Source organism: Crocodylus siamensis, chromosome 1 (genome assembly GCF_052110815.1).
Source record: "Crocodylus siamensis isolate JL-2025a chromosome 1, ASM5211081v1, whole genome shotgun sequence".
NCBI classification, from domain to species: Eukaryota; Metazoa; Chordata; order Crocodylia; family Crocodylidae; genus Crocodylus; species Crocodylus siamensis.
Window position 1 is genome coordinate 181301652 of NC_143395.1, and position 72089 is coordinate 181373740.

The 72089-nt window shown below is 44.0% G+C and overlaps 1 protein-coding gene across 1 annotated transcript; it reads left to right on the plus strand.

The window, feature by feature from the left end:
* The first annotated feature begins 14268 nt into the window (after window positions 1-14268).
* LOC149873729 (uncharacterized) lies at window positions 14269-39282 on the plus strand. Its single transcript, XM_090031532.1, has 10 exons — window positions 14269-14394; window positions 14674-14713; window positions 17486-20977; window positions 21914-23656; window positions 24656-24721; window positions 30475-30575; window positions 33944-34008; window positions 34601-34752; window positions 35150-35302; window positions 38166-39282. The coding sequence occupies exons 1-10, from the start codon at window positions 14269-14271 to the stop codon at window positions 38504-38506; spliced, it is 6279 nt and encodes a 2092-aa protein (XP_089887658.1). The 3' UTR covers window positions 38507-39282.
* Window positions 39283-72089: the final 32807 nt, after the last annotated feature.

Consider the following 72089-nt stretch of genomic DNA (forward strand, 5'->3'; position numbering starts at 1 on the left):
CTGGTCAGGTTTTGAATAATGTTACTTCCCACAGCTGGCTGTCCTCAATCACAGCTCATCTTCAAAGTGCTTTGCAGCTATTAGCTCATTCCTTACCTGTGGAGTGGGTGAAGAGAACTGAATTCTTTAGAGTTCAGGCTAGCAGCAATGCCTTTCCCCCAGGGCCTGTGACCTGGTCAGACAGGAAGAACTGTGAAACTTTGGTTTCACATCAACATAAACGCAAAGGTGAAAGGTAAGAATATGAGCCATATATACCACACTGTAGTAAAACTGCTATTTCCATGATGGGCCCTAATTTGTCACTCTGGTGGCAATGTCACACCAGCAGAAAACAAGTAACACAGAGACAGACTAGGCCAACAAGCTAAGATAGCCATTAAAACTAGGCAAATGGGCATTTGCATTTCTCTTAATAGAGTGAAAGTGAGTGCTATCTGCGTGAAGGCTTTTTTTCCTTTCTACTGTTCAGAACTGAGACAGGCAATGTGAATGTAAAAAAACGGCCACAACTGTGAAGAGTAAGGTACATTGCTGTACCTGTACATTGCTTTAAAGCAACTAATGTCCAACAGTGCCACCTTGTGCTACAACAGAGAGGTTACAAGCAGTTCTGGCTGAAGGCTGTGCTTTGGCTTCAAGGGCTTGTGTTTGGCAAGACAGCATGCTGCTGAAGGATCCATAAAAAATGGATATCATTTAAAGGGACATGAAAGAATTGCCTGCCTTATTCTGAGTTCAGGGTGCCATGTTTCCTCTCTAAAGATGCTTCCTAGATGCTTAAACCAATGTAGGGAGCAGCACTCCGTCTGCGTTACACTCTGCTTTAAGTGTTAGCACAGGCATCAAGGCAACATAATAAGACAGAAAAACTTAAAATGGAGAAATAAAGGCATGGACTGGAGTTTGGCTCCTATTCCAGACAGCACTAGCCAGCCAGAGATCCCCATGTGTTTAAAATGACCCATCTTCCTTCAGTAAAGATGACAAGTACCTAGTGCCTGAACAGTTCTTCAGTGGTGGGATTTTATGCTCTGAGGAGGGACAGGGCCTGAGCAAGCCTAGGAGGCTCTAGCATAGTGTTATGTTATATTGTGTGTAGGGGAGCTGTGCTGCGAGTTGCTGAGTAAAGAATGTATTTCACTTTCAGTGAGATAGGCCACTCTTTTGGTAACCCCCTTCTTTTTTCTTGCCTTTCAGTCCCCTCTTGGTGCTGTTGTTTCAGTTAGTTTAATCAACCACCGTAGTACAAGAGTTCATGGAGATATATATCTCCATAGCCATTTTTAAGTGAGAAAAAAGGGTGAGGGGGAGTGTATTTTGGAGGAAATGCCTGCTTCTGTGTGAAGGGCTTAGGGCTGTTGCTCAGTGTCTGTGTGATTACTGTGGGTTCATACTCTCTCTTTTGCACTGGTACTGAGCTTCTAAATAGAGTTAAAGTTTTCGGCTGGACTTTCAGTCCTATCAGACATATAAGTGCTCTCTGCACAGTTCTTTTTTTACACCCTTTCTCATATGTGAACTCCAGGCTGAGCATTTCACATCAGTTAATAGATTTCTCTTATGATACTAAATGGGTCTCAGGATTGTGGGTGATCAGCTAGACTGTTCTCAGTGGTGGCAGATGACAGAACAAGGAGCAATGGTCTCAGCTTGAAGCAAGGGAAGTTTAGGTAGGATGTTAGAAAGAAATCTCTCACCAGGAGGGTGGTGAAGCACTGGAACAAGTTACCCATAAAGGTGGTGGAGTCTCCATCCTTGGAGGTTTTTAAGGCCCCGCTCGACAAAGCCCTGGCTGGAATGATCTAGCCAGGGCTGGTCCTGCTTTGAGCAGGCAGTCATCACTAGGTGACCTCCTGAAGTCCTTTTCAACCCTCATTTTTTATGATTCTATGAATACAACAGCAAGATATGTGATTCAGTGGTTTCACAGGAGAGTGATATGATGAGAAAGAGATCTTTCCACCTCACTCTAGTCTCTTCATGCCATGTGAAATGGCCCTAAAGCATTGGGTCCAGCTGTGGGAGGATTCCCTGAGCAACCAATGCAGAAAACAGATGTCTGGCTTACTTCTGAGGATCTACTAGCCAGTCCTTATGCAAGAAGCATACTAGAGGCAGAGCGAGATGTCAGGCATGGCAATGCAATGTACAGTACTGCCATTTCGACTGTCTTAATTACATCATGTTCTTCTCTAGGCCATGGGCTGCATCTTGAACACAGGATTTTCTCTAGACTGTAATCCCATGTCACCAAACTTCCCTACCCCTAGGAGTATAACAGGAAAACTGCAGGAATGTTTTAAGAATTAGTTAAAAGTTAAAATTTTAAGTACTATTTCATGAGGAAAGGGCCTACAAACTGGGGAAGGCTCACCCACAAAGCTATTAAAAGCCCATTATTACGGTTGCAAAGTTAAGCCTTCAAAAGTAGAAAACTTCAGAATGGAGCATAACCTTAACTCGGCCCTTGTGTATACATTCATCAAGGTACTATCTTTAATTACACGACCACAGACTTTTGCACTAATGAATGCTTGGTGGTCTTTCTCCCACTGGCCTTTCCAAAAGTCTCTTTACTTAAGATTGTGTCTCCATATGGTGACAGCAACCCTTATGCCTGTGCTTAGCCCCATACTGGAATTGCTTCTCTCAGAGCTGCGTGCACAGACAGTTGGGCACCGCTGTGAGCTGCTATTCTTGCTTTCTTATGGAGGCCCTCATTAGCCAGTTGTTAATTAAATGGACTGTTCATAGGCGGGTACTCTTAGGGCCTGGGTCACATTGGGTTCCTATACCCATGTAGGGAGGCTGCTCTGACGTGCTGTAATTACAGCGTGTTGGAGCAGACTCAATTAATTAAGTCTGCTGGAGTGTAGTAATTATTGCACTCCAGCAGAGTCCAGTGCCATGTGTAGCATCATCCCTGAGCTGAAAAATGTCAGCAGGGCACTTCAAAACTTGTTCAATGAGATTTAGTCCAAAGTGCCATGCCACCATTTTCAGTGTGGGGATGCTGACATGTGTGATGCTTTGGGCACTTTAATTAGTGCAGCTCTTGGAGATGCGTTTATTAAAACGCCCACTCCCCGCCCCCACCTTGCCTCCCAGAGCATGTCCATGAATGCCCATTGAGTCAGTGAGTTTTGGGGCAGTTCCTGCAGATCAGTGAGGAGTCTGCTCTCACCCCCTGCATTGCAAGTTACTTCATGGTATAACTCAGCTGTCAGATGTTAATAGCTTCAGCCCACTTTGAACCACTGTGACTTGGATGCAAAAATACTAGATCTTATTTCAAATCCCATGTGCAATCTGGTCCTCTCCTGTTCCCCACATTGTCACGTCCGATCTGCCTTTTGATTAGTGCATTGCCATACTGGCACAAATTAAATTACATTTATGATCCGTAAGTATCATATTCTTGTAGCTACAATCTAATCTTAGTGCTGACATTTAGCCTGTCACAGTTGATAATATTATTACTAGCATTCAACTCCACTTCCATGGGTTTCTGAACAGAAGTTTTCCATATAATACTGGTCTCCACCAACAATCCAGTTCTGCTACTGTTTAGATTTTACAATCCCCCTGCCCTTCCTTTCTTGGCGCTCAAGAAAATGCCTACCCCTAACTCCGAGGGGCAGGAGGAAATTGTCTCTATAAAGAATTTCTTTCACCATTGATTGAGCATTTGAATCAGGTGGTAGTTATTCCAGGACCATGTTTATACACATGTGCAGCTCATCGACTTCACAGCTCCTGCCGGGAACGTCTCCACCTCAGGAACTGCTGCTGTAGGTGCTCTGTCAACAATTTCTTTGCTTGCATTCAATGATATTCATTTCAGGCTAACTTTACACATGGGCCAGAGCTGAAAAGAAATAGATATTCCTGCTAATATCGGCAGGAACACCGGCTTTAAATAACACACCACATACCAATTTCATGTCCAGGTTGCCCTTACAGAATGGCACTGTTTACTTACCAGGTTAGCTAACAGAGCTCCTGGATTACTTCCCTATATACAATTCATTTTCCTTCTCAAGAGCTTACATTCTCCCTTATATTTTTACAGAGGCAACAGCACCTCTTTTCTTCCATTACAGTCAATCTATCACATAGACATGATGTGTTTCAGGAGATTTAGCTGTAGAAATCTTTAAGCAAATGTCTATGCCCCACAGAATTTGTGACTTCCTCAATTTATTTTAAGCAATGATGGTCACAGTCTTCCAGTTCTGGGAAAATAAATGATGGAAGTCTTGTGCATGCTCATGTGAAGATGTTTGGAAGCCCAAAGAAAATGGCCTCATGGGAGATTTCTATTCCAAGGAACATTAGATTTATTTGGGTTTGGTTTGGCACTTGTATGGCATCACAAAGATGTTCAACAATAAAGTGAGTCAAACTTAAGTCAAGTGCATTAAACTGGAAACTCCTTCCCTACGTTCTTCAAAACTATTTTAGAAGTGTGAATAGAACATATTCTCTTAGGGGCAAATCCAGGAGAATAGAACATAATTTAGCTACCCAAGTCACATGTTAAACACTGGCTCTTGAGAAATCTTTCCTATTTATGGTAATTGCATCAAAGATCCTGGATCTTGGAAGCATAAAATCATTCCACCTAGCCAAAGAAACAAAGTTGAAGTTGATGTTTATCTCATGGTAGGTGAGGTGTGGAGGTATTGAAAAAGAATTGTACACACACACACACACACACACACAAACAAACAACACTACCTCCTGGAGGCACAATATCTTTAAGGAGAGAAGCAAATTATTTGTTGGTGCAAATGGTACAAGTTAGAGCTATGCCCATCTACAACAGAATAGATTTTGGTCCTGTGTGTTACTTGACATTCTCTGCAAGTGTAAACTGGACTCTTCTCAGAAGCAGTTTTATAACTGAAAAATGAAGTTTCATTTACTTTCATTTTTGTGTTAAAATTTCATTGTGATTGACTTTTCCCGTTTGATGATTATTTTTTATTATTACTATCTGAAATGGTGGGAGGAGGAAACCCCTTGGTTCAAGTATTTTGGATTCAGGTATTTTTGGAGAAAATAAATAATGAAAGCTTTCAGATCAAATGAAAGTTTTAATTTAAAATATTTTTTGCAAGAAAGGAAAATAAATATTAGCTGGTTTCCTTCTTTCAGTGTATTTGTTGCCTCAACTTAGACACTTCATGTGTCATGAACAAATCACTAGAGGGAGCTAGAAGGTAAACTTTATCCTAATCTTCCAACAAACTGAGGTAATATAATAAAATAAAGAATTATAATTGCATGAGTAAGTGCCATGAGAGAACCTGGTATATGTTATGGGAACTTTTTATTCAAAGGACAAAATTTGCACCTTACTGGAATCAAACTGATCTGAAGAAAACATTCATTGACTTCAGTAGAGGCAGGATTTCACTGTGGGCATATGCAAACAAACACATTACAGTGAGTTAAAAAGGGATGGGATTTACCAAGCATTAACTACTCCATGTTAAGTGTCCATGTGCCTGTATTTACTCTGTGGTAAGCGGAAGCTAAATTGCATGAACTTAGCTCTGTTTCATTGACAGCTGAACTACCAAAGTTTAACTTTCATTTACCACAGGGTAAATGCGGGCACAAAGATAGATATTATGGAACAGCTGATGCCTGTAAAGTCCCTATTCCATTTTAACATGCAGTAATTCGTCTATTTGACCACAACCTCTGTTTCTGTATGCAGGTTTTGGTATTAGAGTTTTTTTAGTTAACCTGTAACTCAAACTGTTCTTGTTTTGTCTTTTAAAGTTTTTTGCATGGGCTGTAGGCTAGATGCTGCCCACATTGGAATAAATTGGAATTTGTGAATTGACTATAAGATAAAAAAAGTTTGGTGAACATTATCATGGATACTTGAGTACTGCAGTGCATGTGCTGTGTTTTTTCAGTTTACACTTGGTATCATTATCTGGGGAGGAACATGCAGCTGCATCAAAGGGTTTTCTTTGCCCCATCCAAAGATAGTTTTTCTTTCCATTTCATTGCATTTATAATTCAGCACCCATGTAAAGGGTCACAGGTGTTTAAACAGCTAGATAAGACATTACTTTCAAAACATGCAAGGCTTTTATGGGGTGGCTATTCTGGGTATTTTTTCTTTTGCCTAAATCCATTCTTCAGACCAGGGCTGTTCAACTTCTAAGTAGGTAAGGCCAAACACCCTGGAGGCCATCTGTTTCCTGGGCTGCACAGAATTCTGTGGGCCCCTCTGACCTCTCCCACATGCCACACTGTGCAGCAGGTACCCCTCCTCCCTATAGCACTGCGTTGTGCCACATGGACCTGAGTCCACAGGTCCCATAGCACTGTGCTGAATTATCTGAGCCCCATGGGTCATACTATCAAGCTCCCATCCCCATCCATCAGGCAAGAAATGGAAGCTGGAGGAGGGCGAGGGAGCCCAGAGACCCTAGGAGCAACAGCATGAGAGTATTGAGAGGGGAGTGGCTCCCAGAGCAGGAACCCAGGGGTTGTACATTAACCCCTCATGGGCTGCATGAGGCCTGTGGGCTGCCAATTGGATAACTTTTTATCATAGGTTGACTTGGAAAATATGGGCCTTTGTACACACCACGATTTTTGCTCTTTTGTGTGCTGCAGTGGCATGACTTTTTGCACGAGTGGGTTTTGTAGACCCTTTAAAAGTCTTTCTGGCACATTAAAGTAAAACTCCTCAGATAGTTTGGCTCACTGCAAATTAGAGCATTGGGTCCATGGGTTCACTGTCTGTAAACACAAAGGCACTTAAAAATACGTAATGAGCCTCTTTGTCCACCAGATGGCACTGAGACTTTTTTGTAGTTCGCCCCTTTGCATTTCTTCCACTTTTTTTTTTCTTGTGCAGTTTTCCAGCTTCATGCTCCCACAGCTGCATGGGAGAACATAGGGTAGGGGGCCCCAGGTCAGGGTGGCGGAACAGTGCTGGACCATTCTGCTCTCCTGGAGCACCAGCTGTGGACCAGGCATAATTTATTTGAAAACCAAGTGCATGCAAACACTGATGCAATGCTCCAAAGCTTAATTTGTTTGAAAATCTAGTGCGTTAAAACACTGATGCGACACTCCAAAATAAACTAGTTTAAATTGTATAAACCTATTTAATTTAATGAGGATTAAAACCCATGGTGTGTACAGGTGCCCTATGGCTCTAAAATTTTCATCATCAGGTTCCCTATTCATTGCTTCATAGATTTCATAGACATTTAGGGCTAGAAGGGCCCTTGAAGATCATTAAGTCCAGCCCCCTACCCCAGGGGCAGGAAGTCAGCAAGGGTCAAAGGATCCCAGCAAGATAAGCATCCAAGCATTTCTTGAATGAGTCCTGAGTAGGTGCCTACACCACTTCTGGAGGAAGTCTATTCCAGGTCTTGGGGGTTTTGGACTGTAAAGACATTTTTTCTCATGTCCAGTCTAAAACAGTCTTGGAGGAGTTTATAACCATTTGTCCTTGTTTTTCCTTGGGACGCTCTGGTGAACAGACATTCTCCCAGGTCCTGATGCACACCCCTTATGTACTTATAAGCAGTCACCAGGTCCCCTCTGAGCCTGCGCTTTTCCAGGCTGAAGAGTCCCATGGCTCTCAGCCTCTCCTCATAAGGCCTATTCTCTTGCCCTCTGATCATGTATGTGGCTCTCCTCTGGACTCTCTCAAGCTTCTCCACATCCTTCTTGAATTGTGGAGCCCAGAATTGGATGCAGTACTCCAGCTGCATCCTCACCAATGCCGAGTACAGCGGGAGGATGACATCCTAGGATTTACTTGAGAAGCATATATGGATGCAAGCCAGGGTTTTGTTTGTTTCACCAGCTGTGACATTGCATTGGTGGCTCATGTTCATCTTGTGGTCAATCACAATCCCCCCAAGTCTCTTTCAGCAGTGACGCTAGCAAGCGTAGCACTGCCGAGCCTATAAGTATGCTGTGGGCTTTTTTTCCCGCTGAGGTGGAGTACCTTACATTTATCGGTATTGAATGCCATCAGGTTTGTGTCTGCCCACTTACTAAGTTTATCCAAGTCAGCCTGGATTACTAGCCTGTCCTCAGGCGTGGATGCAGTGCCCTAAAGTTTAGTATTGTCGGTGAACTTAGCCAGTGTGTTTTTGACACCAATGTCCACATAGTTGATAAAGATGTTAAAGAGAACCGGTCCAACGTCAGAGCCTTGGGGGAATGCCACTGGTCATGGAGGCCATAATGATTCGCTTCTCAATGATGCCTTCTCAAATTTGAAAAAAGTTGTTTTTTAAAAACAGCTGGCCAACCAGTTGCACAAACTCAACCTCAAAACAGAAATCAAAAAGCAATGATTCCTCAGGATAAATTATTTAAGACATTGTCTTCAAGGATATCCTTGCAAATGTGTGTCAAAGAAATTTGGCTGGCAGAAATGTGACAGAAGGCAGAAGTGTTTGACTAAGGAGCAGAGGGAGGATTTGTTTTGCAGAACCTTCATTATTGATGAGGATCCACAAGAAAGGAAAAAGATCAGCCTGAATTTCAGAACCCAGGTTGATTTCCAGGGCTGGAAGTCAGAGAGAATGGGGTTTTTACTGCATTTAAACATCATTGTGTGATGTCATTTACTGTCTCAGTGGCAACAAACATGGAAACCCCAATGCTATTTTAACAGTCACTATTCACAGGACAAATCTCGCTTTAAATATCTGGAACAATATCAGTCCCAGTGTAAACAAATACAGGGAACTACTGATCAAAGGTAGGAGCATCAGCTTTATCAATGTTATGGCATCCTCCCCAGAGATAGATGCTGGAATATCAGCCTCACCCTCCCCTTCCCTTATGATGCATGAAGTTCATTCATCATGCCTTGCAGTACTACTCCCCCACAACCAAGCCCCATGGGCAAATCAGATCTGAGCCCTATCTTAAAGGTCATGCAACTCAGTTCAAACAAGTTTGAATTGGAGCATCATTAATGAGCATTAATTTGGAAATGTCCTACTTACACCCTCAGTTTAAAAATAGCCAATTTTCTCTGAATCAGAGAGATTACTGGATTCTGTCTTTAGAAAGAAGAGACCACTCTTGAGGAAGTGTCTTGTCTAAGTCAAATGTCCTAAATAATGCACTGTCACCCTTCTATGGAACATGTAATAAAATCCCCTTTATAAAAATAACTAATGAGAAAACCCTTCCACGACCCAATCAGTCACTCCAATATTCATCCATCATCAAGCTAAAAATAAGCTCAAGCTTATGAAAAAATTTGTCATCTCCATTTTCTTATCTGCTAATCTGAAATCAGGAAATGTTCTTACTCTCCTTTCAAGCTAGGCTGCTTAAGTAGCCTTCCTGTTTTTTTTACCTGGAGTATGGGTCAGGCAGTTTAATCTTATGCAATCTAAAACTTTGACAGGTAAAGATTATTCCAAAGCTTATCAAGATGAAAGCCATTGAATATTTGAAATTTTGAAACTTGATGTAGGGTCTACATTGCTATACAACTATTCTCCTCACAACTGGCAGGTACTTCTTCATGGACTCTTGAATGATTATAAAGCTCCACCTACATCATTCAAAAGTTCAAGAGATGGCACAGTTAGTATTTTTCCCAAGCATAAAGATGACAAATGTATGATTATGGATGGAAAAATCTTTCTGGTGCTGAAAATTCCAGATTCTGACTAACCGTTTAACCTAAAGGACCAGAAATATTATGATGAGAGCAAAAAAGATGTACCAGGAAGTATATTTGTGCAGTATAAGAAGCCTCAGTTACTTCAGCTTCATCCCTTCTGGCCTTGGCAAATGTGTTCTTGCTTCCCTGAAATCCATTTCAAACCCTGCTGCACAGCTCATCTTCCTGGCTCTTCCTTCATTGCCACATGTCACAATACTTTTCCTTTCCTTTGGACTCTAACTGCACCTGTTTGCCATCTCTAATATACTGTTAAGCCATTGATTCCCACCTCTTCCCACCAATGATACCAGTCCAGTATTCCAGTATTAGTCCAGTATTCCCCCACAGAGGTATAACTACCCATTTTGGTTTCCTGGGAAGAGATTCTGTTGAGTTCCAGAGAGCTGGGACGGCAGGGGGTAGAGTACTGGAGAGCAGGAGAAGCTGGGGGGGAGGTGAAAAACTGCTGAGTGCTAGGGGGGTGGTCCTGAGAGCTGAACAGTGGGGTGTGGCATGCTGCAGGTGCCCCCTATAACTTGGTGCCCAGGTCTGGTAGCCTGCTTGCCCCCTAGTTATGCTACAGTTCCCACCACTGCTGTATATTTTCTGCCAAGTTGTGCAAGCAGACTTTGGGCAGTGTTATCCAGGGCTCCAGGAGTTGCTCTTATTAGTTGGGTTCACGGATGAGACCTCTTGTTCTTCTACCTAGTTAGAGAGAAATATTCTTAAATTAAAAACCTAGATGGCCATAATGCTTAGATTTAATCAATATGTGCAACAGTTTGGAAATAACTGTTACAGGCTGACCAACTGAGATCCATCTTATGAAGACTGTGACTGTGCAGTGAAATAATTTCTCTAAGTCCCTTTTCTGTGTATGGATCATCTGCAAGCCAACCTTGATTTCTTTACATGTATTTGTGTAGTCAGTAATGAACAGTTTATGGGACCATTTCTCGGCCTTTGGGCTCTTAGGGAGCTGTTCACTTGGCCTAAATATCCTGCTGTTCAGCATTTATGACTCTTTCTGGGGTGATTGATTGGCTGAGCCCTACACTTCCTAATCAGATGAGTAACCTTCTCTATGGAAGAGGAGAGCGAGTAACAAAAAGCTTCGTCTGCAGACAAAGCCCAACTCCTATAGTGCCTGATATCCTCACTCAGGCTTTCCCCAGTCATTACCTTCACTGATTTAGCCAAATCCTGAAGTCCTTTTTTTTTGTGCAAGCACTCTTTTGTTCTAGTTTTCATTTATAATTTTCCCCAGCCTCTGGTTTCAGGATTTGACAGCTGATTCAAAGCCCCCTGAGTCAGCAGGAATCATTCCATGGGTTGCATTGGGTCTGGGGTGAGGCTGCTGGCTCAGTTCAGTTCCATATGCCTATCCCATGTTGTGTTTCTGCACCCTTCTGCAGTTCAGTGTGTCATACTTGCTCACACATGCATAGTCCAGTCATCCCCTCGTGGCTGAGTGCTGATGTCTCCAGTGTCTGACTGATCTATTTACTCACCAGAGGCTGCAACTTACAGAGAATAGAAAGAAGCAGCTCTCATATTGTTATGAATGTGTTTCTTTCCCCCCCTAGAATGTGTATAGAGGTTCATGAGTCTAATACTGCTCTCAAGCTGATGGGCCTGACTGTTTGAAGTAGGTATTCAAGGCTTCTGTAGGTAGGCTCGTGGAGTTGCTTCCTGCAGATGACCTGACAAGGGACACCACCACATAAGCATATATGTTTGAGTTTCTTTTTATAAGTGTAATAACTATCATGAGTGCCTTTCATGTCAGAGGACCCAAATTGTCTGACATAAGCCGTGTGCAGGGATCACTTCCCCTCCCACTGACAGGAAATAGGTAAACAGCCCTCATTTGCAACAATCTCACTGCTCAAAAAAAGATATTTTAGTCAAAGCTTTGCAGCAGGAGCAATAACTAGGCCTACAAAGTCATGTAATGCCAGTTCTGACAGCTCCTAGTTTATATATGTACATGCAAGACAATGGGTTTTAATAAAAGAACAGGTCATGGTCCCTAAGAATTCACATTTTTACAGGCTTCCCTCACTTTACGCTGTACATGCGTTCCTGGAAAATGGCTCATAACTAGAATACACATAAAGGGAATCCACTTTACAATGTAACAAATAGGGATACATTCCAAAATCTCAACTGTACTGACTCCCAGACCCATTTCTACCACTTCTAAAGGACAATTTTGGTACTCACCAACAGCAGTACACGAGCACAGGCAGTGGTGAATGTTATAATAATGGGGATGGCAACAACAGAAACACATGTTGCAGACAACAAACAAGGAGCACAATCCACACAGAAGTGTGAGAGAGTGCTTATGCTAAGCAAGGCCTAGCATTAAAAAAAAATGCACTAAAACTCCCAGAATGCTTCAAGGAGGTTGAGGAGTCAGCGATTGACATTCTGGTAATCACTTTCTGACCCTTAGATGAAAATACTGAACTTCTGACCTTTAAACAATGATAAAAATAGCAGACATGGCGCTTACATTGTTAAGAATAGGAAACTGCATGGCTAAGCTGCAATGACGAAAAAACAACCACATATTATGTCAGTTTTGACATTTTAACCCTGCAAAAACCAGCAAAACATATAGATGAATAATGTATTTAGGTTATAGAAAATTAGCATAAGAAATATAAAGGTCATTAAGAATTAACATAAGAAGCGTAATGATTATAATACAAAGCGTATCACTTGATATTATAATATAGATAAGTTAACTAAATAACCAATAGAAGTAAGAATTAGAAATGCATATGTATAAGTGTTATCATATATAACTAATAGTAAAGTTATGTTAGATGCCTCACTTCCACCATGGGGACAGTTTTGTATCTTTTGCCTAAAAAAAAGATAAGGGACTCCTTTTAAATGAGCTGTTGACCAGTTCTGAGACTACTGAATCAGGCAGCCGCACCTAGCCTCCAGGTTAGAGAGCAAGGGCTTGATTTGGGAACCTCGTGAACCAACAGACCTCCTTTAGTTTATGACTTTGTGAAACAATAAAAGTTTTTAATTGAACAGGTCTGAGCCTGTGCTTAATTCAGTCCTATATAATTCGGCATCGAGCTCCCACAAGAAGACTATATTTCGGGGCGTGTCACTCCCACAAGGTACTGCACAACACAGCTGACTGCAGGCTTCTGCCACACTGATCATATAAGAGTAAATGTACCTTGCATATAACAAATTTTTGGTATAAAAAGGGTCATCGCATAAGAGTGAATTCACACATACAGAACCCCCATCAAGCAAGGGAAACCTGTACTAACTACATTTCTATATTTTGACACTCATGACAAACTTAGCCTTCCAGCCTACTACTCACCCTTTCTGTGCTAGAGTGCAGACAACATGTCCCCAGGCAGCTTCTTTCTCTTGTTCTGCCAGTGAGCCGTATCTTATTCCCTCCTAATCACTGGTAAAATTCCCACTGATTTCATTGAAGGCCTGTGATTTTTAGGTGGGAAACAGAGAGAGAACCACAACCTGAGTGGAGCTGTGTACAGTTGCAGAAATCAACCAATACAAGAGACTGGCTGATGAAGCAGGGCCATTGGCTTTTGCTTCTCGGGCTAGACAGCAAAGGCAGCTAAATAAAATGTTTGTTTCAGCACTGCCCTTGGTTTTTAGCTGTGAGCCATGTTAAGCAGACTTGAATATCTGCAGGTCCCTGGACATCTGCCAAGTTGTTGTGCCATGAAAGAGACTAAAAGGTTTTTTTAAAGGATGATTGAAATTGTAAGGCAACACAGGCAGGTTATAAATCATATATTAAAAAAAATACAACCCCATTATTTTATCTGCGTTCCTGCTAAATTTTAATTGCTGAAAGAATGTTTAACATCTAATTTACATGTCACTTTCAAGCTGGTTGCTTCTTGCTTTTCATTTAGTCTAAGCAACTAGCTTGAATGGTGACATTTGCTGGTGCTTCTAAGCTTTTTCACTTTCTCATTCACTAGCACTATACTGCTAGGCCTGGGCTGCAAAGTGAATTTTGATGTTCGCTAAAAACTGCTTTCAGTGCTGTGATGAGAGTCTTCCCTTTTACAGTAGGTTCTATCATACCTGCATTGATTTTTAAAAGCTAATTTGGTTTGTAATCCTACTCAGTGGTAGGCACACGAGCAGTTTTAGAACGTCAGTGGAAATATTCACGTGCATAGAGTTAAGCTTGTATCTGACTTTGCAGTGGGGTGTGTTTACTTGTTATAAGCTGCGTGATTGGGTCTTTTTAAATGTCTCGTTAAAACAGCAAAATCCTTCGGCATAGGGGACAACTTTAAAAAGGAGAGCCCTTCTCCTAATGCACTATAGCTGGCCTTCTGATCTAATTAGATAATAGATGACATCTGGGTAGAGGAGAAGTGTATAAGTTAGTCATCTCTATGTTCTCTGCAGTAAGATGAGTTGATTAAATTAGAGTATTCAGAGCAGTAAAGTTTGCTATGTTCATTATCTGGGGAGCCTGATGGCTTAGTCTTAGGGAGGGAATTTTTGCTTGCTGTTTTGTTTGTGTGGGTCCTCAGTAAAATTTTACCATGAGATTGTTGTTGTTGTCAGTACTTCCCCTTCTCCTGTTTGTGTATTCCCTACTGGGGCAGGTACCTGGTGGGCAGGTTCACAGGCTGCAATCTAGCCGCAATGTGGATAAAGTGCAGGAGCAGGTGAGTAGTAGACTGCAGACCTAAGTTTGTCCTGGGTGCCAAAATATGGAAATGCAGCACTGTGAGTTCTTGGGGACCCTCTTCTGTTCCTTGACATATCTGTTGTCTTGCATGTACATAGACAACCTAGTTGTCAGAGCTGACTTTACATGACCTTGCAGGCCTAGTTATTTCTCCTGGTGCAAAGCTTTGGCTAAAATATATCTTTGAGCAGTAAGGTGGTGGCAAGCAAAGTCTGTTTGCCTTTCCTATAACAACTCAATCCTGTTTTCTTTGCAGGCAAGTGCGTCCCTCCAAGAGTCCCAGCAGGCACAAGCAGGTAAGAACTAAGCTTTAGAGCTACTGATGTATGGCCCTGTAAGCAGGTAACTAGTCCAAAGCTCTCATGTTCCTCAGTCCTTGGAAATAAAATGAAGTCCAGTGGCTCTTCCTCTGTATGTGCAGACAGCAAAACTCTGGTGGGAAAACCAGCTCTCTAAAGCAGGAGCGATCTTGCTGTAAGAAATGACTATTAAACCACAGCTAAACCAAGTGACCAGAGCCAGACTCAGAAACAAAACCTGTATCTCGGGGTTAACTCTACCTTCAGACCTCTCTGGCTTTCTTGTTATAGCAAAATGGGTCTTGTTCAGAAATTCTGAGCCTATTCCTGCACAAGGGCTAGACTGTTTCATTTTGGTGAGGGCTAAATGGTGAGTGATAGATGCCAATACCTATTCTCTCACCAAAAATCTAACGGTTTTAATATGATGGTGATGATGGCTGTTTCTTGAAAAGAGGTGAAATGCTGTTGGTGCCTGAGCTGACTGCTTGAAAAAATAAATCCCCTTTTCAATTGAAGTATCATTTCAGTTTGCTTTGAAAAACTAACAGCCCTTTGTAGTGCCTGTGCTCTGATTCTCTGCTTAGGACTTATGATCTAAGTGAATTCTCTATGCGCCCTACAGTGGCAAACATCACCAGGGCGGTGCTTTTGCACATCATATTCTGAGCTTTTCTTCTTTGCATGTGAGCAAGGTTTGACTCTTGGAGGGATGTGCTATGACCTTGCTTTTGGGATGTTGCATAGAGGCAGCAGACCTTAAAGAGGAGGCAGTATAAGCAGCAGCAGGGTTCTGTCTTTTGTGGACTCTGTATTCAGTTCCAAAGGCAGCATTGTTCCCTGGGAGCCACACAGTTGTTTGAGGCAGAGATCCCTGAAACGTGGGATTGCTCTGTTAAGTGTTATTCCAGGACTAGTGTGTGTGTGTGTGTATGTATGTAAAGAACATGAGTTACACTTGGGATGCACCTACACTTGGGTCTGTACCCAGGTCTCTGGTTTGTCCTCCCCTGAGAAGCTGACCTGAAAGATCCTGGGTACCCCAAATGGTGGCAGATGATAGAACAGAAGTGTTTGGAAGAAGGAGCAATAATAGACTGCAAGGTGGTATTGTTGCCTAAAAGGCTGGTGAATCCAGCAATACTCAATGCTCCTATTGTAGAAGAAGAGATGGGAAAGACTTAATGGATCATCTAATGCTATTTTTTTGGAGAATGTGGCAGACTTACTAAGACTGGTCAAAAGCAGCGTTGCTGAACAGTGTTGTCTGAATGGCACTTGCCTCCAGGAGTACAGTTTCCCCCAGATGTGTTTGTGTAAGCATATGTGGACCTCTTTGCTGTTAGGAGTGTGAGCGTTGCAGTAGCTCTTAATTTAAATGGAATACCGCTATTTGTAACTTGCATGCTGCTGTCTATGCCAGGAGAGACAAGGGGTTGTGAAGTGCAATGCATTATGGATTTTCTTTTTGCTGTCCTTCATTCTCTGAAGCACCTGTTGCAGTTCAGGTAGTCCTCTGAAAGCCCAGTTGCCATCTGTGTCAAATGGCACTCTTTCCTTGCAGGTGCACTATATCTAAATGGATTCCAAAGCAGCCACTTGAGCAGTGGTATTGTGAGGGGAAAACAGCTAGAGGGGTAAACTTGGTTGTGCCCAAGATCAATGCCTTGCAATTGGCTGCCAGGGATGCCTTCTCCAGGCTGTGAGGGAGGAGAAAAATGTTTTAGCAGACTTAAGCTGCTCTTTACGGGGCTTTCCCACACAACTTCTGAATAACTTTATGCCCTAGAAACTTCTGTGCATGGTCAATTAGTGGTAAAATCATGGGGGTGTTTTCTCATCCCCATTTGCCTCTGTGTATTATTTGTGTCTGCTACAAGGGTTGCATTTGTGTTTCCAAAACAAGACCGCCTCTATGTGGCCCAAAGTAGCTTGAGAAACGCTGAATTGGGTGGAGCACCAATGGGTCATGAAATGCCTAATGCTGACAGAGGTACTGGACTAGTCTTCTGTGTGTTTTGACATCCTAAACAAATGCATAAAATCCTGGATAGCTAACTGACTGATCCTTATCCTGCCTCCTGTCCTCATAACTTCTTCCTGTATAACTTGTTTAGAACTAGTACCTCCTTCTCTGTAGGTTTAATCTATTAAAGGGGGTGGGGACTCTTAAGTTGGACTCATGGCCAAAACTTGGATCAGCAATGACCCTGCTTAACACAGGTGACATCTGAGCTGATTTGCCTCTGAAAAGTGTGTATGCAATGTGGTGGGTTTTTTTTTTTTTATTCTGCAATCCAAATGGGGTGATGTCAGAGAGTTGCATCCAAGCTAGCTGTACAGTAGTGGCATGGCTGTGGAAACACTGGCTGCCATGTTGGCTCCAAAACCTGTTCAGGATTCTTTGGGGCAAAAGGCAGCAGCTGGCTGTACTGGGCTTTGTTGCCATAGAAACAGTCCTCCGTATTTGTTAGTGTAGGTATGTTCATATAAGCTGCAGTAGCATTTTTAGATATTGGTGTGGGCATATGCTTAGCTTAGCCATCTCATCTGCCTTCCTGCTGCAAGCCACTGCAGCTGACTGACTGTAGGTTTGCTGGCATGGTCCTCTTGTAGTTGATTCTTACACCCTTGGCAGCTGGGGAAAGGGGCCAAGGAAAGATGGAGACTTCTCATGTGAAAAATAGGCTCTGGAGAGCCTCTGAGACTCACCTGAAGTGAAAGGAAGCTTTTTCGTCCAGATTCTGAAACTGTCTTCTTGTCTTTCAGTGCTGGGGTTTCCTTGGATGTTGGTGTATGTGCCTGTGAGAAGCTGCCATAGAGTTCTAAAGGACAAATTTGGGGCATTTTCTCCTCCAACATACCTTAACCATTATCAAGTAAATACCTGGTGCAACTGGACCATTTGGGCAGGCTCCAGAAAACACATAATCATTTATGTCAAAGAATTTATGACTACCGAGGATTGTGACACAAATGAGGATAAGATTGTGTTTGAAGGAGTCTCTTCATTGATTAAAAATTCTGTAGTGTATGCCTGTTGGAACAAGAAGATAAATGCTTTTGCCACCTATGCCCAAGCTGTCCATGTTGTCCTTCTGAGGAAGCATGCTCCACACCATAAAAACACACACTTTAAAGGCAAATATTATGTATTTGAACATCAGGAAGAAGATTCTATTCCCAAAGATGGTTTCATTTCTGGGACTCCTCTTCGAAAAGTTGTCAAGAAAGCCAATGACAGTGTTATTAGAGCTAACATATCGGTGATGAACGACAGAGAGGTTCTAGATGACAACATTGCTAGGACCGCCATTAAGGAAAACCCTTTTAAGGCAACTGCACTTAATGCAAATGCACAGCAGACGGTGCATACAGACCCAAGTGTTACAGTTCTGGAAAGGCCTGTTCAGCTTGCACCTTGGTATGATACATGGACTCCTAGTTTAAAAATAGAACGTCCTGCCATCTTGGAGTCTGAAAAGCTGTCTATAAAATTGGTGGTCAACAAAGAGATGCATTGCACTGGGGGATCTCTTGGAAGTCCAATACAAACTGCAGCATCTGCTAACTGGCAGCTATGTACTCCTGCCAAAGAAGAAACTGCAGTGGATTTCAGCGGTGTGTACAGACCAACAAGACTTCCAGGCTTACTTTCTGATGCCCCTGACTTAAGTGTGTTTCCCTTAGTAGAACCCTTGAAACTCCTGGAGGTGAAAGGACCAGGGCATAGGCCAGCCGTAAAACCAACACATCTGAATTACCCTATCCTGGCTACATACTCACAGATTCTACCTCATGACATCACCGAAACCATAGAAGGAAAAAATATTGATGCTTCACACTCCCAAAGTCTTGGCAGTGTTACACTGACAGAGGGGCTTCTGCAGTCTAAACTCTTGGCTTATGAAGCAGTGAGCGGTCCTGCTGATGACCTTGAGAAGGGTTTGTGGCCTACCCATGGCTTGACTAGTCAGCATGGCATGGTACTTGATCATTTACAATTTGTATTGGAGACTAAGGGAATGGATAGATTGGGAAGCTGTCACAGTCGAACTATGCCTGTGGCTGAATTTGGAAGCCATCACTCCCAGATTCTAGAACAGAAATATCCAGAGGTTGAGTATTTTGAAAATTTTAGGATAGCCACTGACCAAGAGAAAATCATGTTGGTCACTGCAGCACCACACGGCATGTTGGAAGGCGAGAATCACTTGAGGTTGCAAACCAGGCAATCGGTGCCTTCATCTGCTGTAGAGCAAGAAAACATCCTTGCAAGTACAACAGGTTGCATACCACATACAAAGGTATCTAAGCAACTAGCTGATCAAAAGGCTGATGCATCAGAAGTACCCTATTCAGCTGTAAAATATATCCAACCTGTGGACATAGCCACAGACCTGGTAACTGTCTTCTCATGTGCAGATGCCTCCTTTACACCACTTACCTGGGCATGGGAAGCGGGGCCCACAGAACTGGAATCTATCTCCTTCCCAAGTGCAGAAGCATTCCTGTCTCCAACAGTCTCAGAACTGGAGCCTGCCTTCCCCTTCCTAAGTGCAGGAGTGCCCCTCATTCCTAAGGCCTTGGAGCTGGAGCCTGCCTCCCTCTTCCCAAGGGGAGAATCCTTCTTTCCTCCTTCAGTCTTGGAACTGGAGCCCAGCCTCTTCCCAAATGCAGAAACCTCTTGGCCCCCAAGGTCCTTGGAATTGGAGCCTGCCCTTCCCTTCCCAGGGCCAGAAGCCTCCCTCACTCCCTCAGCCTCAGGAGAGCAGTCCAGTCTCTCCTTTCCATGTGAAGACCCATTTTTTACTCCAGTTGCCATGGATCTGGAATCTGTCTTGACACTGGAGCCCATCCTCTTCTTGCCAAGTGCAAAGGCCTCCCCTACTCCAAAGGTCTTGGAAACGGAGCTTGTCTTTCCCTTCCCAAACATGGACTCACCAACTCCGGTAGCCTCAGAATTGGAGCCCAGTCCTGAAGAACTAGAGCTTATCTGCTTTCTCCTGAGTGTAAAATCTTCCCTTATACCAGCTGCCATGGATCCAGAGCTGGCCTCTTCAATGCTGGAGCCTGTCCTCTTCCCGAGTGCTGAAGCTTCCTTTATGTCAGTGGCCTCAGATGTGGAACCCATCTACTTCCCAAGTACAAAAAACTCTCTACCTCCAGTGGCCTCTGAACTGGAGCCTGTCCCCACAGAACTGGACTCAAACTTTTTCTGGAGTGCAGCAGGCCCTCCCTTTCTACGGGCCCTAGAAGTAGGGCCTGTTCTCCCCTTCCCAGGCACAGAAGCTTCCATCGCCCCAGCAGGCCCAGAACTAGAATTCGTCTTCCAGAGCGCAGAAGCCTCCTTCAGTCCAGTGGCTTCAGAACTGGAGCCTGCCCTCCGCTTCCCTCATGCAGCGGCCCCCTTTCCTCCAGCTACTCAGGGTGTAAGTGCTTTAAAAGATCAGCTGTCCTTGAGGACAGAAAGCAGCCACTACATGGATGCCCTCAAAAAGGCAGAGCATGTCCTCACTAGTACAACAACAACCACGCCTCTTCTGACTGCTCGTGTGGATAACCTGTTAGAAGCCAAGTTGCACGCAAGCCTGCTGGCTGACAACTGTGGGGTTCCAGGTTCTACAGAACGGGAACAAGAACGAGTCTTCCCAAACCCAACTATTTCTCAGGAAAAGGGAACATATGCCCAACAGCTAGTAGTAAAGAGTGGGAGAGAAGATGAAGGCATCCATTGGGTAGAAACTGTGGAATCCAAAGCAGTTGATAGAAATCTCCTTTTCCCAAGTCTCTTCCCTGCAATTAAGCAGCAAGTCTTAACCCCAGAACCTGAGTTTGAGGACCATATAAGTCGCTATTCCTTGGTACCAAAGTCTTTCACTAACATGCCACCAATCTTAATGGGGATGGACCACAGAGGAGGGAAGCAAAATGAGTTTCTAACTTCTAGCACCAGTGTTACACTGCCTCTGGTACATGTAGACTCGTGCACTGAAGTCCAACCAACAGTGCCCATGAAGGAGATCACTCAAACATGGAAACAAGCACTCCCACCTTGTATGGAACATCCCAAAGTAAAAGATACTGTTGAGTGGAGAAGTGCCTCTCCATTTACTAGTACTGGCCACACTGCTCCAGTGCTTCAAACAGGAAAATCAGCATTAAGAGAGAAGATGGATTTGGCTCCTGTCCAGTCCACCTCTAATCTTGTATCTGAGAGAGCATGCATGACAGAAATGCAAGAACTCCCAAGTGATGTTGGTATGTTGATGCTGATTGACTTTATCTGGGTAACTTTGCCCTGTAGGGGTAGGGCTCGAGCATGGGGCAAGTGGGGAATTTTGCTATTCTAGCATAGCTTCTGACCAGCTCTAGTTATCTGATGGTATAACTTTAATCTCAAACTGGCTTGCTTGCTTTCCTGAAAAGTTTCTTTCAAAATCTCTGCAGCTGGGCAGACCGCTGTAGGGACTTAGAAGCCATGTTAGGCCCTCCAGGTGCTCTGCCATTTGAGCTAGGGTCTTGTGAAAGGCCCGCCTCTCAAGTGTTTGGCCCGCCTCTCGAGTCTCTGCAGTAGGGGAGCACTGAAAGTGCTGGCTGGAGAGTCTGTCAGAGCTTTCAGACGTGGTGGTGCAGGACTGGGACTCCTAGCCTCATGGGGTCACAGCCATGCGGACTGACCCAGAGGCAAGATGGTTTGGGAACCTTCACAGCTGTGTGGTTGGGACTGATGCTTCTGTCAGTCCTATTGGTGCTAAGCATCAGTCTAGCTGAGTAGCTTGGGGAGCTCACAGGAAATAGAGGGTCTTTAGTCTAATTAAAATGACTTGCCCAGCTATAGAGCTGGTGACCTAATAAAATTAACTTGGAGAAACAAATACAAGTTGTCACAGTGAATAATTTGACCAGCTCAATCACAAATCATGAGATTCTCCTCAAGGTTAGGAAGGAGAAACTGCAAAAAGAGTGCAGAGCTAGCAGAGACTTACAAATTGTAGAAGTATGTAGTAGCTGCAGTAATGGAAAAATTCAGGTAATGAAACTTTCTACAGCTGGAGAAATGACCTAGCATACACACAACGGGGATTTTCTGCAATGAAAGAAATTGGCTTGGTCGTCTAAACATGACTCTTAAAGCTTTCAGAATGACTGACTGATCTTGCCAACTTACTACTCTTTTTTTTTCCCCCCCCACAGGTCCCCCTGTTTCCTTGGAGTCAGGATCACCTTGGCTGCTGGCATATCTTCCTATAAAAAGCTGCCATGTAATCTTAAAAGATGATTTTGGGAAATTTTCTCCTCCACACAGTGGGATTCAAACCAATATCTGGTGCAACTGGACTATTTGGGCAGGCCCTAGAAAGCATATCTTGATTTACATCAAAGGATTTCAGGGAAATGGGGATTGTGATGAGAATTGGGATAAAATAATTTTTCAAGGGGTCATGTCAAACGTGGAAAGGAAGATGGCTTATGCCTGCAAGAACCAAGGTACTTTAATCTTTGCTGCTCGGGCCTTGGCAGTCCATATAGTATTTTTATCAGGGAGAAATTTCCTAAGCCAGGAATACAAATTTAAGGGAGAGTATTATACATTCAAAGACTATGAAACTGCAGACTCCATAGATGTTGCTTCTGAGCAGGGTCTTAAACTGCAGTCTAGGAAAACTAGTTCTAGTGGTATCCTACTTCACCCTAAATTGCCAAAAGTACACTCCCGACGCCTGGGCTTCCAAAAAACTACTACAGCTCCTAATGATCCAAATAAATTGCACAAGCTGCCCACAGACCAAGAAGCTGGAAAAGCTACAAACTTAGAAATTCTCAGAAACCAGATTCTTCATAATAACTTGCATGCCTATCTCTCTCAAGCCATGGACAGCACCACATCACCCACTCCCTTCCCAAAGGGGGAGAAGCCTATGAATTTGGGGGATAACAAAAACTATAGTAGGGAAGAGAAGCCTTCTGACTTTCTAAGGAAAACTCCAGGTCTAAATATCTCTGTGGTGAGTGCCACAAAAGATGAGAAAAGGCCGGTGCTTGTTTTTCGTAGACTTCCGTACAGGGTAACCATCCATTCAGACTGGCTGTTCAAACCTTTGGGTATGAAACAACCCAAAAAATCCACTGAAGTAGAAAGTGTAAGCACTTCCAGAAAACTGGGACCACAGCATGACTCGGCGGTTCACCGGAGACCAGCTGGCCCAGAAGATCTGCAGTCTGACGTGAGACCGTATGAAGCTGAAATTTCTACCTCTCGTCATGCCTATCAGTCTTTAGAGGGAATGAGGGAGAGAACTCAAACCGTTGCTCCTCAGACTTTCAGAGTTGACCTACCCAAGGACCAAAAGACGCTGCAGGCCAATGCTGTGGATTTGCAGGGAGTGATTCATGACCACATTCGTTCGCTGGAAGACTCTTGGTCTAACGCTGACCTGACCAAGGGGATTAAAGAAGCAACTGGTCAATTGCAACACATAACAGAGTTGGAGAGAAATGTTAAAAAGAGCAGTACTGATCAGGAAGCCTTTGGAGATGACAATGGCAAAGCTAATCTGTACTTTAAGTCAGCTGTTGCCTATACAGAAATGAAACTTGGTGTCCAGTCTCTTACCTCGGAAACATCAAAGCCTGATATCAAAACCGAGTCAGTTCTGAGTCCTGCAACTGTACAGAACACCCTGGATGTTTCTTCCCTGAAGGCATCTAGCAGTTACTGGGCAGATGCCACTGAATTTTGGGGTGTTGCGAGGAACGTCCAGAGTGACCTGTTGGTGGCTGAAGCAGCTACCTCTACCCTACATCTTGACAGTAGAATAACCAGAATGAAAGAGCATCTGCTACTCGCAAGCACAAAATCTTATCCTTTCTCCCCCTCCTTTGATGGGATAACAAAGCATATTGAATCTCCAGAAGAAGATGCACATGATTCCTCTGGTAAGTTTTGGGGTATGGGGTGAGGTATCTTTTTCCTCTTAGAATCCTGTTTTATTTTGTCAAATTGATCCAACTGATAGTTGTTCTGTGGATTTCTAGGAGAGTGCTCCATTGTAATTGTTAAATTGATGCGCACACTAGAAAGAGTTCCCATGTCTGTAGCCAAAAGTTTTGTCTTCAAGGAGACTCTCTTCTGATCAGGTTCAGGAATAGCTCTTCCCCTCCCCTGCCCTCTTTTAAAGACTGATTTAAGTGACTGGCTTACTGCATATGAACAACATGCTTTCTCCCCCCCAAACCTGCACCAATTACAAGTTTATTTTCTTTTTTGTGATAGCTTTGTAGGGAAGAAAACAGAAATGTCTAGGTTAGTGTTCTTCCTTAAGTTTTCATGGTCTCTTTTTACAGGACTAAATCCAGACTTTTAGACTTCCCTTTGGCCCATGTATGGTCTTGGAACCAATCTCTTTTTATAGGTGAGATTTAAGCATCTGCACTTCCAAGATGTAAGTTCAGAAATCTTGTCCAACACTCATGGTTTTTCTCTGGAGCTATGACAACTACAAATCTCATGTGTGCAGTGTTGCTTTTAGAGGAGTGAAAACCCCAAATTTTGAATGTAAACTGCTTCAATGTCCTTTGACACTCCTGCCCCTTCAAGGCTCCAAGACCAATTTCAGAGACTAAGTACTCAATACCAAAAGCTGATGAGCATAATTCTGTGGCTAATGATACAGTGGTGCAGATTCTGGGGCGTCTTCCAAAGAAAGCTGGAGAATCTTTTGTGACTCTCTAACTCTTACTGGAAGGTCTCCACAGTCTTCATTGCAGAACAACCCCCAAAACACTGGATCACTAGGCCTGTTCATGAGCTGCCCTTAGCACAAGGAGTAATATACTGAAGATGACATCAAACTGTTAAACTGCCTTTTCCTTCGCAGTCTATTGCTGTTGGATAAAGGCTGCTAAACTGATCTTTCTCTTCTCACTCTGATACAGATTTGGCTTCTCTCCTGGCATCTCTTGAAAATGATACCACTCTAGAATCCCAGCATAAGCCCGGTGGTAAGTGATTTGTGGGGAGCAGGTTCTCTCGGCACATGTTTAAGTCCTTGTACGCACAACTTGGCTCTTATCCAGTTTTTGGTCAAAAGATGGAAATCAACCAGTAGCATTCAGATAATCTACTCTGTGTCACTGAAGACTTGTTCAAGCTAACTAATCTTCCCCTATGGTTATTTAGTCTGGAGAAGAGAAGACTGAGGGGGATCAAATACCTGAAGGATGAGTATAGAGAGGATGGAGATGGGCTTTTTTTCTCTGTGGCTGTAGGGGACATAAATTCATAGATGCTAGGGTTGGAAGGGACCTCAATGCATCATTTGAGTCTGACCCTAGGCAGGAAAAAGTGCTGGAGTCATGTGACCCCAGCCAGGTGCTTGTCTCCTCTTGAAGATCCCCAGGGTAGGAGCCTGTTCCAGATTCTGGCAACCTTAACTGTGAAGAAGGTCTTCCTGATGTCCAACCGAAATCTACTCTCCATCAGCTTGTGGCCATTTGTTTCTGGTTATTCCAAGGGGTCCTGCTGCCTCCCTCCTCCCCCGGTTAATCTGTAAACTGCCACAGGACTCCTCCTCCCCACTTCCCCCCCGTGTCAGCCTTATCTTGCAGAGGCTGAAAAGGTCCAGGTCCCTCAGCCTTTCCTCATCAGGCCTTCCCTGCAGGCCTGTAACTATACGAGTGGCCTCCTCTGGCTCCTCTCAAGGTTGTCCACCTCCTTCTTGAATTGTGGTGTCCAGAATTGGATGCAGTACTCCTAGTTGCAGCCTGACCAGTGTTGCATAGAGGGGGAGCATCACCTCCCTGAACCTGTTCATGGTGCACCTACTAATGCATGACAAAGTGCAGTTGGCTCTGCTAATTATTTTGTCACATTGAAAACTCATATTCATCTTGGAGTCGACAATGACTCTGAGGTCTCTTTCCACCTCTCTGCTGAGAGAGTCATCCCCAGCCTAAAGGTGTGCTGGCGATTTTTTTTTTCTCTCTCTCCCTAGGTGCAGTACCTTGCACTAGTCCTTGTTGAACTGCATCCTGTTGTTCTATGCCCACTTCTCTAATCTGTCCAGGTCCACCTGGATTCAGTTTCTTCCCATCAGTGTGTTTACTTTGCCCCACAGTTTGGTATCATCTGCAAATTTAGACAGAGTGCTTTCCACACCCTCGTCCAGGCCACTGATGAAGATATTGAACAGCACTGGCCCAAGGACCCAGCCTTGGGGGTCCCCACTACCTACATCTTTCAAGGTTGATACTGACCTGTCCACCGCTACTCTGGGTACAACCCTTAAGCCAGTTTGCCATCTGCATGACTATAATCATCTACGGCAGAGCCATTAAATTTCTTTATAAGAATAGGATGAGATACCATGTTGAAGGCCTTCTTAAAGTCAGAGTAGATGACATCTACCTTAACTCCTACATCTAAGCATTTAGTGACCTAGTCATGGAATAAAATAAAGTTAGTCAGGCAGGATTAACCTGCCATGAACCCATGCTGGTTGCTCTTCAGCATTATATTACCTGCTGGACTCCTATAAATGTGATCCTTGAAAAAATTTTTCAAGAGTTTTCCCAAGAAAAGAGGTGAGACTCACTAACTGGCCTATAGGAAGGAGGATCCTCCTTCCTCCCCTTCTTGAAAATGGGGAGCACATTGGCCCTCTTTCCAGTCCAGGGACCTGACCTGAGCAACATGAGTGCTCAAACAGTCATGCCAGTGGCTCTGCTATGACACTGCTAATTCTTTCAGCACCCTTGGATGGAGCTCATCCAGTCCTGTTGATATAAACACATCCAGCCCCTCCAAGTATCTCTTTTTACTAGGTCAGCACTGACAATTGGTGGACTGGTGTTTCTTCTGTCAGCAATGCATTTGGGAGACTTGTCGAGATCAGAGTTCAAAAATAGAGGCAAAAAAATCATTGAAGACTTCAACTTTGTCCCCCCCTATCTATCCTGTAGGGGACCTGTGCTGCCCTGCACCTTCTTTTTGCTCCTTGTATACCTGAAAAAGGACTTTGTCCTAATTTTTTGTTATCAGCCTGAATTCTAATGCTGCTTTGGCCTTCCTGGCTGACCTTTTCCACCCCCCCTGCAAATGCAAGCCAGGGAGATGTGCTCTTCCTTGATAGCTACCCCCTGCTTCCACAGCCTGTATGCCCCCCCCTCTTTTTTTTTTTTTTTTTTTGCCCTTTAGGCTTTCCTGCATCCATGACTTCCTGTGCTGCATCATCCTTTGGTACCACCACCCCCCCCCCCCGCCCGCCTGGAGTTCCCTCACCTGCCCTTCCAGAGCCTCCATTCAGGCACATGTGGGACAGGTGAGGGGACCCATGACCCCCCACACTGCCCCCAGGCCCCAGAGGTCCCACCAGGCAACTCCCGCAGACTGGGGTAAGGACAGTGCCAACCCAGCCAAGGGCCTTTGCCTTGGAGCCCCTATGAGGCCTCCAAGCAGATGAGGCGGCAGCAGCAGGGCAGGATCCCTGGCTGTGCTCAGTGTTGCCACCCTCATAATAACCCCTCTCTTCCATTTGCTCACCTGAAGTCTGTCTGAAGCTGCTGACTCTTGGAATTTAGGCCCCTTCTGTGTCCTCCTATGCAAACTCTGGCACATGCCTGTTTGCCTGGCTCCTGCTCAGCTCGGCTATATGGTGTGGGGGGTGGGGAACCCCCTTCCCAATCCCCTACAGCTGGCCTGGTTCCTTGCCCTTCCCCTTCACTCTCCCCAGCTTACCTGATTGTTACTCCTCATCCCTCAATGGGGTTGCTCTGCTCTGCTGGGGGGCGGGGCGGGGAGCCGGGAGCACACATGTGACTGCTTTGGCATCTGGGCTGGACATGACTAGGAGCAGAGGCCTCATGCTGCAGCAGAGGAAATTTAGGTCAGAGACTAGGAGGAACTTCCTGACTGAGGGTCGTTAAGCGTTAGAACAGGCTACCTAGAGAACTTGTGGAATCTCCATCCTCAAATTTTCAAGAGCAGGTTGGACGAGGCTGTAGCTGGAATGACTTAGTCAGGAATGATCCTGCCTTGAGCAGGGGGCTGGACTAGATGACCTGGTGAGGTCCCTTTCAGACCTGCTTTCCAGTAATCCTAATGAGGAGAAATCTGCTGTAAAACTGCATACTACTACAGTAGAATGATGTGTCAACATCATGTTAGTGAAGGACACCTGAGCAGTAAATGTGAAAAATAAGGGAAGCCTGCAAATATATCTTGCTCTTTTTAATCACAGTTCTCCCTCTTTTCTCTATTTCATCTGCTTCCTATTCCTCCCAGCTTTTTTTCTTTTAGATCTTCATATCTTAAGTTAGTTCTTGAAGACTTGCTGCATTAGCTTCCCAAATGCTGTTAATGAAAAAGGAGTCTGGGCCCAGTCGATAGGATTTTTCTACAACAAGAAAAAAGGGCTTATAGGAATGGAGTTTCCTACTGGAAAGCGAAAAATCAATAGTTTTAAGTACCAAGCAAGTGCAGTCTTTTTTTGAACTGCAGTAAACTTAATCACTCTGGGGGAATATGCCTTTTCAGTACCTAGTATATAAGTTGCATTACCTGCATAAACTATAGCATTCTAATCTTAGTGGGAGTAGGACTGGCTAAAGGGTACAAAGCTTTAAAAGGAAGTCTTGATCACTTGGGCAAGTATAGACAGTCAAAAAGCCTGAGGCCAAACCAGTTCAATCTTTTCAGGTTAATCTAGACTGAAAGAGAGATTCACTTTTTCCTGCAGTGGCCCAGGCCAGAAGCTGGGGGATGTTAGAACATGCCTCCCTTGGAAAGGAGCAGATGGCTTGGGCCAAGACTAGTTCACCCATCCTGCAACGGGGTGTGGGGGGATTCACAGGAGGTGCAAAGCATCCTGGGATGCTGGAGGATTCGAGTTAACTTGCATCTGGAGGGGATCTGAGGCAGAAGTTCAGTAAACTGATTTAACCTAAATCAATTGAGTCTGACACTACATTCATCTAGGTGTACCTTAAACCAGTTTCAGCCATTTTGAAAACAGTTTATATGCACTGAACTTCTGAGGGGTTACAGATTTGAACCAGGTTCCAATCACTTATACTAGTTTTGTGTAATTTCTGCCCCAAGCCCAGTGGTCATTTAAGACTCGGAACCCTTATCAGTAGCAGATGTATTAATTAACTTGAGTGGATGCTATAAACCTCTAATGGCATTTGGGAGTTTAGCTTAGTTAAATTCATGAACCGTTAAGTACCGTAAACAATAAGCTTTTGTGGTGTCTCATTGCTGTTGTTCTTGGGGATGACGGAGTAGTTTCTAGCATGAATGTCAGAGCAAGTTTAATTTTGCTCTCAGCTATGTGGATGAAATTTAGCTTGTTTCTCTTTTGTAACCATGGTTGTGAAAAGCAAACGGCATCTGTACACTAAATGAGAGGCGTGTGCACATGACACTTTTTAATGAGGGCTAAATGCTTTTGCACTGCTTTAACGGTGTCAGTGTTTGCATGCCTTGGTGGTATATTGCACATTAATTCCAGCTGCTGTAGGAAATTCAGCAGTGTAATGCACCTTAAATGACTTGGGGCGCAGCAAACTAAAACACTCCTTCAAGGAGTCTTAGTTTGCTGTACCTACAGCTATGGAGTGAAGCACCGGGCTCTGACTGGCTCTGCAGAAAGCCCTGCAGGCAGCCTGGCAGCAGCCTGGGAAAGCAGGCTCTGCCTAAGAAAAGTGGCGAGCATGATCTTCCCCCAGAGTGAGCCTGCCTGAGCTGTATGGGCTCAGGCTGAGCTGTGTTTCCCTCCGTGGCTGTGGTGCCCCCTGAGACTGCTCAAGCTGGGTGCCTGGGGGGGCGGGGGGGGGGGGGAGGCTGCTGCCATGAGGGGAAGCACCAGCCCAGGGACTGCTTTGTCTGCCAGCAGCTTGCCCTCCCCTCCCCGCTGGAGAGGCAGGTAAGTCTGGGGGGGGGGGGGTGTACGATGGGGGGTTTAATCAGCCCTAAATTGAAGCAGTGTTTTTTGTTTTTTGTTTTGTTTTTTTTTTAAAACCCATTGCTTCAATTTAAGGCCCCCGTTTCATCTACACATGCCCATACTACTTCTCTTCAGCCAGAAGGGAAAACCTGAATCCTACATGACCAGTAACAATGAAGAAAGGTACATCTGTATTCAAATGGCAAATCGTAAGCCAAAGAGCCAATCTGTTAAAGTTCAGTATACACTTCTACTTGTAAGGAGCTGGGAATAAAGATTTTTAACAGAGTAAATATCATTCAGCTAGCTTAAATCTTTGAAATCTGGCCAATTTACAGTCTCTAATCTATATTTGGTTGCATCGGATGGAGTGGAAGGGGAGAAATCTGTTAACTTTCTATAACAAATGATCCTTTTGTTCAATAGCTCTTTTCTGCATCTCAAAGGTGGCTACATTTTAGTTCTGTATTAAGTGAAAGGGTAGTTAAATCCTAAAGTGTGAAAGGCATGTAATCTTTCTGGGTAAAGCTGCTATGCAAGCCTAATGGCAAAACTAGGGCATACCAGTAAACCACACTTGTCTAACTTTTTATGTCCTTCAACATGTAGCCTGGTATAATATCCACAGGTAGCTACTTTAAATACACCAAGCCAAAAATATCCCAATACAAACAAGTGTGAATGTAACGTGTATGTGTTTGTTTTTGTTTTTTCCTGTTGTGTGTTGGCAACCAAAAACAAGATGAGTAAATAATAAACACAATTGTTTAAATGTGCTAAAGTATTAAAGATTTTTATTTCTTTTGATAGATATCTTATTTGAAGTCACTACTGAAATGAAACATGAGATACGGATCCCACAGAGTAGAAAAAAGATGAAAAAGGCTCTCCTCGAGTCCATGAAGCTTCACGTAAGACAAAGGAAGGGGAATGGCACTGCATGTGGTATCTTGGCTGAACAGCCTTAACGTGTTCTTCCTGCATCCAAGCCTTGTGTGGCTTTCTGATTTGATTGTAAAACTATCTGATGATATATGTGGACACATTTTTGAGTGTTGATGTGCTCCAAATGTGCAACTTACTGCTACTGAAATTACTATGATATTGGTTCTTTTTCCAAAGCTAATACTACTGCATGCTAGTACATGTGAGGGGGTTTAGTTTCCCTAAATTGAAAGAGTGGGTTTCTTAATTTTGTGGGTTTTTAACTGTGATTCACTGTTTCAATTCGGGGTCTTTCATCACTGTTCCAGAACAGTGACAGCGTGCTGGTAGGTCCCTGCCCCCAGGCATCCGCGGGCAGGCTCTGCCAGAAAAGTGGCAAGGGGTCTGATCCTTTCTTCCCCTCACGGAGCTTGCTGGCCTCTCTAGTGGCTGGGAGGCAAGCTGCGGGGGCCTGGACCTTCCCTTCGGTGGTGGGACCTGCCCGCTAGCGGCCCTCCTAGGTAGCCCCAGGTGGTGTCACTACTGCAGAGGGTAGGTCCAGGCCTGCCAGCAGCTCACCCCCAGCTGTGGGAGGTGGGGAGGGTATGCGTGGGGGGGGGGGAGGATTGGGCCCCTTGCCACTCCATTCTTGGCAGAGCCTGCCTGCGTAAGCTGCTGCTAGGTTGTACAGCCCTGAGCTCTGAGGGGCCTAGTGCTTCCCTCCACAGCAGCAGTGGCAGCATACAAACTTGTGGCGCTATACAAATTCTCCTATTTCCTGCTGCCCCACTCCCCCTGGTGATGTTTCTGGCTATTCCAACGGGTGCTCTAGTAAACAGCAATGGTCACAAGCTGATGGAGAATACATTTAGGTTGGACATCAGGAAGGGTTGCCAGAATCTGGAATGGGCCCTCAAGGGAAGTGGTACTCTCCCCTACCTTGGGGGTCTTCAAGAGAAGACTGGACAAGCACCTGGCTGGAGTCACATGACCCACTCACCTTTTCCTGCCACTGGCAGGGGGTTGGACTTGATTCTTTGAGGTCCCTTCTGACTCAGATATCTGTGCAGCTGCCCAGGCAGGGTGCTAGCTGGGGAGGTGCTGCCCCAGCTTGCAGGCAGCAACCAGCCCAATCCATTGGCGCATGGCATGCTGGAAGCCTGTGTGTGGGGAAGCTCAGGCTTGGCAGGTTTCCAGCACCCTGTGCATTGTCCTCACTGCCTTTTCTGCTGTCTGGGAATGGGCTGACTTGCCCTGGCATAGTGCGGGAAGGCCACAGGAGGGCAGCTGTGTGTACTGGTGGCTGGAGAATGTGGTGAGGATGGTGCATGGGGCCCACTAAACCTGACCTTCCCCAAGCATGCCTGGACTTCCAGTGCCCCATGCACCCTCTCTGCCTTCAGCCACCAACACACCCATGTGACATGTGGATTAAAAAAAAAAAAAAAAGCAAAACTTATGCATGTACAATAGGAAAATTCACCTCAATTTAAAACTAAAATACATCGGGGGGGGTCTGAGTTGCCATGCTCAAAGAAAAGTTTACAGAAAAATCATGTGCATGTGATGCCATTATGTTAGACAAATTATGATTTCTTGTCACATTTTGTCATGTACACGTGATGTTGGCACCATGTACACAAGTGCTCATACTAATTTGTTGCCTTCATGTGTTTTTGAAAGAGTGCCTGGCATACAGGAGGGTTTCAAAATACTGTAGAACTGCATCTCTTGGGGTGCAAATATCAACATTTAGTCCATTTTAAGGCCAGTTTAATGGCCCTAACCCTCACTTCTGTAACTCCTTTTTTTTTTTTTTTTTTTTTAACGTAGTACTTTGTAGCCAAAATATCCAATGGGAGCAGATAATAGAAGCATTTTGCTTCCAAGGGTGATATACTGGCAGACTGAAGTCCAGACATACTTTCCCTTGCAGGGACAAAACTATTACTGCTCCATTTCGGACATTAGGCACCAGAACTGAACAGCCCATTGCACAAAGTGTGCTCCAGGGCTAGAAGTCTAATTTGACTGACGGCCTTTGCTCCGGTTTCTGCTTATAGGCTTATACCTATAGAGAGAGACCCTGGTGTAGATGGCAAGTAGTTGCCCTTGCACCTCAGCAGGTTTCAAGTGACTGCATGCTCCAATGATGCAGGTAGCATAAATCCCTTGCCTATGCCAGCATTTTGGCTGGCTGGCAGGAACTGGGACCTGCCTCTAGTGGCATATGTGAAGAACACATCTGAGGCAGTCCTATTTCTTTTTGTCTGCTTCCTATTTCCCCCCCCCACTCGCTACTTCTACCTGAGGCAGCACTCGAGCAGTATCTGGGCACTGTCATAGAGTGCAAGGTACTCTGGGATTTCTAGTTCTCTAGACTGGTCGTAGTGTTGGGTATGGGGTGGGGGGAAATTGCCACCAAAGCCCATGTCAAAGGGGCAAAACATGCTGATTTATTTATTTATTTTTTTGGTGCAAAAAAAGGGGTACTTCCTCTAGGACCAGTAATACTGCTCTACAAAGCTACAATTCTCAGGACACCCTGGATCTTGTAACATGCTGTCTGGGAAGTGCAGGTGAAGCATGGGATGGAAGGGCACCTCCCTCCCCTCCTATCCTGTTAGTGCCGTCACCTCACCCTTGCTTTCCCCCCAGTTAGATGGTGCTTGGAGCATGTGCCCCAGTTGCCCATCCCATAATCTGTTACTGCATGGTGTCTGGCACTTTGCAAATACTATGCGACTAGTTGCTAATGAGTCCATCTAGGAAGTATGGAAGAAAAGCATAGTTTTCTGTGCCACTTGTACCCCTGACAACTGCCATCTGATCCCCAGCTCTTTTTACCAAAGGATTTAAATATTGCTATGATAAAGTTGTATGTGGCTTGGGATGGAATGGAGTCACAACCCCCTACCCCTTTCTGTATCTCCAAAGTAATGGAGAGGAGCCCAAGCTAAATGACTGAAATGAGTTTCCTTTCCTATGGAAAAGGGTTGAGAACAGAACATAAGAACTGACCGTTACTGGGCCAGATCATAAGTCTATCTAGCATAGCACCTTTTTTCTCTCTGAAGCACCAAGTTGATGCTGCAGGGAGGGTGAATAGGGAAAATTCAGAATTTTGTACCACTTGTATCCAGCATTTGGAGGCTTAACTGCTGGTCAAGAGGACAGATTCTCTGAAAGACTCTCACAAACCAACAGCCTCTCCTGGCGTATCCCCACCAAACAGTGTAAACACTCAATGGAGGCCTCTTTATAAAGAGACCCTGTCTAGATGGGTCATGATGGCTGTACTTGGCATTGGCTATCCCACTATGAACAATCTTTTTAGTTATTCTGTTCTTTGCAGATACAAGAGAACCTGAAACTCTCTGCAAGCAAAGTCAACAAAATAAAGTTGAAGGAAATAAAGAGGTATGGTTGTGTGACTCCAAATCATCAGTAGTTGGGAATGCAATCGCCTCTTCCACTGACTTAAATATTAGTGCAGTTCTGTATCAGTTACTAACTTCATCTTCCAACTTTTGATTCATAGATGTTAGAGGCTGGAAGGGACCTCACAAGATCATTGGATCCAGCCCCCTTGCACTTGAGCAGGAAAGACTGGTGGGGTCTGGCATGGGGACAAACAGAAGTTAATGAAGGTGCTTTGCTTCGGAGTGCCTTCATCTGAACCCTCATTAAATTAGGCTTAATTTGTCCTGTAATTGGGTACTTTTAAAGCATTCTACAGTTGTACATTTATCTGGGCATGGCTATAAAGCACTTTCAAGGGCTCAATTGCACAACAAATATCAGTTCTGTTAGTGTCTTTATAAAATAACTTCAGCCTCTTTAGCCCAACCATTGTCACCAACCAAGAGCTGAAAGAGCAAACTAATTTCCCAACATTGGAAGCAATCCCTCCAGAGCTGAAGCTGGCCTCTATCCCTCGGCACAGCATGTGATAGAGAGGGATATCCCATAATGGAAATCTCATCAACACAGATGTTTTCTCTGTATGCAGGACAAATGACCAAAACCTGAGGCTTACCTTCTGGCTTCACTTAAAACCAGAAGAAAGGAATATCTCTCTCTTACTACATTCTCAGCTGAAAGAACTCATTGGAAGATCTGTGGGAGAAAAGAAATTGCAGCTGACATCACTGTCAGTTGAAGGTATGTGCTATGCTTTTGTACTGTTTTAAAGTTGTTGCCTGCGATGGGTCAGTTTTCTGTTAAGCCTACTTGTACGACTATGGTATTTAGTAGCGCTGGACTTGAGCCAAGACCCACTGGACTAAGTAAGTACTGTCCAAATAAGACAAATACTTCCTGACCCAAAGAACTTCTAATCCAACTTTTAAAGAAGACCCAACACTTGAACGGCAACTACAATGAAATAAGGCAACATTGGGTGCAATAGGGAGTCTAGAGCTATGCCATTTGTATGGGGAAAATGGGATTGGAGTAGAAATATCACTTCAAACCAAAGATTCCTGGACTAAGGAATTCCTCCTTAAGCCTCCCTTCCCTGTCACAAAACAAAACTTACCACCCATTTGCTTCATTGCAGATGTGAATGAATGCAACTCGGGAATTGGAATCTGTGGTGACGAGGCAGACTGCTTCAATGGAGTTGGCACTTACTTATGTCGTTGTAAAAAAGAGTATGAAGATCATTCTCCCACAAAATCTGGCACACTGTGTATCCGTGTTCCACGATCAGGTACAGAATAAAGAATTGCATACCTTTTTTTTTTTTTTTTTTTTTAATAGAACTGCAATTCCACCTTTTTGAAGTGGAATTAATTGGTATGGGGGTATTTGAGCTACACAATTGAACAAATTAATCCTGACCATCGCTATACCCTTCAAAGGCACTCCTAGTCAGCTGCTGCCTGCTAAGTAGTCATTTGGCAGGTTTTTTTACCACTTACTATCTGAAGAAAGTACTTCAGAGCAAGTGGTTAATCTCTTGTATTTTAGCCCTTTTGCTTTTAACACCAGTTATGACTCTTTTGCTTCCTGTGGATTACTTTATTTACAAACCATCAAATTCTGCTCTTGGAACAATTCAATATCTGCCTCTTAAACTTCAAGAGGAGGCCTCACAAAGGGGGCAGCATCAGTTTAATTGCATAAGATTTAAAATAACAGCACCAGCTTGCAGTTGTTCAGAGCAAAAATATTTTTTGGGGTAAACTAATTGGAAAGTAGCCATTGTGAAATAATTGAACAAGACTTGCTGTTAGGCTAGGGACAGAATTTACACACAAGCTGGGTTAAGTGATCAGAAACTGGTTTAAACCTGTAATAGAACAGAAGTTCAGTGCACATAAACTAGTTCAAAATGGCTGAAACTGGTTTAAGATAAACCTGGTTGAATGTAGTATCAGACTTAACTAGCCTGAGAGGGACTGCCACCCCCAGGCAAGCCCTGACTGGGGTCTTGAAGAGGCTTTAATTCTCTCTTCCCCAGCTCGGTGTACTTGGCCCTAAAAGCTTAATTATTTAATCTAAGGCATGCTCTTATTCCTCAGTAAAACAATCTGTTTAGTCATCTAATTCTAATGATAACATTTAAGTTAATGCTGAATTCCTATACTGTTGGTTGCATTTGTAGGGAATAACACTAGGCTATGAGCTACCAGGGTTACCAGATGAGTCTCCATCACCAGAAGGTTTGATTTAGATAGATAGCCTTGGATTTTAATTGGTTACCAGCAATTGGTTGAGGCCATCCCCACTCAAAGGAAGGCAAAATAAGGGCTATTGTGTTCTTTCTGTGGAAACTAGGACTATGTGAAACAGCACCATTTTGTTTTAGCCGTTTGAAGGGACAGTACTTCGTTTCACTGTTTCAAAGCACTGTTCAGCTTCGTTGAAGCTGCTCTGACACTTTGCCCATGGGCTATAATGGGGAATCATGAAAATCCTATACCTTTTTTTGTCATTTCTTGCCTGATTTTTTTCAGGAAGAGACTGTCTGACAGGCTGCTGAAAGGCTTGTTGTTGAAGGATCACTTTTCATGTGGCTGAGAAGGCTGGTATAGGGCAAACTGCGTTGCCTGAGCTGAGCACTCGGGTCCCAGGAGCTCTTTGATACTTGGATGCAAGCTCTACAGGTCAAACTTTTTTTACCAGAGCACCCCTAGGAGTAACTAGGAATAATGGGTGCAAATTTAGTGGAGAGTAGATTCCAGTTAGACATTAGGAAGACACTTTTTACAGTAAGGGTGGCCAGAATCTGGAATGAGCTTGCAAGAGGTGGTACTATCACCTAACTTGGAGGTCTTCAAGAGGAGGCTTGATAGTCACCTGGTTGGGTTCATCTGACTTTGGTCCTCTGTGGTCCCTTCTGACTCTACAATCTATGAAAATTGCAGGGATGGTAGCCCCTTCTGAGGGCGCAAAGCCTGTCAAGTTTCAAGGAAATGGGTGCAGGGGTTTCTGGGAAACTGCACCTCGATTTTCAAAGCAAAACTTGTATCACTTGGTGGCAGTGACAGTCTGCTGTCATCCCACATTATCCGGGGGCCCACATCCTCTGCAAAAAGCTGGGGGAGGCAATCAGAGCTGGGGAACCAAATCAGGAGCTACATTTCAATATTGGAGCAGTCCTATTTCTCCTCCTTTTTCCCCGCTCCCCCCCCCCAAGTTCCTGTTTAGCTACAAGCAAGCCCAGCTTCAAAATTGGAAACCATTTCAAAATGTTTCAAGTTCCCTCGTTTAATTTTGAAGCCTTTAGTTTTGTTTCCATTTTCACGGTTTTGAGCTCGAAATGCTTTGAAACTAAACACCCGTTGAAATTTTGTGCAGCCCTAGAAACTAACCACGAGTCTAACTGCCAGTTCCAGGTGGCTGCCTCTGTTTCAAACTACATAGCTGACATCTCAGTAAGGGATGCTGAAGCATTATCAGTTGGCCTTCTGATCATCTTAGCTGCAGTGAACATTGTTTCAAAAGCTCCTGCAAATAGCAATTAACTGATCAGGTGCTTCTGAAAATGTTCGCTTATGTGACCATGGATTTCCATTAAAATAATACTGTCAAGTACTTGTCTGACAATTGCACTCTGGACTTGCCTGAGGTCAGGTAAGTAACAGTAGGGCGTCTTTTTTTTTTTTTTTTTTTTTGCCAGAACAAGGTAGATCTGTATCGGGAAGATTACTCCTAGTGTAGAGGTGGCTAACGCTGGTGAAAACACATGTCTATCCTTGTACAAAATAAGCCATACTGGTGAAATAGCAATTTTGCCAGTACAACTGCATCTGCAACAAAATGTAGATGTCCCTTATGTGGATTCTACCTAGGATGCAACTATGCTGGCAAAAGTAGCATCAAGCCTTGGGGCCAAGGTTTACAAACCTTTCTTGTCTTAAGATCCCTCTTTTAAAATGTGTGGTGACACCTATGAACCAGTCCCACACAGTGTTTTCTCAAAAGACTGAGCTTAAGAGTGTAGAGTAGTGCTTTATGAAAACCACACTTGGAATGTAAACACTATTCCTATTAGCCCCATAGTAGAAGACCATAAATTGGAGGATAAAACCAGCACCCCTCTCATGCACCTCCTCTTCTCTTTTCAGATCTTGGCAGCTTGTTCAGTTACGTGGAAATTCTGATAGGTGCCATCATATCTGTCGCACTGATTCTTGTGGTGGCGGTTAGCATTACATGCATGGTAGTAAAGAAAAGACGTACAAAGAAGGACTTCTGTCTCCAGGAATCTTCTCCAAGTGGGACACCTTACACAGCACAGTCACCACCCCAGGTGCCTGCTGTTGATCTGAGTAACCTTGGTGACTACCTGGCCCGAGACCCCTTTCAGCCAAAACTTCGCGCCAGACCTCCCGAATGGACCTTGCGGATGCAAGACAACCCAAATGAGGCATATAGGATTTTTGTTGAGCAGTCTGAATGTCTGTAAAGTAAAGCTGCATTGCCAATTTGAGATTTTTGAGCAGGAAAAGCTCTGACACCAGTGTAAAGCTTTCCTGCTGCTGCTATCCCCCCCGCACCCCCTCACAGCAACAAAACTCCTAACAATCCTGTGAGTCTTTTTCCACTTGTGCTCAGTCCCTATTGCTCAGGGTATAGCGCTGTTTCTCCCAGGAGACTCCTAATTCTTGGTTGGGTTTTTAATCCCTATACTATCTGGCTTTGCACATGAGACTACTTGTAATCTGAAAGAGTTGCAATTTTTTGCAGGCAACCTGTTAAGTAAGTAAAGCTGCTATCTTGCTGTTCATGTAAACAAGGGACATGTTTCTGTTGGAGTTAAATGTGTGGCACAGGGGAAGGATGGAAGGCTTAAACTAATGGAAAAATTAAAAAAAAAAAAAGAAAGTCAAGCAAGTTGCATCCCCTCTGAGCAAATAAATAGGCAAAACCAACAAGCTGTACTGAGCTGCACTGATCTCATTGCCCTTTAGGCGAGAACCCTTTTCACTGCATCTAATGCAACTATCTACAGCATCTAGTTCACTATGCATTCTCTGCCATCCACCCTAATCCCCAGACATGCCTACATGTGCTAATGTAATATTGCTTTCCTTATAAAACCACTTGACATTGTTTTATTACTCCACTAACTCACTCTACCTTTCTTCTAGGCTTTACAGCTTTGGTGTTAGTTGGAAAAAAAAAAAAAAGCTTCACTGGGATAAGTGGTCTGAAAACAATGGAGTGTTCTAACTGAACTTCTTTTATATGTAATTTCTCCTGTGTTTGACATCCTATGCAGTGAGGGTCTCTGTTTAGATTTGTCACTGCACAAAATAAAAACAAACTTTTTTCTCTTTTATAAAAAGACTAAACCTTTTTTAAACTGAAGATTGGGGTACAGCCTGCTTCCTGACTGTGTGCTGACTGACTCTCTCCCACTCATGAACTTCTCCTTTCCCCACACATTCTCTCTCCACTGGCATTGGCAAGCATTGGTTAGATGACTAGGCTTATTTCACTGGCGTCTGGCAAAGATGAGACTTAGAAAATCCTCTGCTACATTAGGTAAGTATGCTGGAGCCTGGCTAAATTTAAAGGCATGATATTCTGATTGACACAGTAGACCTTAGCAGCTGTATATTCTGCTGCTGACCCTTGTCACAGATGAAAGCGAGTACTTTGCTCCTGATCTTGAGCAGTGGGGATGATGGATCTGTTCCTTCTACTCTTGCCCCTCTCCTTCCTGTGAGGGGAGGAAGGAACATTGCATTGCTCTTATTTAAATTGTAAAATGGGGCTTACTCTAAGAAGTGTTCATCTCTGCAGCAGGAGTACCAGCCATTCAACACTTCAAGAACTTACTTTGAAAATTTAACATCAGGTTCCTCTTCTTTAGTTCTTAGCCAAGATGGGGCAAGCTCTCAAATTACTTTGTTTACTGCCTCAAAGCAGAGTTTAGCCATACTTCCATTAGGCTTAGCTTCTGCTCTCTATAACATGGTTATGTTAATTCACAAAGATGTTACAGGTTACAGAAATAAAACTACCTCTTCTGTTTTGCCTTGGTGAAGAATTTCCTCACCAAACTGATAGTCTAGTAAGGAATTATTCTCTGTGTCTCCTTGCCTTTCATAGCCTTCAAATAATACAAATTTCCCAGAATATTATGGCAAGCAGCTGCACCAGGGTCTGTGGAGCCTTGACTTGGCTCATTGCCAGTGGTGGGTGCATGCAGACTTGGGGATGGCAGGAAAGAGGCCAGGGTTGGGACTGCGTTGCCACAACAAGGATTAGGCCCCTTGCAGCTCTCCTGCCATTCACCTAGCATGCCAACATCTTACAGGTTGAGGTTGTGGGGGTTTTGGCACCCTGCCTAAAAGCATTGCCTGCCCTTGCTAAAGCATTCCCTATTTTTCTTTTGAAGTCTCCCTAATATTTTGGTGAAATATTCTTCTACCACCAGGGGTCACTATCTTCCACTGAAAATTCAGTTGCTGTCCTGATGATGGTAGAACACAGGACCCGCCTCAGTGACTCTCTTCCCCTGTGCTTAATGGATATATGCACTAAATTTTACATTTTCTTGGGGCAGGAGGGAGAAGATGATTTGACTTGAAGTTCCAGCAGGTGCCACACTTCTGTAGCTATAATACATGGTGTTAAGCATGGCCTGTGTAGCAGGCATTCATGGGTGCTCAAGGGCTACATGGGGAGGGGGGGATTATTCCTTTATGTATTTCTTAAATACTTGTATGCTTTTAAAGAATATAATGTATACCATCTCACTAACACAACCCACCAACATTGTGGCTGGTTAGTACTTTACAAAATCAATGACTTCAGTAGCTCTTGAAGGATGATGACCAAGTACAGGAGGCAAACATGTGCAGTGCCTCCGTGTGTTATCGCTACCCAGCAGCAGCTGGGAAGTTGTGTGGAGGAAAAAGCTAAGGGGGAAAGCAGATGCATAATGTGCTGAAGAGCTATGCGGGGTTGGCTTATAGAGTGAGCTTAATAAGAAGGATCATTCTTGCCCTCCTGGAACAAAGATGTGAAAGCAATGCTGTTGATTCCTAATGGAAAACTTAAGGGCCTAAAAGAATGCTTCTTATAAAGAGGAAGTTCTCACAAGACCTGGAAAACAGTTTGGATACTGTCTGGCAAACTTAGGGCTACTTCTCTACTTGGTGATTTTGTTCATGGAGAATAACAGATTATTCTGTTTGTGCAGGGGGGTGGGTTAAGCACATAACTGGCATTTGTTGTGTTTAGTGTTATGAGCCCAGTTGCATTAGAAAGGACTGTGTAATCAAAAAATACTTGAACATGGTGAAATATTATTCATGGCACCAGTGCTGCCTTGCCAGAAAAATGCCATGTTTAGGGGTTAGCTGTTCTTAAAAGCCAAGGTCTTGGTTGCAGGGTCCTTCTTCTGCAAAGAGAAGTGGATTGGGTGGTGTGGTGGTGCTGGGTTAGGAGAGGAAAAGGGAGTTACTGCTCTGGCTCTAGTGCAAGGTGACCTGGATTTTTTTGGTATAAATTACTAGGCATTGGGGGTGTCTAATTCAGGGGTGGCCAACTTGTGGCACAGGGACCCCCTGTGCATGGCACATGGCAGATTAGGAAGGGACAAGTGGCAGATGAAGCAGGAGGCCAAAAACAAAGATCAGTAGATTTAATCAGAGAGCACAGGGCAGAAAGCAGAGCAGCAGATTGAGCAGGGGAAAGCGATTGGAGTGGCACTTGGGGAGGGTGAAGGGTTCACTTGTGGCGTACTTGCCAAAAAGGTTGGCTTTCACTGTCCTCATTGGTACACATTGCCTCCCCTTCCCCTCCCCGAACCTGGGGTTCAGTCCTTATATGAAGCTGACATCATGTGGATTTTGGCTGTGTTTTTTTTAAATCTTAGCTTGAGACCAGCCCAGTACAGGGTTTTACTAGATATAGCAAATTAAGACTGAAAAGTGATGTTACAAGTACTGTTACAATGATGCAGAGTTGAAACTGTTACAAGTACAGAGTATTATCTATGCATGGATTTCCAACTACTTTACAAATATATTGGATAACTTTTCCACACTTTTTGGATATGGTAGGTAAATAATACATTTGCCTGATGGTTGAAGAAAAAGTTTCAATTGCTCAGTCTCTTAAAGTGTATCAAACATCAATGGAAGCAGTAGGGGCTTTGCTCTTCTGCTATTTATAAGTGACTTGTACCTTTTGCAAGAGACCACAGGAAGCAAAATTCTGAAAACGGGGCAACTGCTTTTTTTCCTAGGGCAGAGCTATTAGTGAGTCTCAGCAATGGTGTAAAATGTGATGTTCTGTTACAGGGAAATGGTGATAAGAGTTCAGTGCTTCCTATCAGCCATGTACAACCTGCTGATTTTAATATTGGCTTGATACAAGGAATTCTGTACTTTTTCTCATGTCCCAAAAAGTTGTGGGGGAAAAAGTCAAGCTGTGTTAACAACAGCTGGCTGTAGCTAAAAATGCTTTTTATGAATAGATGAGACCAAGGCAGTTTGTCTGGGGATGGTAGTAGTTCTTTCCTTCAGTTGTGACTTGTGATGAGGAGGTATGACCCTTACCAGAAAAGAGAACTCGCAAGGTGCAGAAGTTGCTGTTTACTGGCATCGGAGTGGAATGTACTTGTAAAGAAAAATAGCTTCCTGGATGGGAAATGATCGAAAAGCAGTGAGAGAGCGAGCGAGAGAGAGAATTGCTGCCTCTTACAAATGATGTTTACTGTAGAACTATGACATTCAGCTGTTGAGTCACCTCAAGTCAAATTAAATTTTATTTGGATAAGCTAGGGAATAATATGGGGTGATTTTTTTTAAATTGTTCTGAGGCAGGCAGACCATTCATCTCCTGTCATTAAGTCTTGTATCAATTACCAAGCACTTGTTGCTTTCCCTTGGACACAACTGCATACAAATACTGGTAAAGTAGCACTGTTGCTTTGATGTAAGCTGCTGGTATATTTTAAACTAGTTCTGCTGTGCCAGGATCTAACAGCTGTCTTGAGATCCTATTTACAAGCCCCCCAAAACAAACAAACAAAACAACCCCCCTAGCTTATCTCTAATATGCAATATCTGGAAATAATTGGTATTGGCCTTAATTTTGTACTTTTATTTTCTTCCCAGTTCCTAACCTATGTTTTATTTAGCACAGTTTTAAAGCATTTCCTTCCCTTTCCCTGCTGTGGTTGCCTGTTGGATTATTTTTGGCACACTTGTATTTTTTTTTTTTTCTTATCTTTATACCCTTCTATATACTACTAAGGTCTAAGGGTAGAACTTTCTTTTACTATTGTCCTACCACATTATAAAGTCAACTCTAGCCATGACGATAATTTGTAACATATGAAATGTCTTGCAAGATGTGAAACCCTGTAAGAAAAACAGACTTGTCCCAACAAAATCAAGATGGGCTGCATGTGATGGCTCCTGTGAGTGAACACAGCTATACATGTATGCATACATAGGCCATAGCTACCAGGAAACTCTATCTTCTCTCAGCTGCAGGATCACATTGAGTGCAACTCTTCTGCTATCAAATCTACAGAAAATAAGGCTGGTCCTTTTCATCCCACAGAAATAGGAGACAACAGTTCTCTGTAATATGGAAGTTAGAGGTAGGTCTTATTTTAACTCGCCTCCTGAAGGGGAGAACATACTTATGGTATCAACAAACTTGAAGCTGCCTGGGCTTCCTAATGATTGCAACCCAGGTGGATGTTCAGACCTTAGATCTGTACACAGTCTGTTCAGGAAGGGACCTGTCCTTGAATACTGTAGGGGTCCTTTTTGGAGAATACTGTACTGTATCCTTTTTGGAGAGATGTAAATAAGCTGCAAATCAACAAGCCTGAGTAGAGCCAGACTTTGACAGATTCATCTTCCCTGTAGCTGGGAAACCTTCCCTGTCTGGCTCCTGCTGCTAGCTGTCTAGCTTCCTGGCAGGGTAGAGAGGAAGGGATCCTTGCAAAAGCTTTGGGGAATATACAGACAGCTAATGGATCTTGTTTTAAGAACTGACTGAAAGGATAATGCTTGCAAGGTGAGTTTAAGCCTTTTAATGAAGTAAAAAATTGAGTCTAGAGTTCCCCTTACAGCTCTTTGTAGGCCTTGTTCTAGGTTAGCCCATTGTACAGACAGATTCAGAATTGGATTCATACTGAAATTCCCCTACACTAGGTGCAGGGACAATGTAAGTGGAGCCCCTGTGCCTATTTGTGCTCAACTCTGATGAAAAGGAGTGGAAAGGATGCACTAAGTTTTATATACAACGTATACACATCAAAAGTATTATTACTATAAAAAGGATGACTCATTCCTTGGGAGGGAGGTGGTGACCAAGTGACTTCCCAAGATCATGGAAGAAGTGTCTTGGCTCCCTTTTCCTACGACCCGTGCTATTATGATTAGATGCTTATATCGGGCACTATTTCTATGGAACTGCTCATGCTGTTAACATGTAAGGCAGTGGCTTTCGACCAAAGTCCTGGGACACCCCAGGGTACCATCAGATCTTCTGAAGAGTGTTGTAAGGTGTGAGGAAATAAGCAGATAAATGCAGGCTTAGGCTTGTCCCTGCTTGGATGACTTTCCTGTCCCCACTGCCAGGCCCTTTTGCAAGGAAGCAAGTGCTGTAATCACACAAATTTTGTTTTTGAAATGTAAGTGCTGCTCCACTCACAAAAGCTATGGAGGGGTGCCTCCAATCCAAAAAATGTTCAGAAGGATTGATGCAGAGTATATGTCATGTTCCCAACTATAAGGAGCAGAAAATGTCCTTGATGGTTCAGAGACTTAGTTGAATATAAGAGTAGATATCCACTGCTACAACTAGTGTTTATATAGTAATATTCCAGAAGCTGCCTAACTGGAAGCTTCCCAGTCCCTCTCTTCTTGGCTCCTCTTCTAAAATATATGCCACATACGCTGTACAGCATGTGGTAGTGAGTTCATCATTCCTGGCACCGACAAGTGTTCACATTCTCCAGTTCTACCAGCAGTGGTTCAAAAGTGCTGCCATTGACCCTAATGCCTTTATGCACAAGCTGTGAATATAAAATGACCAATTTTGGGGGAGCAAAATCCAGGGTACAGTCCTGGCCACTACACAGACCTTTGCAGCTGAGAGGAGCCTACATTTTGTTCAGTTCAAGTTGAGGTGGTCAGCCAAGTGTGGAGCTGCTTCCCTGGAAGTCAACACTGATTTGCAGAGATGCCCTGCGACATTCATAAGCTGCCAGGCAGCCACGTGCTATATCCTTTCAGCAGATACAGCAGTAGCAATGTTTGGGTGCTATCAGCCAGTCCTTCAACTTCCGGAAGCAAGTCCTGTTTTGGGGGCTTTTTGAAGACACTAGGACATATGCCTGAAATTCAGGACTATTCCAGGAAATCTGAGATGGTGGGTCACTTCAATGAGTTCCTACTCATCCCAAATTTCCTGTGATGGTTCTCATGGGACAGCAGGCTCAGTTCCCAATTTGGGGCTGGACCATGTCCCCACTCCCAACAATGTAGAGTGGAAGGAGAAATCCAAGCAGTACTGACTGCCTTTCCAGTTTCAGAAGTGAATATCTGTTCACTTGCTTATCGGTTCAAACTAGGCAGGTTAAAGAAGCCTGCAAAGGTTGAATTGATTCAGCCTGGGGCTTTTTGATTGTCTGTACTTATTAGCCCTGAAAAACACTGATTAGGTCTGGAAATGGGTCTACACTTGGACTGTGTATGTTATCACACAGAGGGGCATTCTGTGGTTACTTTTAATTATTTGAATGGATCCTCTATCCTCTAACAATAGAGGACAAGAAGAAGAGTATTTCCTAAACAGTAGGTTGGTAACCCCTGTAGTTTGGATCTGGACTGAAATTGAATGCAATGACACTGGCAGCTCCAAGTTGGTAGAAGTTTTTGAAGTGTGGGGTAACTTTTTGTATAGAAAAGTATATCTACTTAGGCCTGTGAACAGACACTGGTCTAAATAGCAGAGCAAGTGATTGCATTGCTTATTACCTCCAAAAGAGTTAAGTGGAGGCTCCATTATATTTGCAATACTAACTTAAGCATTCCAGCACGGGTTGCCAATCTATTCCACCCTGTATCTAGTGGTGAGTTCCTATCAGCTGGTTCTTGGGTAAAGAGTACACTATCAGGTGCTCTTACTTAATGCTCATTGCTTTAGTGACCTGTAGTTCTGGTAGTTAAGGAGGGCTGTTTCATTTGTTCTGCACTTGTGACTTTCCAGCATTTCCTCAGAACAAGCTAACTCTTTACCCAAAGTTTTTGCTCTGTTTGAGAAGCAGGAATTTATGTATTTTTCTCTTGATAACAAGGGGCCCCTAACTATAACCAGGTACTATCTTTTTTTCTTCAATATACCAATTCCTAGATGTCTGTACAAACTACAGATTGGGAAGTTGCTTTGGGATGACAGTCTGCCCCTGTTGATTGACATGGCCCTGTATGTTAAATTGCCTTCCACTAAGGTGTCATTTGAATTTTAAAGAATAACAAATCAGTGAGCTTCTGGTGGCTTTTAACTTTTTTACACCTCCTCTTAATTAAGAAGTGGCTTTGGCTCTTATTTAAGTTGTCTCTGATTTTCATAGACATTAGGGCTGGAAGGCACCTTGGAAGATCATTGAGTCCAGCCCCCTCCCCTAAAGGTAGGAAGTCAGTTGGGGTCATAGGATCCCAGCGAGATAAGCATCCAAACTTCTCTTGAAGGCATTCAAAGTGGGTGCTTGAACCACCTCCGATGGCAGGCTGTTCCAGATCTTGGGGGCTCAGACAGTAAAGAAATTCTTCCTTATGTCTAGCCTGAAACGGTCTCGCAGTAGTTTTATAGCTGTTCAACCTCATCATCCCTTGGGGCGCTCTGGTGAACAAATGTTCCCCCAGATCCTGGTGAACACCCCTGATAAACTTGTAGGTGGCCATCAGATCACCCCTGAGCCTGCGCTTTTCTAGGCTAAAGAGTCCCATGGCTCTCAGCCTGTTGTCATAAGGTTTGCTTTCCTGACCTCTGATCATGTGTGTGGCTCCTCTCTGGACTCTCAAGCTTCTCCACATCCTTTTTGAACTGTGGAGCCCAAAACTGGATGCAGTACTCCAGCTGCAGCCTCATGATCTCTGCTTCTGTCTGGGATGTAGCTAGAGGACTAAATTGTACAGTGGAAATAAGTTGTGGAATCTATGTTGATGCTTGTGCACCATCACTAACATCTGTGGGGAAGAACAATGGGAGTGTCAGTGTGATACAATGTATGATGAGTTAAATAAGAGCAACAATAAGAGCAAAGGGGGAGAGAGAGCTGGGCGGGATAAGGCTGGTGCGTGACGTCTGGCTCTTGGTGTTTTTGGTAATGCTAAGGTGTCACGGGAGAAACATAGTGGCATCTTTCAGGGTTCCTGAGATCAGTTAAGAGACCTTCAAGGCCTGACTGAGTGGAGGGAGATCTTGCTTTGTCCTACAATAGGTTCAGTGAGTTTAATTCCATGTGCTTTTTATATTTATTCCTTGTTCAACTCCTAGCTGGTCCTGTGCTACTCAGCTGTCTATGGTTTAATGAAGACTGTCATATCACAGAAGTCTTGGGAGATGTCTAGAGGCACAACAGTTTTAGAGAGCTTGTGCTCTCACCAGCTTTTATAAACCATCTGAGATGACTGGATAATGTCATCCTAAGGCCATCTGGGTTTGATTCCTGGCTGTACCACAGACTTCCTGTGTAACCCTGGGCAAGTCACTTTAGGTCCCAATCAGGTAAGGATCTGGACCTCTGTCTTTCTGTTCCATATCTTTGAAATGGTGATAACAATAATTTTGCTTCACTGTCTATCAACATATCTCCACGTAGATCTTAATGTTTTTTGGGGCACTGTGTCCATGTGTTTGAACAGTGCCTTGCACAATGGGGCCTTAGCTTCAGTTTGTGCCTCCTAGGCATTGCTGCTGTAATACAAACTATAATATTTCTGATCTCTTGACTCCCAGTTTGGTGCTCCAAATTCAAAATCATGATCCTCAGCATGAGGGCACATAGAAAACAAATGCTGCCTAAGGGGGCCGTGGTGTGACCCATTACTAACTGCCATGGACTATACTGGGATGCTAAGAAATGTAAGGGGAGATGGTTTTTCTGTTTTTCATAGATTTCATAGACATTTGGGCTGGAAGGGACCCTGGAGAATCATTGAGTCCAGCCCCCTGTCCCAGGGGCAGGAAGTCAGCAGGGATCATAGGATCCCAGCAAGATAAGCGTTCAAATGTTTTAATATACCATTAATCATGTGTTTAGTTACTGGCCTAGCTTTTTATTTCCTTGCTTTCCAAGTGCATCTCCTTTATTTTGTTCCTCCATTTGCTGAGCTCCAAGAGGAGAAAGAAAGAGAAAGTTGTAGCTTTCTCCAAGCTCACATGTGATTAAAGATGTCTGCATGCCAGATCATCCACCAACTCCTTGGCTTTTAAAGAGGCTGTTGTTATGATCAGAGAGAGCTGTTTGTAACTTGGGGCTCAGGGAATTGCAAGAATGATTTGTCAGCACATTGTAAATCTCGCCCCCGCCAGTGAATGTGCTGATGTTGTTCATGTATGGGAACTGTTTTTCTGTTTAGGTGAATAAGGTGTCATGTACAAAAGGACCATGTGTGAGGCTATCAAGTTGCAGTCAGCTGATTTTTATTGGAATAATCAAGTATTTGTGCCATGAGTGGAGTTAGCCTGCTATCCAAGAGAAGTTCCTTTTCATGTTTGCTGTTCTCAAAACCAAATCCACAATGGGGTCCAAGCATGGCTGTCTGCCCTTTCAGTATTAGTTCCACATAATTTTCAAGGAAAAACATTATATACGAATTCAAAGACATGAAACAAAGCAACAACCTCCACAGTCATGTGACATGCATATAATCCCGACCCCATGCAAATCAAGCCATTGGCTTTAATGGGGCAGGGTGTGTTCCAAAGAGTGTTTTGAAGCAAACAAGTGATATAGTAATCAACTAGCAATAGAAACTAGATTCATCCTTGAAGATAAATCCCCTGTGAGGTTTTGTGCTGTGCTAAGATGTTGGAGTAATCAGAAAAATGGATTTAAAAAAAAAGCCAAAGTCTAGGCTCTTGAATAAGGACAGATGTATTTACCTGCACCTGTACTATTTTGAGCTGGGATCTTTTCCACCTGTCTCTCCTGCTCTTGTTTATTTTGATTGTGATGGTGTATTGGCCAAACCAAACTGGCCTTGGCAAAAACTCTGCTGCCTCTGATTTGCCTGCAGGGGAATACCAGTAGGGGTTAAACAACTGGCTTTGTTTGGCAGGTGGGCTTTGTTAACCCACCACTGAGGAACTTCATAACCTGATTTACTGGGTGTGGCATTTAGAAGATCAGAAATGAAGCCAACCAGCCTACCCCCAAAGCTTTCAACCCAAAGGATGGGCGAGTCCTCTATAGCTTTGGAAGTGTTAGTTTCTTTTCCTATACTATATCATTTAAAGACGGTCAGAACAATATCTGGGCTTGTGATCCGTGGCCGGAGAGAGCTGCTGTTGGTCTTATGTTCTTGCTTTGATAGCTACTGGGGTGTATTTAAACTTTGGGAGTAGGGAAAACTGTTATGACCCAGTCTATAACTGAGTGGAGAGGCTAGTCTCTGTTACAGCAACTAGGAACTATGCAAATCCCTCAGATAACCACTCAATGACCTCGAACTTTTGAATCAATACCAAGTTACCTTTTTTAGTTTGTTCACTGGTGCTGGCGGGGTGGGAAGGAAGGAAATTCTGTTAGGTTTTGTGGGAAGATGGCAACCATAAAATGAGATTTGCCATTTGTCCTGAAAAGGGTGAAATGTTGTGCTCATTCTGACTTCTTATGGAAATGGATGTATAAGCTGCAAGGCAATGCCTGAGTGAGGTTTCTCCTGCTCTTATGGCTTTCACCTGTAGTCCAATTCCATTGCTCCTAATGAAAACCGCTGTTGTGGTTGCTAAGGGAGAGGTGGCCCACTGGAGGTAGAGATTTGAATTCTAGCCATTGTTTAATGCAGGGGCAGGCAATTATTTTGGGCGGAGAGCTGCTTACTGGGTTTAGGCAAGCTGTCGAGGACCACATGGGTAGCCCTGCCCCTTGACAGGTGCCCCACCCCTGGTCACCATCTTGTGATCAGAAGTCCTGCCCCCTAGCTCCTGACTTTTGCCACCAGAAGGGCCTCCCCTTGCCCCTAGAAATACTCCTTTCAGAAAGGGGTTTGGCCATCTCAGAACTGGAAAAATACCAAAAACCAAAATACTGTATTTGAAAAATCAAACATCTACAACATTCATTAATTTGATTTAAAAAATATATTTTTGTCCTGATTTATGTGTTTTTTGTGTACTGTATATAGAGGTAATTGCACAATAGCTTATAATGAAATCTTACTCTTGTATATTGTGGGGGGCATGGATCTGGGGGCCTGCATGTAGAGCAGTGCAAGGGGTGTGTGCAAATGTATGGTGGTGTATACATGTAGGACTCACTCACAGACTAAGACAGTCAGTTGGATGCCAGTGCTTAGATCAGGGGTTGTCAACCTGTGGTATGTGTAGCCCTGGGAGTACTTGAGAAGGCCCTGGAAGGTATGCATGGGCAGGTGGGGATGAAGCACTGCTACCCATCACCTCACGCTGCCATGCAGATGCCACCTGCCCAGCCAGGCAACGGGGGGGGCAGCTGGTCAAGGTGGGGTGTAGGGCCCCGCCCCTTGCTTAATGAGCTTGGCTTACTCACCCTCCCAGGGAGTGGTGCCAGGAGCACTGGCTGCTGTGGCTGTCCCACGTTCACCACCCCCAGGGGTACACTTATTAAAAGGGGGCCACCAGGGGTACACTTACTGAAAAAGGTTGAAAACCCCTGGTTTAGATCATGGGTGTTGCCATGATGTCTTGTACCTGTCTTTCTGGAGAAACAGGGTGTTGGTGATGGTGAGTCCATGTCCCATGCATTTGGTCAAGAGGAGGTTGCCATTGGAGTTGACCTCCCCTACTCCTTCCTTGCTGATGGTTCCATTGCAGAGGTTAGAGTCTTTTCCATAGGCAGTGGAAGAGGGGCACTAATGGGGCTTAGTCCCCACAAATGCAGGGCAGCAGTAGGGCTGCAAGGCAGCCTGGCTGCGGGCTTCCGGCAGCTGCAGCAGGGGTGGGGAGGAGAGCGGGTGCAGTGGTGAGGGAGTGAGTGGGACTGGGGCTAGGGGAGGGGCAGGTACTGCACAGCCAGGATGGGGTGAAGCACAGGACTGAGCTGCAAATAGTTCATCCGGGGGGAGTGCAGCTCCTGCTGCTGTGTGCACCCTGGGAGGGCACGGGGGCTGTGTATCCCTGGATCTGCAAGGGGCAGGGCAAGCTGCTGCTGTGGGCTGGGGCTGGAGCTGCACCAGGCTCTTCCCAGTGGGGTGTGCTGGGCCAGGGGGAGGTGGTAGTGGTGCTGGGAGGGGGCTACAAGGGGGCTGCAGCCACGCCAAAATTCACTGTAGCACCCCTCCAGCCCACACTCCCAGCACTGCCACCACCTGCCTCAAGCGCACTGCGGCCCAACCCCCATGTGGAAGAGCCCGGCATAGGCCTGGCCCTAGCCTACAGTGGTAGCCTGCCCTGCCCTCTACAGATTCAGGAGCACATGCCCCATATGCCCTCCTGTGGTGTGTATAGTGAAATCTCCAAGAAGAATAAGTCTGTCTCCCTCCAGAATGGCAGAAAGGACTTGGTCAAGGTTGGCATAAAATTCCTCCTTGGTTTCATCAGTGGCATCAAAAATCAGGGCATATGTACGGATGAGATTGGCATATTGGCTTCCTGCCAGTTTAAGACAGAGTCATGAGATGATCATTAATTCTGATAGGCAACTCTGAGTTAGTTTATGAGCTCATTCTTAATGGCAAAACCAATTCCATGGAGTCAGTGTTCTCCTTCCTGTTTACCCTTCCAGAAGAAATTACAGCCACCTCCATGTTCTTCGAGCTGTCCATCTTCCGTTTGTCAGGTCTTGCTCAGTTCAACTACATCCATGTTGTGTTGCCTGAGTTCTCAGGCCATGATTGTGATACAACACTCTGGGTGTTCACTATTACAGTTGTCCATCCTGATGTTCTAGATACCAGAAATGATGATTCATCTTCACCGGTATTTTTGACCACAGTAAAGGTGATCCTACTGGACGTGGTTATCCAGTCAGGAAGAAATACAGAATACTGTATTAGACAGTTGATCTTGAGGGCACCCTTTTTTTTAGCCCCCTCTGCGGGGTGAGCAGAGCAGATCCTGAAGAGGGCTGCTCAGTCACAGTTACGGCTGCTGAATCACACTCCTATTTCATCCAAATGCTAGATGATGTTCTTGTAACCATTGCCTTCATGCCAGTTCATGACTAGGAGCTTCCAGACCTTTCAATCCTGCTCCTATCCCCATTAGCTTGTTGCCAAAGGACTTGAGAAATGTGCTGGAAAAACTATTTTCGTGGAAGATGCCTGTGCATGACTTCTATCATGGAGAAACTGCTGCACATCACCTTCCACACGGCTCTTGACAGAACAAGACCTTGATCCAATGTCAAGCAGACCAAAGACAATTAGCAATTTCGTTCTGCTGCAACCTTCATCCACCTTTGCAGTCATTGAGATTCTAACATCTTCCACCTGCTCTGCCATTGAGGATTTGTAGACCCACGGCTAGAGGGTCAGCAGGTATATTATAGTGGTGACCTGTACTCGCCATGTCACAGCACTATCAAAGGATATATGTGGTTTTTCAGAAGGGAAACCATTGCCATCTGCTGTCCACACCTCAGCCTGGTGGTGCTGCCTCTTCTTGGTCTGTGACTGCTTATTTATCAGAGTTACCCCTGCTTATTTCACAGCTAACCTTCCCTGAAGGTCATTCCAGTATCTGCCACCTGTTGACACTGGGTAGCATCACAGCTCTTCCCCACAGAGTCCATCTATACCACAGGCAAATGTTTGACTGCAACTCTTGTAGATGCATCTGTTCTAGCTTTAAACTGGTTAGCCCCAAAAGCAGAGAACCACTCAATTTTCTGACCTGGGTTTGCTGTGCTCAACATTCTTATGGCTACCTTCCCAGCAGTACCTGAATTAGCAAGCTTAAAGCTAGTCTCTAGTTTATCACCACACACTGGAGTTGCATCTTTGACAACACTGCACATATACCCAAGGAGTGTGGCTTTTAAATTGCAAAGACCTGTGGACTGCTGAAACTTTACTATATATCTGGTTCCCTACATGAGAGCCTAACCTTAGGCCTGAGATCTTTCAGTTGCTGAAATGGGGAGACGGGAGGAGTAGGGTTTAAACCTGGTGTGACTAGAGAAGGACCACAGAGCAATGCCTTATAAAGCACATATTAAAACCTTTGATATCAAAGGCTCATTATGTGACTTATTGCCCATAAATCCAGGAGTTTTATATTAAATAATAAACTGGCTGAAATTTATGGTGAGCAGCAGCAGCACTGATGTTTTTAATTAAAGTGCCAATGTTAGTCTTTCCTAAAAGCAGGCGCATATATTTTTTTCCTGATTACATTATGTTGGAAATGTATGCAAGTAATGATATACTGAAGGTCTCCTTGTACTCCTTGAAATCGGTGGGAGTTTTCGAAGCCAGGGACTGAAAGATTCATCCCCATTAGGACCAAACTTTTAGATGTAGCCTTTGAAGCTGGGAAATGCAAAGAATTTATGAACTGTCTAACATTCTCAATTTGGGAGAACAGAAGGGGATTTTTGCATGCAAAACATTGTGCACACAATTTTAGATGCCAGTTTTGCATTGTGACCTGTATTATTAAAATTTTTGTATCTCTATCAATTACTTCAATAAGCAGTGTGCAAGTGGGTGGTGTGTTTGGAGGTCTGTGTGGTTGTTTGGGGGTGGGGTTAGTCTGGTTTGTTTATCTGCATTCTTTTTATGACTGTAATATACAGCATTTATTATATCTTTGCTGTTAAGTGCTTAAAAAAAACCCCTTCTGAATCATGCTCCATGTTGATTTCTAGCTCCTTCTGTTGCCGTGTGGTTAATAAGCAGATCATTTTCTATAAAAAGAGTTGCATTACTGCGGAGGCACAGCTGAGACTGCTGGTTGCTCTGTGCTACATGGAATTATCTCCCCTAATGGCTCATCCCCCATATCAGCATGATTGTTGCAAACCATATCCTCAGCAATATTACAGTACACCAGTGAGATCATGAACCAAAGAAAGAAGCAGTGCTCACTTAGCGGCTTGAAATTTGATTCTTTACTGTCTGCTAATAGTACTGTTTGTGATGAACACAAATCCATCAGTACTTGAAGAGAAAACAGTCCTGAAACTTATGCCAAAGGATTGTGTTGGTGGCTCGGATCAGCTGTATTACAGGAAATTGAGGGGGAGGGGGGTGATGGTGCCATTCTGGAAAGCCAGACTGAATCATCCTATGCTGAGCATCCCTTTCTGACTGGATGCATTATAAACAACCCTGCAGGCCTGGGATATAATACTGGAGGAGGCACAGCATAGCAGCAAGTTAAGAGGATTTCTCTTTTTGTCTGTCCTTTGTGTCTCCCTTGAGATGGACCAAATGCCTATGACATGGCTGGAGGTTTGGCATTTCAGCAGTGCCAAAATGGTGTGATCTGTTCCTGTGGTTACTGAGCCTGAAGTGATTTGAGAGATTTCAGCTCTGGTGAGGTTCCTGATGTCTCTAATAACAGACATTTCTCAGGCTGTGTTCACAGGAGGAGCATATGAAGTGCAGCAAGCAATTGAGGATGGTCAGTAAAATCTCCTGATTAGCTATCAAAATGGGTGGGTGATGTGACTTCAGAGAGCAGATTCTATGTCTTTGCTTTAGCAGGCCTCGAGTCTGTGGAGTGGACGAGTTTATAGCCTTCTATGAAGCCAAACAAAATGAGAGAGAAGAAATAACTGAGCTTGCTTGACTGGCTGCCTTAGAGGAAATGTTCTAGAAGAATAGGTGCAGGACTGGGAGGCAGGAGCTCCTGAGCAGTAATCGTGGTCCTATTATGGTTTTGCATATTTAATCTCTCTGTTCCGTTTTATCTTAAGGCTTTATCATGCTGCCAGAAAAAGGATATGGGGGGTCTTAATAGAATCAGGATCCCTTTCCTGTAGACTAGGGATAACGCTTATCTATTGAGGGACTTGGGATGATTGGTTAATCAACTGTGTATAAAGCATTTCGGTGTAACACCCAACACTTATGCAACATCGGAGATCAGAAATGATAAAACCCAGGAATTTTAGTAGCTTCCTTGGTGCAGGGCAGGAGATCTTGTATGCATACCAGTCCAGCCTCTGGCTGCTTTACTTTTTCATTCCATCCAGTGACAGTACACACCAACTGCAGAGGCTTCCTCACCCTGACAAAGAGGTTTTTTTTTTTTTTGTTTTAAACCTGAAAGCTTGCTCTAAATTTTTTCCCCCAACTATTTAAGTTGGTCTAATAAAAGATATCAGACTTGCCCAAAGAACCTTATCTGCCTATATTGAGACTGAGGAATGTATCTTGTAGACACTACCTTCAAGGAGTCTTGCTGAATGACTGCAGCAGGATCTAGCCTTGCTCTCCTGTGCTTTGCTGACTTTGCAAGTTTATGCATCATGTCTCAGTTTAAGAAACCAAAAAGCATGAACAGCTTGTCTGAAGTCAGGGTAAACAGGGAAATGAAGCTGCTAGAGGCTACCCTGGGCAGGACACAGTGTTTCCTTCCTTTGCGCCCATCCAGTGTGGGGTGCAGTAATTCTCTCCTACAATTGCTTGTTGCAACTGGAATAAAATGTGTTTGAGGCCCCTAACAGCTGTGTCTGCAGCTGCTTTCTGAAGGATGGTTACTGATGCACTGTGAACAAAGCACATGAGGCAGTACTGGCTGCAAATGCCGATGTGTTTTGAGTGCAATTAATGACTGCTGTGGAATGCTGGGAGGGAAGACGAGCCAAGAATATTATGAACACAATGCTTTACGTTCACGTCCTGAGAAGAGACCAGAGCGCTGGCAGGAGTGGGGCATGCCCAGCTGAGGGCCCTGCCAACAGCCCTGGAGGAAGAGTGACTTGGATTGCCAACATGTTGTTATGAACAAGAGAAATGATGCTGCAAAGTAGTTAAAGAACTGCTCTGGACCTTGGCTAAGTATCAGTCCTGACTGCAAAATTTATGCCTTATGCAAATCTCATGTGAGTGAGAACTTCCCGAGTGGGCCCTTGCTAGTTAGCAGGACTGTAGGCACAAAGGGCACTTACACATATGCAGGAAGGCTGCTCTGATGCACTGTAAATCCAGCGTGTCAGAACAGGCTTGATTAATCAAGTCTGCTGGAGCATGGACATTACCACATTCCAGCAGCCTCCAGTGTCATGTGATCAGCATCCCCAGGCTGAAAATGATGGTAGGGCACTTTGAACTAAAGTGTGTTGGAAGAGCTTTAGTTCAAAGCTCCCCACTGTACTGTACTGCTGCTGATCTAATCCAACATAGTTGGCTTGATCCATTTTTTTGGCATGGGGATGCTGATACATGTGAGGCTTGGGTACTTCTCATTAGTGTGGCTCACTAATTAAAGCACCTTCTCCACTCCCACCACATGGGGCACATCTATAACTGCCCGAAGTCTGGATCTTGAACTGGAGGTTAGAGACTCTCCTCTAGGTTCAATGGCATTTTAGTCTGGGATTTCTGAGCTAATCACAAAGCGAGGGGTGTTAGAATTTTCTTACACAAAGAACGGCTATTATCTCTAGATCAAATGACTTTAAAAAGGATTAAGAGGAAATAAAAAAAGGCAAAGTAAAGGCTCTGAGAGAGCAGTACATTATCCCTCTGAAATACACTGCATCAGCTCTGTCATACAGATGCAGGTTCTCCCTGAATGTGGTAGGTTTCCATGGACAGATCCTCAGTGGCTGTACTCTGGTATAGCTCTGTTTCTAATGGAGCTATGTTGATTTACACCAGCTGTATCCTGCCCCTAAAGAGAATGAGAGCATAGTGATTGCATGGCTACCTATGCACACACCCTTCAGGATTCAAACACTGCACACCGGAGTTCAGATTTTAAAAATCCTTCCCATGCCAGGATTTAAGCTGAATGTATCCCTATTCACAGCACTTCCAAAAAGTTGCATAAATTGGCATTTAGAGGTATGGGATGTAATGGACTGAATTATACTTGAAGTCTCATCTTTAACTTGGAAACAATTATTTTATAGGGACAACCTTTGCCCCATGATATGATCCCTAAAGCTACCATTTGCCATTTGCTTCATGGTAAAGATGTAATAAGGCTAGATGCACATGGCTGCTGGCAAAAAAAAATGACTGCCTGGTCTTATCACATGACCTGAATGGAGTTCCAGAGGTCACATGATATTGCTGTCCATGATGGGGTAGTTACTATCCAAAAGCCAAACTGCCTAGTGTTACAGGTTGCATCTTAATCTACAATTAATATATAATAAAACTAGCCAAGGAGGGAATTTGCTGCATTTGTAGATCCACGCTTTTTCATTAAAAACTGGTAAGATTTATCTCATCCAAAATGAATGTTGTCATCACATTCTGGTTCGCAGCCTTGGCCTTATGGAAAGAACCATTATGCAGGTTTATATATCACGAGGGACTTTTTTTTTTTTTTTTTTTAATGGGATCTATTATTTCATGCATTGTCACTGAAATATTTGCAATGTATGAATAGGTTTGTGACTAATGAAGAAGCCAGGAAACAGAGTGGGGGCTGACTGAGAAAAGACATTTTTTGAACACTAGTTGATTTATAAATTCACCAGGTCCTAGATGAACTTAATGTTTCCAAAATGCTTACAAGTTCATTTGATTTGCTACATTTCAAAGCAGGCAATAATAGCCTCAGAGCACTGTCACTGAATATGAATCATCAAGCTTGTGACAGAGTACATAGTGATGCATACAGTACAGAAAAGAAATGCCCTCCCCCAATCCATTTTCATCTGCACCCGCAAAAAGGCCATGAAGTAATCCAGATGGCTCATTTAGCATACAGTTGCTACTGCAATGCCTTGACTATAAATCAAGTGCAATACGGAATACTTGGAGAAATTAATGGCTTTGGTACATATTAAAGGCAGAGTAGAGTTGCAGTTTATAGCCGGTCTACAAGGTGCAACTTTACCCTACCCTCACCTGACTTAAGACTAACACAGATAACTGCCTCTCCGGTACATACTGAAACGGGGCTTGATACTTTAAACCTACGGAAGGCTGGATAAAAAGGCCACTGGTTTCCATAGACTGTTGGGTAGGAAACACATGCCTCTGTTCATACATTTTCAGCTGGGTGTAAATGTGGGCACAGTGTTAACGCACCAAGGACAATGTACAGAATTGAGGAGAGTATTTTCTTTCATGTGCAATGTTTTGAGGAAAACTTCCAGAGTTGCAAACAGCAGTCAGTCAGGTACCCAACTGCTGTTGAGATTTACCGCATTTTCATGCCTAATTTCTTTTTGTCCCTTTGGAAATAGCTCCTCTTCTTGGATTGTTGATGAGCATAGAGGTCCCAGTGTGCTAGATGCTGCACGAATACAGAGAGGAAGACTCATGGTTAAAATGGACAAACACCACTCATTTTACAGTAAATGAATTGAGGGGCAGAGAGAAATGATTTGCCCATGGCCACTCTGAGGGAGAGGGAGACAGGGGAACAACAGGAGATCTCCTGAGTGCCAGTCAGATGCTCTTACCAGAAGACAGTCTTTCACAGTGAGGTATTAGAAGATCACAGAGCTCTTTCTTTTCTCTCTGAACTCAAAGCTCTCTGCTTCTAGTAGTACTCTACCCTGTGAGCAGATCACAAGAAGTAGCAGATATGAGAGAAGACAACAAGATGAAGTGAGCCTAAGCTGTAGGGAAAAAGGAAACGTGAGCAGAGATGTAGATGGAGGCAAGTTAGTGAAGCAGTTATTGTAGGTGAGGATAAGGAGCTCATATTTGTGATCATTTCTAGATTATTTCAAAAGAAATTAGGGGTTCCCCCGCTTTCTGCGGGTGTCCTTTGTGGCACTTGTTCCTTTTTACAACCAGAGGAGGCTGGGCCATCTGTCGAGACTGGGCCAACTGTCACTGATGTCTTGTCAAGTATTGTAGCAAGGAACGCCTAACACACCATATCTTCACAGATGCAATATAATGGACATTATTTCCTATATGAACATGTTTTTTTGGTACAGAACGAAGAAAGGGGTCAATACACAAAGAGGCAAACTACTAATGGCATGCTCTTCAGTAGAGGGGTTTACATTTTTCTCCTAAAAACCACGGGGTAGGGCTGTGTGAAAGAGCATCGCTTCATTTCGACTTCTGTTTCACCATTTTGAATGGACGGTGTTTCGTTTCACTGTTTCAAAGCACTGTTCTGTTTCTTTTTGTTGAAACTGTTTAGCTGTTTTGATGCTGAGGCTATAATGGGGGATCACGAAACTGCCTATAACTTTGTCATTTCTTTCCTGATTCAAATAAAAAAAAGCAGGGAGGGTAGCTCCTGCTGTGGCCACAAAGCCTGCCATATTTCAAGGAGATAGGTGCAGGTGTTTCTGGGAAAGTGCACCTCAAACTGCCAACAGGCAAAACTCTTGACATGTGTGACTGTGTGTGTTAAGGCGCAGCGGGGTGAAAACTGCAGGTATGGTAGAAATTGAACCTCTCTTGGTAATTGCTCAGGCTCCTGTGTGTGCGATTAACCACCTTCTGCAGCAGCTGGAAGGGCTGCAGCAACACATACCTACATGTTGTAGGAAATACTGCATTAAATGAAAATTAGTTAATAGCATTTTAGCTTGCTTGCTGTCATCGGTACAAGCTTTGAAATGAATTCTGAGAACCCATTTTAAAGCTGGTTTTGAACTGTTGTACTTAGACCTGTGTAATAATAGATTTGTCATGTGGATGGCCAGCCTGAAAAATGAAGAGAGAAAAATTAAATTAAAAAAAAGAGAAGAAAGAAAGACAAAGAGAAACAAATTGTACTGATCTAATCCAACAAATTTGGCTCAATCCAAAGCAAAATACTTCATTTAGTGTTTAAATTATTTGACCTATCTGACACCTTTTTTAAAAAAAAATCTAGAATCCTAATTTTTTTTTTATTTAGATTTAAAAAAAACTTAAGAGAATATTTTGAAATGGTTTTTAGTTTTCAAATGCAGCAAAACACTCTGGAATTTCTGAATCAAAGCACTTCACTTAGAAAATGTTGGAATGTTTTGATTTCTTTTTCTTTTCCCTCTTGGACAAAATTCTTTTGGCGTTTTTTTTTTTTCTTCCAGTTAACTTATTCTTTGTTGGTATCTGGTATCTGGTAACCTTTGTTGGTATCTGGTATCCAGTTAACTTACTCTTTGTATGGTATCTGGTATCTATGTCTATGAAATCAACCAATACTGATCCAATTTCTGATACAGCTGCATGGAGCTGGTAAGTGTGTTGTGGTGAAAACGGAGGGGGAGGGAAGGGCCATGGGGGTGTGGATCAATGCCCCCGGCAGTGAGGGAGGGAGTGGGGCTGGGGTAGGCACTGCCCACCTGGGGTGGGGCGGGTACGGGACAGAGCCATGGCCCATCTGGCAGACATGGGGGGGGTGGCCTCCACCACTGTTCCCACTGCTCATCCGGGGGGGAGTGGTGTTTGCCCCCAGATCTGCACTGGGCAGGCTGGGTGAGCTGCACTGCTGTGCGCAGGGTAGGTGGTGGCAGCGCTGGGAGGGGACTATGGGAGGGGCTGTAACCACCCCGAATTTCACTGTAGCCACCTCCCAGTGCCACTGCTGTCCACCCTGAGTGCAGCGCAGCCCCCAGCCCACAGCTCCAGCCCACCCCGGGGTATATGCCCTCCCTGCCCTGTGCCCTCCCGGATAAGCAGTGGGAGCAGCAGCGGGAGCCACCAGATGAGCTGCCATACAAGTGGCGTGCAGCAGTGGGAGCCATGCACCCCTGCACCGACCAGCGCCACCCCCACCCGATGACCCGTGGCTCCATCCCACACCTGGCCCACCCTGGCTGGCCAGGGCCTACCCCAGTCCCACTCCCTCCCTCACCGCAGGGGGTGTTGATCTGCCTCCCCATTCCCCTTCCCTCTCCCTCCCTTTTCACCACAACAGACTAACCAGCTGCATGCAGCTGTCCATGCAGCCGGGCTGTTCTCCTCACTGCCTGCATGCTGCACTGTGGCTGCACATGCACAGGGCATTTAATCAGCCAAATTATGGGCCACATCAGGCCAATTTCTGTATATTTCTAAAGGTGTATTGGTGCACCTTTAGAAATATAATTAAGATGCACTTGACTAAGATAGAGCTCTTTGGAAAGGGAAAATGCGGTAGCAGAAGAACTAAAACCTGAGGACCATTGTCCCTGAATAGAGATGCTTTGTCTTATGTGTTCCATGAAAGTGTATAACTATTTTCTGGATGTAGGAGGGACTCATATGGATAATGCTGTGGAAGTTAATGGTAGCAATGCATATAGAAGACTTCCACATCAGGAAATAAGGAAATGGACTGTTGAGAAATGATACAGGCACTCAAAGTGGCTGATGGACAGAGTATTAGGTCACTTGTAAAGGCTCTTCCTATTGAAATTCCACCATCCATTTAAATAAAAGCTTACTCCTTTGTTTCCCTCTTATCGTTGGCTCTACCTGGAGCAAGAGCATTGTTTGAAAGCATGGGCAGCAACTAGCACTAAAGGTAGTAGACTGAGGCTCAGTTCTACAAAGCTGTTTAGGTACCTAACTCCCACTGAAATCCATGTGTAACAATCCGTGGGAGTTAGGTGCTGAAATAGGGTTCCCATATGTCTGGGCTTTCCTGGACATGTCCTGTTTTTTGGCCCCTTGTCCTCCATCTGGGTAGGTTTTTTAAAATCCAAGCTAATGTTCAGGTTTTTGCTCTGCCTCTGGCTTTTCCCAGGTATAAGCAGCTTGGATGCAGGGGGCTGTAGGTCGGGAGTGCAGGGCACCGGCAGCTCTGAAGGGAAGCAGGGAGCTGTGGGTCAGGAGTTCAGGGCACCGGCGGGGCTGTGGGTCAGGAATGTGGGTCACTAGCAGGGCAGGGGGGCAGGGGGCTGCAGGTCAGGAGTGAGGGGTAGAGGCAGGGCACAGACATATCATGCCCCCTCCATCATATTCCCTTTCCCTCTCTCTTTACCCCCCACCTCCTGCACCTCTCCCCAGCAGGTGTCTTCCTTTTTTGATCCTGGAAATATGGTATCCCCTATGCTGAAATACCTTTGTGGATCTGAGCCTTGGACATTCAGCTGAAAGCAGCAGCCAAATGAGAAGCTTCCAGGGGTCAGCCACTAGGGCTAAGTACGGACAGTCAAAAATCATGAGGCTGAATTGATTCACTATTTGCAGGTCAGTCTAAACTGCACAGATTAAATTGAAACAGAAGTGACCAGACATTTACCTTTGATTTAGGAAATACAGCTATATGCCTTCAGCGGCGGTGGCAATGGTGCTAGAGCACAGCTCTCTGTGTGTTTACTTCCTCTTCCTGATGTCCCCATGGTCTCTGGGATTTGCAGTCTAGAATTACAGCAGCAGGATTCTGCAGGGTTGCTCATTCCTTCCTCTTCCTGATTCCAGGTGCCTCTGGGATTTGTAGTCCAGAGTTGCAGCCAGCAGTAAGTTTAAGTAGGGGAAGGGGTTTTTAACTCCCCTCCTCGGCCCCAGACCCCAGCCAGGGTTTGTTGGGGGGGGCAGTCCCCCTCCCAGATTGGGTTATGTCCCCAGTTGGCCTTCCCCACCTCCCCTTATCAGCCCCAGCCAGCCCTCACTGCTCCAGCTAGGGAGCTGAGGGGTGGGGTCAGCCCTGTTCTCTGGAGCAGACAGCACAGCCCAGCCCAGGGCTGAAAAATGCTGTGGGACTATGATTTTAACTTGAACCAGGAAGGGACCTGAAACAGAAGTTTCATAAACTGGTTTGATCCAGATCAGTTCAGTCTGATACTACATTCAACCAGGTTTATCTTAAATCAGTTTCAGCCATTTTGAAACTGGTTTGTGTGGACTGAGCTTCTGTTCTGTTACAGGTTTAAACCAGTATCTGATCACTTAAACTGGTTTATGTGTAAATTCTGTAGAGGGGGGACAGAGACTGATTCCTCCCCACCACTTACCCAGCCAGCCGTCTTCCTGCTGGGACAAGTTCAGTAACCAGGAAGCGGGGCTGCCTGCCTGCCTCCCTCCTTCCCCACATGCATCCCTCTCTCCCTCCCTAAGCTTTGCGGCCAGCAACAATTCCAAAGTTGTTATCTGTAATGGATATTACGTACATCTATCTCCACCCAAGGAAACCCTTCTGGGGCCCCTTTGGGACCATGCCTTGTCCCCCTCCCCCAAGTCATGCACCCACCCACCTCTCTTCTGGCAGGGAACATTGTAATGCATTACTCAAGTCTTTAAAGAGTTGCTAAAGGTCCTGGGAGGTCATGCTTGCCACTGGGGGTGGGTGGGGTTGTTTAGTCTTCTTTCTTGCAAGAAATGCTGGCTACATATTAGCACTGGCCAAGAATTTGACCTCCCTCCATCCAATAACAGTCCACCCTGCAACTCTTTCCAGTAATGCCATGACTCCATAAAAGTCGCATGGGCATCAGCTCTCTAAAAACTACCCTACCCACCCCACCATTGGCCATGCATGCCAATTCTGCCTATCAAAGAAAACATGACACATATATAGACTGAAAATAAAACACGTTATTCACCCATCTTCTGGCAGGGAACAGTCCTTGTCCGCAGACATCCGCTGCTGGACACAGCCAGTAACCAGGACATAGGGTTGGCTGCCTGCCTGCCTGCCTGCCTGCCTCCCTCTTGACCTCCCCACGTGCAGCCCTCCATCCCTCAGTAGGTCACTTGGTGCATGTGATTGGAGAAAGGGAACACTCACACTTATTATACAACAACAGTTGCCTGATATTACTAATACTGAGGGCAATATTCAAGGGAACTTGGGAACATATTGTGAATTGGTGTTTTATCCTATTGTACTGCATTTGCTGGCAATGGCTGTAATGTCTTTAGAAAAAAAATGTATTCAACAGTTGACTACCAGTGGCATGGCTGAGTAAAAACAAAATCTGTACTGTTTCAGTTTTATTGTGATAAAAGTAAAGATGATGAAAAAAATGCTGATTTGTACTTGCTCCTGTTTGATTTCAAGGCATGGACCTGGGAGGTGGGGAACAGTGTACAGCTGGCCCGGGGCAGGAATGCAGTAGCTTCCCAGGCTGGACACAAAGCTGGTCAGGGCCCATATTTCAGTTTGGGTGGCCTCCCCTCCAGGCACCTCAGTAGTATGTCTGGGGATAGCCATCTGCTGGATAATACTTCTGGCCTCTCTATAAGGGAGCAGAGTGATTTTTGAAACCTTGGCTGTGCCTGATTAGCTGCTCCCTGCTAGGGTGACTCCCTGAGGTAGCTGAGACCCATCTGATGAGGACATGCCAATACGTAGTGTAGAGCCCTGGCAGAACTTTTCTGGTGTTCTCACTTGAAATGCAGAGAAATGTCTTGAATTTGGATGAAAAGAAATTCCCCCACAATGGTGCTTTTTTTGAATACTTGATTCTGCAGAGGCTTAGAGGTAGCTGAACAGATTACGCTTGGCTGCATTGGGAGTGCTGCTCCTCATTCCCCTTTTGCCTTCTCTCTGCGAGAAGGCTGAGAGGAGAGAGATGGAGGACAAAGCAGTCCTGACTAAAATCTGATGAGCTCTCTCCAGGGGGACAGTGGGTTGCAGGGGTCTGCAAACTATGCTTTAAAAGGTGCGGCATGTAGGATTTTGTAAAGAAAACATTGCATTGCAAAGAAAGCATTGAAAAAAAAAAATTTGCATCACACCTCCCATAACAGTACAACCTGCAAAGAAAAAACTGCCAGGGGGGTCAGAAAAAATATGCTGTTTTCGAGCTGCAGCAGCAGGCTTTAACCCCACCCTGGCGACCATGCGTATGAAATTAATGATAATGTATTAAAGACTTGCTAAAGGCCCTGGGAGGTCCATGCATGGAGAATTTTTGCAGATTGCCTACTTGTCCTTGGGGGTGGGTGGGCTTGTTTAGTCTTTTTTCTTGCAAGAAAAACTGGCTGCACCCTAGCATTTAACAAGCATTTGACCTACCTCTGATAACAGTCCACCCTGTAACTCTTTGCAGCTCTTTCCAGTAATGCCATGACTCCATAAAACCCCTCAAGCAAAGCATCCCCATGCTGAGGGGAGGGGGTGGTCTCTGAAAACCACCCCACCCACCCCGGGATTGGCCATGCATACCAATTCTGCCTATCAAAGAAAACATGACACATATATAGAGCTAAAATAAAACACTTTATTAAAAGGGGGGGGATGTGGCACATTTTCTTCTTTTGTGAAAAAAGAAAGAAAAAGGGATAATTAAAAAGGATTTAAATAATAAGTAATAAATGATAATTAAATTAACAAAAATGTTAAATAAATAAGGATAACAGAAAGTATTATACAAAAGGGGGGCTCTTCCTCCACAGCACCTTTACAATATCCACAGCACCTTTACAATATAAAATATATACAAAATATAAAAAAGAAATAACAACTAAAAATCTGCAATATATGTTTTTCACACTTCTACAAATCTTCATTTTTGAATGTTACTGGTTGCCTTCAGTGAGTTCGGCCCATGAAAGTTTTCTGCAGGGAGGGGGAAAGAGGAAGAGGAGGGGGGTTTGGAGCATAGTTGAAAAAACGGACTTTTGCCCTCCCCACCTCCTCCTCCCAAATTCAGTGGGACATATTACCTAAATATCACCCGGGACGCTGCATATCCTGGACTATTGGTCATGGTTCTGAAATGGAATGAGATGAAGTTTGGAAGATTTGCAACATTGAAGGAAGTCATGTAGCCACTCAAAGTTTCAAACTACTTGCAAAAACTTACCATTACAGTGATGCTGCTTGAGCTGTCTTTGGGGGCTATGCCCACTGCTGTGGGGGGAGCTACGTGGGTGGGGGCACAGGTGGAGGGTATGTAGCGGGGTGAGAGGCGGGGGGGTGGTAGAATTAAGAGGGGGTAGTAAATTAAGAGGGGAATATTGCCTTCTTCCCCATTTCTTTTTGTTAAAATAAAAATAATAATATGCAGACCTGCATTGTGGCTAGCTACCTGTGGCCACGGCATGCTGTGGGGGAGGAGGGGAAGGTAGGGAGTGAGGGAGGTTAAACAAACCCAAACACGCAGCCACCTCCTGGCTAAAGGCCTGAACACAGCGCCACTTCACGGTGAAGGGGATTAATTAGAAGTCTTTGGAATCTGGCTGTTTGGAGGAAATAAATCCATAGCTGGGGTGGTATAACTGGGGAACATCGCAAAATAACACATCTCCAAGTAGTGTTGGTTTAAGGAGCTAAATGGACTTTTAGAGTGGTAGGAAATCCTGGATCGTGCAAACACAAATGCAATTGCATCGGTGTAAACAGGAATATCATTTTGTCTACACACACCCCTAGTGTGTATTACATGCATGTTTTCAGCACTGAAAATGTATACTAACAAGGACTGAGGCATAAGAAATTTCCTAACGATTAACCAGCTGAGCTAGGATTAATGGCCTCTGACTGTACCTCCAGACACGAGCTCCTCCTAGACAGTCATCTCTGCTGACGTTGCTTAAATAAACCTCCCAGGGAAATGTAAAGCTGAGTTAAAGTAATCTATGTGGGGGTGGGGATAGGATTATATTTCAAAACACTTCTCTGAAAGGAGTTCTGTTGTTTCCTTGGTGAACGTATACAGTGATCAGGCTGCATTTATGTAGCCACCAAGGGAAAAACTGCTTAATGCAACACCATGAAGGGTCATGTGAATTTGCTCAGGATTTCTTAATTTACAGAGAAAACGTCACTTTAGGATCAGATTAGACTGTAAAGACCATTTGCACTGCAAATTGCACTTTCAAGGTGGTGCTGAGTGCACAGATTTATTAATGTAATGCAATTCTGGCATATGCACTGGATACGTATCAAAAACTGCAAAAGTGAGTACAGCCTAAGTGGTAACTCACTAGGCCTCAAGATAAGGATTACTGCAAGAGGAGAGCAGGAGCAGGGAACAACTGAGGGTGACCAAACCCTGCCCCCCAGTTTGGCACTTGGCCACCTCCAAGAGGCCTCTAAAGCTTTGCATTTTAAGTAGTTTTTGGCCCTAGGTTTTTAAATTAAATGTTAATGCACTGCAGGAGAAACATAAATGTTAAAATTTGGCATTGGGTCTGAGTCTTTTCCCTGAGGGCCTTTGCAATCCTCTCATATGAAATCTCCATGATTTCCCTTTCAGCAGACAGGAAGATAAGAGAAATTTTAATTTTCTTTCTGGAAGTCTCAGGAGTCTGGCTAGGCAACAAGGAGAGAGCCGCACACTAGTAAATTGTGTGCATGTCCTGGATGTCCAGCCAACATCATCATCGTGCATGCCAGCCTGGTGCTATGCTCTGACATCTGCATCCTATCTAAATTGCTGAGCAGACGGAAGGTCAGCAGATGTGGAAGTTTGGAATTGTGGGGGAGGCAGCATGCGCCTCTGTGGGATGTCTGTTCTGTGTTTAGAGGCCAGAATTTCTTTTCACTGTCCCTTGTCTTTAAGCTGCATGTGGCTACCTAACTAAAAATGTTTATTTTGAAGGCTGTAAAGCAGCCTCCAGCGACAAGACAAAGCATTTGAGTCCTTGGAGCCCTGTTACATGTTTCCTGAGGTTCTTCAGCTGAACATAGAATAGAAAAATTACTCCATGAACTATTACAAATGAAGGTTGCATGTCCCAAGACCACTGTATTGTCAGGATAGAAGTCAGGACTGTATGGAACACTTTCTCCCCTTACAGGTGGAGAAAAGCTATTCAAATACATGGAATATTGATACATATTTGTTTCTTCTTTCCAAAATAAATTGTTGAAAATAAGAATAGCGGAGGGGGGTGTATAGTCATAATTTTTTCACTCATCACTGTTGGATTTCTGTGACTATGTGTGTTTGGTCTGTTCATTTGAAATCTAGGTTAACATAAAGCTGAAAGCCCTTCAGATCTAGCCATTGTATTTTGTGTCCTGTCAGAACAGATGATTCATAAGGAAAGTCTGAAACCTTTGTGTAGTCCCATCATAACCACCATTCACAGTGTGAAACTGGAGAGTCACACGCCGAAAAAGGCTGAGTCATTTTATCTGTGTCCTGGTCTGGGCAGAAGCACTGAAGGATTCTGTGGGGTCATGTCAAAAACATTGCTGAAAACTGGCTTTCATGTGAGATCAAAATGGAAACACACAAGCTGTACAGGTTGGGAAATTTTCATGTATATAAAATAAATCAAATGAAGCTTTCTTCTTTCCAGTTTCTGAGAGAAGTGGAGAAGTGAAAAGGGCGAATCACCCAGCTTCACTGTGTTGTAGTCCCATCATCTGTGCAATGGGAATAATACTTATTGGTAAATTGGAGTTTTCAAGAAACTGGCCTAGCTCACCCACAAACTGTGTGTGATCTCCAGTCAGTCACAGGCCATAGTTTCTGAAGAGGCCACCAATTATCTTGTATGCTTTTAAAGTCCTGCTCAGCCTCTTGAAGGCTCAGATCAAGCGTACAGGCAGTTCTCAACTTATAATGTTTCAGGTTATGTTTCACCCTTACAACATTTATAAATTGACGCTCTGTTTCAACTTTATGATGTCAATTTCAGCTTTACAACATTTGATCCAATGTGACACCACGCCAGCGAACAAGTTCGCTGCATTGCTCATCTCCCTGGAGAACATCTGTCCAAACTTCCTTAGACACGTTCTTTAAGAAAGCAGACGAGACTCCAGAAAAACCTGCAGCCAAGACTCCTGAGGGGAGACCTGCCAAGAGCCCTTCAAAAAGTCCAACCAAGAGCTCTTCAAAAAGTCCAGCAAAGTCGCCTCAAAGAAGTCCTCCTGTCATGTAGAGAGAGAAGTGATGGGGGAGCAATGGGAGAGCCAGCAGAGACATAAAGAAGATGGAAGGAAGCTGCACTTCTGGAGTAGCTGCTTGGTGCAGCTAGAAGGTTTAAAAAAGCAGAATAATGTGAGGAGAGGCCTGGATGCTGAGGAGGGCAGAGACGGGATGGCGGGGGCAGATTAGTGTGAGGAATTGGCAGTCAGCGGTGAGGAGAGAGTGTCTGCGGGTGTGTTGAGGAGGATGGGAGACTGCAGAAGAAAAAAGAATAAGGAACAAGAGAGAGAGAGAGGTTCCACCAGAGTGGAGTCCCAGAGCCAGCGTAGCTTTGGAGAGCAGCAAAACAGACAGACGGAGACCTCGGACAACAAGTAAAATGTCTTGAATCTTTTATTTAAATAAATAAATAAATAAATAAAGGAAAACTGAGAGAAGCAACAAGCTCATCTTCTTTTAAAACTTTCAAAGGTGAAATCAACCTGTTTTCTTGGAAAGATTCTTATTTTTAAAAGGAAAAGATAAAAACTTATTCTTATTGTATACTGTTTGAGTTTGTGTTCAAGATTTAAAGTTTACAAGAGACCTCCTACTTACCCCTACTGGAGAAGCCATCAAGCAATCACTTAAGATAAATAAATAAATAGACTTCTGTTGAGACAGCCAATAAAATAGACGCTTAGACCTATATATATAATACATATATATATAATATGTATGTATGTATGTATATATATATAAATAAAAATTAGATAGACAATTAATAAAGAAAAAATTTGAGTTCAAAGTACACCCTGTGAGCTGGGGGGATTTTTTGGTTTAAAAACAAGTAAACAAAAAAAAATGAAAATAAATACATCCATGTTGTGAGAATGGATGGGGATGTCTCTAGTTCTTCTGTCAAAGGGACTGTGGCAGCCAGCTGGAGGCACAAGATTGCCCACATGTGCCTTCTGCCAAGGTTGCCAGAGGATGGTTTCAAGCCTTAATCCATTGGGCAGGGGTAGAGTAGCATTGCGAGTGGAGAGGAGGGTTCTGCCCTTATGGAGAAGATATGAATTTTGCTGGCGAAACTTTGTAATGCATTGTAAGCCAATTCTAAGCCAATTCTCTGTCTCTTCATCTTGATTTTCTTCTTATTTTGGTTAGACTCAGTATTTTTTCTCTTCTTTTATCCTAATCTTCATGCAGTGTGAAAAATGTTTGGTTCCTTCATGTTAACTATATATTGTAGCTGTAAGGTCATTATCAGAGATACGTGTGTGTGAACATACACTGTATTTAAGTGTACAAAACATTCTTAGTGTATATGGGCAAAACTTGCTGTCTGAATAATGAGACTTCCTGAAAAAAGACAGCACATGCTGTGAATTGAGCTGCCTCCCAGAAAGTCTTAACTCTCAAGTGATTAGCTTTTAATTATTATGCTATAAATTACTTAATAAGTGAGTATTTTTTCATAGCGACTATTGTATCACATGGCATCTGCTAAGTTCTGTGAAATACACATAATTACTGTAACAGAAATGTAATTATGCATTTTACTTGGAAAGGGAATTCTTGCATTCCCAAAGAACCCATGGGGGAAGCAGTGTGATCTAAAGGTTACAGCAGGGGTCTGAAAGTAACAACACTAATTTATTTTTTCAGCCCTGCCAAAGACTTCCTGTGTGACATTGTATAAAGCTCTTTATATGTGCATGATTCTTCACTGTTTTTTCAATCCTTTGCTATCTCCTAGAACAAAATTGGTGTAAGATAGTACCAAATCTGTATCTACTCACTTTACACAGCTATAAACTGACCCAAGTGCATGGAAGTGGACAACTGGGCCCTTTATGCCTTGGGTCACTCCAAGCCCTTTGTCCAGCACAGCATACCTTTCAAAAGCTCTCAGAGATCCTGCAATGGTATCAAAGCCAGCATTAAATCATTCTGTACATGTTGGTTTGCTGTTGTATATAAACAGACATATGTTTGAAGTGTAGATAGAGCCCTTTTCCCAAGGAAAATCAAGATGTTGTTTCTGTAGGTAACACGTGCTGCCAGGCTGTCAGTACTGAACCTTCATAGAAACCTTGTCCCTCTTGTGCCGTTAGTTCCCAGGTTGCCTCCAGTACTTCAAGCATTTCCTTTCTCATGGAAAAGGCTGCTGGTTCCATTGTTTTGACCCATTAATTTTGTCAGAGGTGCCATCTGCAAAGAAGCAAAAAGTGAATTTCCAACATTTTCTGTCAAGTTGGATAAAGTGATTCTGAGCACCTGCCTGCTTAACATCATTCACTGTAACCTTTTTCTGGACAGCAAGCTCTGTCATACACTGCTGCTTGTTCCGTATGCTGAGAAAACTGGTTAAATTTAATTATCTTCTCAACTTCTTCCTCATTTGCTGCTGATTCAACCAATCAATCTGGAATGAGCTTCCATAGGAGGTGGTGCTCTCCTCTACCTTCAAGAGGAGTCTACACAAGCACCTAGCTGGGGTCACCTGACCCCAGTGCTCTTTCCTGCCCAGAGCAGGGCGTCGGACTTGATGACCTACTGAGGTCCCTTCCAAGCCTAATATCTATGAATCAAAGTGAGGTAATAATGGGCCAGATCTGGCCTGGCATGTGGTGCCATTAATGGCCATGAAATCCCAAAAGACTACAGTTTTACAAACCTTTCATGATCAGGCACTCAGGCTTTTTGAGCTATCTTTGCTAAATGCAGTGACAAATGCTATCCTTGCGAACAAAATTCTATAAAATGTAATGTTAAAAAATTGAGGATGAGTTTTTGAAGAGTTGCTTCTCTCTCCCTTTTCTAGCGATTTAACAGTATATGGTATAGAACCATATTATTCTCATTCCAGTTACATCCTAAAGATATTTTCTATGACTAGAGCAAGAAAGAAGAATGTTTTTTTTGACTGGGCATTTCAGTTCAGAATATTTTCCACTGACCTAACTTTGTTTGTGGCTCTGAAAAGGCAGAGGTGGAGTTTCTTCACTGAGATCATCAAAATATCTGTGCT

What these genes read in the sequence shown, in the direction of transcription:
- LOC149873729 (XM_090031532.1), top strand. Translation starts at nt 14,269, where the DNA reads ATGAGATTGTTGTTGTTGTCAGTACTTCCCCTTCTCCTGTTTGTGTAT. An exon ending in AAGTTGAAGGAAATAAAGAG is followed by an intron (nt 34,009 to 34,600) that starts GTATGGTTGTGT and finishes CTCTGTATGCAG; the next exon opens with GACAAATGACCAAAACCTGA. An exon ending in GACATCACTGTCAGTTGAAG is followed by an intron (nt 34,753 to 35,149) that starts GTATGTGCTATG and finishes GCTTCATTGCAG; the next exon opens with ATGTGAATGAATGCAACTCG.